Raw genomic sequence first — 72,089 nt, 5'->3', positions numbered from 1 at the left:
GGTGGCAGCCTGGCGTCAGGCCGGGGCCCCACGATCACCTTTAGTACCGGTTCGTGCCATGAACCGGTACTAAAGGGGTCTGACCTGTAGTACCGGTTTGTGACACAAACCGGCACTATAGGGCAATTTTCAAACTCTACCCCCCCCCCCCCCCCGTGTGTCGCCATTTCAGTTCTAAAAAAATCAAAAGAAAACGATAAAAACTTCAAAAAATAAAATCCTTCGAGAGGTAGTTATATTACTACATCTACTAGTTAGGAAAATTTAAAAACTACAATTTGGACATGTTTTGCAAAAAGTGTAGGGAAAATGTAAAACGGCTATAACTTTTGCATACGATGTCGGAAAAAAACGTATAATATATCAAAAAATTCAGCACGAAAATCCGCATCCGATGGAGACCGCCTACGGCCTGTTTGGAATTTTTTAGAATCCTCAAATTCCAAAAGGAAAAAAAGATATGGTCAAATTTCAGTTTGTTTAAAAAATTTGGTTAAATCTGGTCAAACTACTTATTCAAGAAGTATTAATGTTACTACATAATTATTCAAGAATATTAGTGTTACTAAATAATTATTTCAATTTTTTGAATTTTGGTCAAATCTGGTCAAACTATGGTCAAACTGTGGTCAAACTATGGTCAAACTTATTCAAGAAATATTAGCGTTACTAAATAATTACTGTTTTTTAGAATAATAGTTTCAAACTCAAACGGTGAAATGTGTGACTTCATGCTCAAGCTAAACTCCTGAGGGTTGATAGGATTGACATCTTACTATTGTCAGGAAAACAACAAGTGAAGACTCGGAAACGAAGGAGAATAGAACCCGAAAGTTAAGCGTGCTCGGGCTGGAGTAGTGAGAGGGATGGGTGACCGGTCGGGAAGTTAGATGATTTGAAATGAGTGATCCACACTTGAGCAGTTAAGAGAGGTGATTAGAGACTAAATCATCAAATAATTCAAAAAATCAAAAAAAAATCCAAAATTTTTTAAAAAAATTCAAAAAAAACCTTTAGTACCGGTTGGTAACACCAACCGATACTAAAGGTCCCCCATACCAGGGCGCGAGCTCACGCCACGTGGTGGCACTTTAGCGCCGGTTCGTGCCGAGCCGGTACTAAAGGGGGGGGGGGGCTTTAGTGCCAACCCTTTAGTGCTGGTTATGGAACCGGCACTAAAGGCCCTTATGAACCGGCGCTAAACCTCCGTTTTCTACTAGTGTAAACCAGAGACACATATGGCGTACAAGATAGTTTTTCAGAATCTTGATAAGTTCAAGATTTGGCATGGTCGCCTGGGACATCCTGCTATCGGGATGATGAGAAAAATTATTGATGGTTTTGTTGGACACAACATAACGGATAGAAAGTTCCCAAAATCATCGGATTTTGTATGCACATCATGTGCAACTGGGAAGTTGATCACAAGGCCATCTTATATGAAATTAAAGGATGAGCAACTTGATTTCCTTGAACGCATTCAAGGAGATATTTGTGGTCCAATACAACCATTATCTGGACCATTCAGATATTTCATGGTCCTAATTGATGCATCAACGAGATGGTCAAATGTGTGTCTACTGTCAACAAGGAACCATGCTTTTGCAAAGCTAATTGCTTAGATCATTAAATTGAGAGCAAATCATCCTGAGCATAGGATAAAAACCACCCGAATGGATAATGCTGCGGAATTTAGTTCACGAGCATTTAATGATTACTGCCTAGCTTTGGGCATTTCTGTGGAGCACTCAGTACCTTATGTACATACCCAGAATGGTCTTGCGGAATCACTTATCAAGAGAATCAAGTTGATAGCAAGACCGCTCCTGCAAAATAGTAATCTTCCAGCTTCATGTTGGGGTCATACAGTTTTACATGCTGCAGAATTGATACAAATTCGACCAACTGCATATCATACGGTCTCCCCATTGCAGTTAGTACATGGAAACCAGCCAAGTATTTCCCATCTGTGGCAATTCGGTTGCGCGGTATATGTACCGATCTCACCACCGCAGCGTACATCAATGGGCCCTCATAGACGAATGGGGATCTATGTGGGGTACAATTCTCCGTCAATTATTAAGTACCTGGAACCCCTGACAGGGGATTTATTTACAGCTCGGTACGCTGATTGCATTTTTTGATGAGGACAATTTCCCGGCATTAGGGGGAGAAAATAACCACAAAGAATGCCGTGAAATAGATTGGGATGTGAAAGGCATCCAGTCCTTAGATCCACGTACGAATGAATCTGAACTGGAGGTTCAGAAGATTATAAATTTGCAAAATATTGCAAATAATCTGCCAGATGCATTTACTGATTATAAAGGTGTCACAAAATCAAATGTTCCCGCTATGAATGTGCCAGAGAGAGTGGATGTGACCCATAGATCTACTCAGCCACCCAAGAGGGGGAGGAATCTGGACACAAAGGACAAGGCTTTGCAGAAGCGCCCAAGGGGAATGAGGAATCCTCAAATAGTAAATGCAAGGCAACAAAATATTGATATTCAACCTAGGGTTGAAGGACACCTGAAGGATGTTGGACATCCAGAACCCAACACGAGTGTGCACACAAATTTTGGTGTTGGGACATTGGAAGACCTTGATCCAATTGTTGAGGGAAATCACGAGGGATCAAAAGGTATTGATGAAATATCCATTAATTATATTGATTCAGGAGAATCATACAATAGAAAGACTACAGTTGTCGACATTTATTTCGCCTCTAGAATTGCAGAAGGCCTTGATTTGGATCGAGAACCTAAGTCCATGGCAGAGTGCATGAAGCGCTTAGACTGGTCCAAATGGAAAGCAGCAATTGAGGATGAATTGCGCTCGCTCATAAAAAGAGGGGTATTTACTGCAGTAATGCCCACTCCTCAGCATGTGTTCCTTGTGGGAGCAAAATGGGTTTTCGTTCGTAAGAGGAATGAGAACAATGAGGTGGTGAGATATAAGGCGAGGCTTGTAGCACAGGGGTTCACGCAGAGACCCGGCATCGATTATGATGAAACATATTCTCCAGTTATGAGTGGAACAACGTTCCGATATTTAATATCACTGGCAGTGAAAATGATTTTGTCTATACAACTGATGGATGTTGTGACCGCATATTTATATGGGTCACTGGATTCGGATATTTATATGAAAGTTCCCGAGGGAATGAAGCTTCCGAATCCAAAGGCTAATCGCAACATGTATTGCGTAAAGCTTCAGAAGTCATTATATGGCTTGAAGCAGTCGGGAAGAATTGGTATAACCGACTGAGTATATTCCTTCTTCAGAAGGGTTACTCAAACAACAGTGATTGCCCATGTGTGTTTATTAAGAAATCTAAGAATGGATTTTGCATTATTTCTGTATATGTGGATGATCTGAATATCATTGGGACTACACAAGAAATACATGAGGCAAGTAATCATCTTAAGACGGAGTTTGAGATGAAAGATCTGGGTAAGACTAAATTTTGTTTGGGCTTACAACTTGAACATCTTCCTTCAGGAATACTTGTTCATCAGTCTGCTTATATCCAAAAGATTCTTGAGAAATTTAATATGGATAAAGCATATCCATTGAAAACACCAATGGTTGTTAGATCTCTTGATAGAGATAAAGACCCATTTAGACCTAACGGTGATGATGAAGAGGTATTAGGACCTGAGTTTCCTTACCTCAGTGCTATTGGAGCACTAATGTATCTAGCAAACTGCATCAGGCCTGATATATCATTTGCAGTAAATTTATTGGCTAGATTCAGTGCATCACCAACAAAGAGGCATTGGGTTGGTGTGAAGAACATTTTCAGATATCTTTAAGGCACCAAAGATCTTGGTTTGTTCTATCGAAAAAATCAAGATAAGACCATGATGGGATATTGTGATGCTGGATACCTATCGGATCCCCATAATGCCAGATCACAGACTGGTTTTGTCTTCTTGAGTGGAGGTACGGCTTTTTCTTGGAAGTCGACAAAACAAACTCTGGTGGCTACATCCACGAATCATTTTGAAATTATTGCTTTGTTTGAAGCATCATGTGAATGTGCATGGCTTCGCAGAATGATTAACTTTATTGAAAGTTCAAGTGGGATTGGATCATTGGAATCACCCACTATTATCTATGAAGATAACGCTGCATGTATTACACAGATGCAAACAGGTTATATAAAGAGTAATATTACAAAGCATATTTCTCCTAAGTTATTTTATCCCCGTGAGTTACAGGAAACCGGGGAGATAAATATTTTGCAAACGAAGTCATGTGACAATCTTGCCGATTTGTTTACAAAGTCATTACTAAGTTCTTTATTTGAGAAGTACATCAATGGAATTGGTATGAAACGGCTTCGGGATTTGCAAAGTTCAGGGGGAGCGTCTCCCTGAATGATAATCTGTTTGTGATCCTTGGATCTTTAATATTGCACTCTTTTTTCCTTTATAAGTTTTCCTAAATGGTTTCTTATGGGAGGTTTTTAATGAGGCAATAGTAATGCAGGCATTGTGATATGTCAGTTTCTCCTTATTTTCCCACTGGGTTTTGGAAGGAGTTTTTGATGACATATTGTACATATCTCCTCATATTTTTCCTACAGGGTTTTTGGAGGAGACTAATCATGATGATGATGATAATCAAGATGTTGATGATGATGTTTATAAGAATAATTGAAGCGGAGATTAGGGGGTGTTAGGATTAATTAATTAGTTTAATTAATGAAATCTCTGTTTTATGGAACCGACATGCGGTTTTCTTTCTGAACAGTCGCGATCCTAATCTATCGGACGTGTCCCTCTATTCCCGCTCTCTGTAACCATCGCGCCTGTGCGATGCGCCTCTACAGGATGTATAAATATGTACAACAATCATTATAAATGGATTAGCGATCATTACTGTTCATCACACTGTTTCTTCACACCTGGCACGCAGCCCCAGCGCCGTTTGTTCGGCGCCGGTTCTTCTCTCGAGTTTTTCGTGTGCCCTCACGATAGACGGTGCATGAAAGGAGCAAGCAAAATACTTCCTCTGTAAAGAAATATAAGAGCGTTTAGACCACTAAAGTAGTAGTCTAAACGCTTTTATATTTCTTTACGAAGGGAGTACGTATTCAAAGTAAAGTAGTAGTCTAAACGCTTTTATATTTTTTTTGGAAGGGAGTACGTATTCAAAGACGATTGGACGAGACCAGCGCGGCCGGCCAACTCATTGTGAACGGGAACACAAATGAAATCACCGACTGTCCTACATAAACGTGGGAATAGTTTGGTCTCGAATCATAGTTTCAATTAGGTTTTCCAGTTGGGCTGCTTTGGTTCGGTTGAAATGGGTCGAGCCTCTTTCATAATTTGGTTTGGTGTGGACTTTTGTAATTAATAGATTGGATTGGTTTGGTCTGGACACAGACAAATTAGTTTCAGACCGTTTTAGTCCATGGATAAAACTCAGTCTGGCAACCAGTTTAACCACACACAGTCAGCGTCATGTGAAACCAACGCTTGGTTTAGGTGCAGCCGCTGCCGGAGATGAGTGGCATGAGCGCACGTACCGCCCCGCCACCACCGAGATCTCTAGTGACAATAGTCAACTCCATGCAGAACACGAGGAACCCAAAGACGAGGCCTTGAACGACGCTGTTGACAGTGAAGATGGCCGTGAGCTCGACCTTGCCGATGTGGCCGACGAAGGCGACGGTGACGAACCCGATGAGGAACTGCGGTCAGGATCATCGGCCCAACGACCTGCCAAAGGTCTTGCAGCCGACCACGGCCACCGTGCCGGCGCCACCATCTGCTCTTCCGGTCCACGCACGGACCACATGTTGGAGCAGATCGACCTACCACTCGCCGGCGATCACTGGAGACACGACCAGAGAGGAAGAAGATGAACGCAGGATATCTGGTGGCGCACAAACACCTTGTCGTACCGACGGCGTTTTCCGTTTTACACCTCAAGCACGAACCCGATCACCACGCAAAGTGCATAGGAGAGAGAGAGGCTCTTATACCCGCCTGCACTGACATGCACGCTCCGACTCACCCTCTCACCCACTTGCCACGTCCCACACGCTCCGGCTTGCGCGCGCTCATCGCGCACGCACGCGATCTTCGCGACCGCATCCCATGCCCGACGCAGTCACACCCCCGGATCCTTCGCCAACTAACTCACTCACGCACACACACACACAGACACGCACGCACGCACTCGTGCCTGCCACAGGCCAGATCCGACGCGCCCAGCGCGCACACACACGTACGACCCGAGCCTGCCGTGGCTTATTTTCCTAACACTACATTCACTGAAGCTCCTCACACGAAGCACACACCAAGCTTGCCGCCGTTCATACGGCCTCATATATACCTTTTGTAGTTCTGTACGTACAGGTTAAGTTTGACTGACCAATGGTTTGAAACTTTGGGTTCAAACTGTACGTAGAAAAAGGTCTGAATGGATTTGGCTTGATAATACATTTAGTTTCGATTGGTTTGGATTGTAGCATTTGCAATTTGGTTTGGTTTGGTTTGATTGCAGGACTTATACCACTAGTAGAAAACAGGTCTTTGGTCCAGGCCAGGTCAGCCCATTAGTCCCGGTTCAGTCTAGAATCGGGACCAATGTAGGCATTGGTTCCGGTTCGTGAGCCCAGGGGGCCGGCCGGGCCACGTGGGCCATTGGTCCCGGTTCATTTGGACCTTTTGGTCCCGGTTGGTGGGATGAACCGGGACCAATGGGCCTCGCTTCTGGCCCATCACCATTGGTCCCGGTTGGTGGCTTGAACCGGGGCCAAAGGCTCCCCTTTAGTCCCGGCTCATGCCACCAACCGGGACCAATGAGGTGCCTATATATACCCCTCGCTCGCGAGCAGAGCACCCCAGTGCTCTGTTTTTCTCTGGTCGAGGGGAGAGGGCTTGGTGGTGCTCTAGCTCACCTCCTATGCACACAAGGTGTTCGATGGAATGCCCGAGCCACAGTACCTAAGCTTTCTCCTCTCCAAGCTCGACCTCCAAGATCCATTTTCCATAATATTTGTCTAGGTTTAGCGGTCCATCACGCCCCGTCCCCGTCTTCACCGCCGTCGATCACCCGCGCCGAGCTCATTGCCGGCACCACCGTGGTGAGCCTCTTGTTCTTATCTTCTTTCTGAAAGGAAAAATATTCTTACTTGTATGTTTACATAGATACTTGTATTATTTTCTTACTTTTATTATTGCATCTTATATAGTGCGATGGTTTTGGTATCCGCCCCCATCGGCCCTCGTCCTGTCTATGATTCGGATGTGGTATATATATTATCTTTATAACTATTGGTTCATTTATTGTTTATGAAAATTATGCCGACCAACGTGACATAGATTTTATTATGTAGGATGTATGTGAATCGGAAATGCCAACCGACCCTATTGTCGAGAGGTTAAATTTAGTTGAAGAAGAAAACAATTTGTTGAAGGAAAAAATAAAAAAATTGAGGAGGAGAAGATGATATTGGAGTTGCATGTTGCGGATGTCGTCGATGATCACAAGATCAAGATGGATGCAATGCGCTTCAAGATTAGAAAGATTAGAAAATATGCCATTCATACCGAGGCTTGGTATCATTATGCCGTTGGATCAATTGTTACCTTGGTTGCGATTATGATCGCATTTGTTTTCGCATTGACATGTTTTACATAGTTTCAATGTATGGTTTAATTAATTAGATGCTCTGGAGAGCTATATGTTGTTAGATGAGAACTATATATGCACTTTGGTTTTAATGTGATGATGAACTTCTATTAATTTGGACACTTAATTATATATAATGCACGCAGATGAACCGGCAATGGATGTACGGTGACAGACACACCCGCGAGTACATTAAGGGCGTGCATGAGTTTCTCGATGCGGCTGAGGCAAACAAGCAGAATGGTTTTATGTGTTGTCCTTGCACTGAATGTGGGAATACGAGGTCTTACTCTAACCGGAAAATCCTTCACTCCCACCTGCTTTACAAGGGTTTCATGCCACACTATAATGTTTGGACGAGGCACGGAGAAATAGGGGTTATGATGGAAGACGACGAAGAAGAAGAGTACGATGACAACTATGTGCCCCCTGAATACGGTGATGCTACAACGGGGGGAGCTGGTGAAGATCAAGAGGAACCAGACGATGTGCCCAATGATGCTGCAACGGGTGAAGCTGCTGAAGATCAAGAGGAACCAGACGATGTGCCCAATGATGATGATCTCCGCCGGGTCATTGTCAATGCAAGGACGCAATGCGAAAGTCAAAAGGAGAAGCTGAAGTGCGATCGCATGTTAGAGGATCACAAAAAAGGGTTATACCCCAATTGTGAAGATGGCAACACAAAGCTCGGTACCGTACTGGAATTGCTGCAGTGGAAGGCAGAGAATGCTGTGGCTGACAAAGGATTTGAGAAGCTACTGAAAATATTGAAGAAGAAGCTTCCAAAGGATAACGAATTGCCCGACAGTACATACGCAGCAAAGAAGGTCGTATGCCCTCTAGGATTGGAGGTGGAGAAGATACATGCATGCCCTAATGACTGCGTCCTCTACCGCGGTGCATACAAGGATCTGAACGCATGCCCGGTATGCGGTGCATTGCGGTATAAGATCAGACGAGATGACCCTGGTGATGTTAACGGCGAGCCCCCCGGGAAGAGGGTTCCTGCGAAGGTGATGTGGTATGCTCCTATAATACCACGGTTGAAACGTCTGTTCAGAAACGAAGAGCATGCCAAGTTGATGCGATGGCACAGTGAGAACCGAAAGAAAGATGGGAAGTTGAGAGCACCCGCTGACAGGTCGCAGTGGAGAAAAATCGAGAGAAAGTACTGGGATGAGTTTGCAAAGGACCCAAGGAATGTATGGTTTGCTTTAAGCGCAGATGGCATTAATCCTTTCGGGGAGCAGAGCAGCAATCACAGCACCTGGCCCGTGACTCTATGTATGTATAACCTTCCTCCTTGGATGTGCATGAAGCGGAAGTTCATTATGATGCCAGTTCTCATCCAAGGCCCTAAGCAACCCGGCAACGAAATTGATGTGTACCTAAGGCCATTAGTTGAAGAACTTTTACAGCTATGGAATGGAAACGGTGTACGTACGTGGGATGAGGACAGACAGGAGGAATTTAACCTTAAGGCGTTGCTGTTCGTGACCATCAACGATTGGCCCGCTCTCAGTAACTTTTTAGGACAGACAAACAAAGGATACCACGCATGCATGCACTGTTTAGATGACACTGAAAGTATATACCTGGACAAATGCAGGAAGAATGTGTACCTGGGCCATCGTCGATTTCTTCTGACCAACCATCAATGTCGAAAGAAAGGAAAACATTTCAAAGGTGAGGCAGATCACCGGAAGAAGCCCGCCATGCGCACCGGTGATCCCGTGCTTGCTATGGTCAATGATTTACACTACGTAATCTTTGAAAAGGGTCCCGGTGGACTAGTTGTTCCGAATCACGCTGAGGGACACGCACCCATGTGGAAGAAGAAATCTATATTTTGGGACCTACCCTACTGGAAAGACCTAGAGGTCCGCTCCTCAATCGACGTGATGCACGTGACGAAGATCCTTTGCGTGAACCTGCTAGGCTTCTTGGGCATGTATAGGAAGACAAAAGATACACCTGAAGCATGGGAGGACCTGCAACGTTTGTACGAAAAAGACGGCATGCCTCCGAAGCAGTATAAAGGTCCTGCCAGCTATACTCTTACAAAAGAAGAGAAAGAAATCTTCTTTGAATGCCTGCTCAGTATGAAGGTCACGACTGGCTTCTCATCGAATATAAAGAAAATAATAAATATGCTAGAGAAAAAGTTTCGGAACCTAAAGTCTCATGACTGGCACGTCCTAGTTCATCTAGTCGACGAGATTGTCATCCTGGGGCCCGTATTTCTACACAATATGTTCCCCTTTGAGAGGTTCATGGGAGAGAAATATGTCCGTAACCGCGCTAGGCCAGAAGGAAGCATCTCCATGGGCCATCAAACAAAGGATGTTATCGGGTTTTGTGTTGACTTCATTCCTGGCCTTAAGAAGATAGGTCTCCCTAAATCGCGGTATGAGGGGAGACTGACTGGAAAAGGCACTCTTGGAAGAGACTCAATAATATGCAGGGACGGATATTCTTGGTCTCAAGCACACTACACAGTTCTACAGAACTCTACCTTGGTGACCCCGTATGTCGATGAACACAAGAACAGTCTGCGCTCCAAACACCCGGAGTAGTTTGACGACTGGATTACATGTGAACACATCAGGACTTTCAGCAGTTGGTTGGAAACACGTCTCAGAGGTGACAACACTATTTGTGATGAGTTGTACTTGTTGTCCAGGGGACCATCTTTGACTGTATTGACTTACAAAGGATACGAGATAAATGGGAATACATTTTACACGATCGCCCAAAATCAAAAGAGCACCAACCAAAACAGCGGTGTCCGCTTTGATGCAGCAACCGAGAGCGGAAAGGACACATATTGTGGTTACATAATGGACATATGGGAACTTGACTACGGACCTGATTTTAAGGTCCCTTTGTTTAAGTGCAAATGGGTCAATCTGTTAGGCGGCGGGGTACAGGTAGACCCACAGTACGGAATGACAACAATGGATCTGAAAAATTTTGGGTACACTGACGAACCGTTCGTCCTAGCCAATGATGTGGCACAGGTTATCTATGTGAAGGATATGTCTACCAAACCGAGAAAAAGAAAAGATAAGGAAGCGAATACATCATACGATGAGCCAAAGCGCCACATAGTTCTTTCAGGAAAAAGGGACATCCTGGGAGTGGACGGCAAGACAGACATGTCTGAAGATTATGAAAAGTTTCATGAAATTCCTCCCTTCAATGTCAAGGCTGACCCAAGCATCCTGATAAATAATGAAGATTATCCATGGTTACGGCGCAATAAGCAAATGACACAAGTGAAGAAAAAGTGAAGACTTTCTCCCGCAACTATTATGATAATACCATGCCAACTTTGTAACACACGAACATGCTACCATTGTTCGTTTTGTACATGCACATGCTATGTGGGTGAAATTATGATACCATCCCAACTATCAACTTTTTCAGAGTTCATTTAAAATGCTTTCATGTCTTATGGTTCGCCCCTGGCCCATGACCATTAGTCCCGGTTTGTGCCACAAACCGGGACTAAAGGGTTGGTCCTCGTTGCGGGCAGAGTTTAGTCCCACCTCGCCAACCGAAGGGGCTCACACCGGTTTATAAGCCCTTCCCTCTCTGCCTTGTTGAGCTCCTCTCGAAGTGAAAATAGATGCCCTAATAGAGAAAAATTTAACCTAAATTCATAGTGAATTTCTCTGAAATTCATAGAAATTTATTAGGAATTTAGGTTGAATTTTCTCTATAAGCGCATCTATTCTCATTTTTTTAGTAAGTTAATCACAAACTTGTGATTCAAACAATTTTCAAAGAATTCAAATTTTAACTATTCAAATTTGAAAAGTAATGGCACTAACAGAAAGTTTATAATTTTGCTAACCTAAAAGCAAACAGAATTAAAAATTAAAACAAAAAACAAAAGAAAATAAATAATGCAAAAAACAAATCAGAAAAACAGGAAAAAACTATTTTTATAGTAAAGTTAATCACAAAATAAAATAAATAAAGCAACAAAGAAAACAAAAAACTAAAAAAGTGTTTTCAAATTTGAAAACTAATGGCACTAACAGAAAGTTTATAATTTTTCTAAAACTAATGGCACTAACGGAAAGTTTATAATTTTGCTAACCTAAAAGCAAACAGAATTAAAAATGAAAGCAAAAAACAAAAGAAAATAAATAATGCAAAAAACAAATCAAAAAACAGGAAAAAACTATTTTTATAGTAAAGATAATCACAAAATAAAATAAATAAATCAACAAAGAAAACAAAAAACTAAAAAAGTGTTTTCAAATTTGAAAACTAATGGCATTAACAAAAAGTTTATAATTTTTCTAAAATTAAAAGCATAAAGAATTAAAAAATAAAGCAAAAAACAAAAGAAAATAAATAAAGCAACAAAAAAACAAAAAAATACCACCTACTGGGCCATCATGGCCTGAATACGACTAGAAACCCTACCATGGGCCAGGATTCAGGCCCTCAGTAGGCCTAGTAAGCCCACAGGCATTGCAGTGACAGATTAGGCCCGAAAGCCTGCAGTTGAGAGGAGCTCGGGAGGGTGGGCGCAGCAGCGCTTATAAACCACTCCCGAGCCCTCTCAACTAGCGAGGTGGGACTAAACTTTTGGGCGCGGGGCAGCACAAGGCCATTGGTCCCGGTTGGTGCCACCAACCGGGACTAAAGGGGTGCATTGGTCACAGTTCGTGGCTCCAACCGGGACCAATGCCCCCCTATGGTCTCGGTTCGTGCCACCAACCGGGACCATAGGCCTCTGCTTCCCGCCCTTTCGGCTGCTGAAAAGAGACCTATGGTCCCGGTTGGTGGCACGAACCGGGACCATAGGGGGGCATTGGTACCGGTTCGTGCCACGAACCGGGACCATTGCTCTGGGTATATAAGTTAGCACTTGTGAAAATTTCGCCAACCGCTCCCATTCCCCCCCGACGCCGCCAGGCCGTTCGTCGTCGTCGTCGCCGCCCCGAGCCCGTCGTCGCCCGCTCCCCGTCGTCGTCGCCCCGCGCCGCCGCAGGCCTTCTCCCCGTCGCTGCGTGCGCCGTCGCCGACCTCCTCCTCGTCGCTGCGTGCGCCATCTCCGGCCCCCTCCCCGTCGCCCCGCGCCGTCGCCGGCCTCCTTCCCCGTCCCCGGCCTCCTCCCCGTCGCACCCCCAGTGAGCTCCCCCTTCCCATCGATCCATGTCGCTCTGACCATCGCCGCCGCCGCTGCTCTCTATGTGTGATAAATTTTTTCATATGTGTATGTATATGCTCATATGTATTTGGATTTGGCTATGTATGTATGTATATGCTCATATGTATGTATGTATATGCTCTCTGTATATGGATTTGGCTATGTATATGCTCTCTGTATATGCTCATATGTATGTATGTTCATATAGCATTTTTTCTATATATGAATTATTTTTTGGTTCATGGATATATGCTAAAGAAAACGAGGGGGTGATAGATGATGATGAGGGGTCGAGAGGGGGACGAGGGGTCGAGAGGGGTCGAGGGGAGAAAAAAATGTTATCAGGGACGAGGGTCGTCGAGGGGTCGAGAGAGGGACGAGGGGTCGAGAGGGGTACGAACCGGGACCAATACTCTGTGTATATAAGCAGGACTTAGAAAGAAGAAGAGGAGAGGAAGAAGGTGAGAAATAAATAAGAAGAAGAAAAAAGAAGAAAAAGAAGAGGAGAAGAAGAAAGGAATAGTGGAGAAGAAGAGAAAATAGAATATATTCTATTTTTTCTTCTGCTCCACTATTCCTTTCTTCTTCTCCTCTTTTTTCTTCTTTTTTTCTTCGATCTTCTCCTCTAGCTATTCCTTTCTTCTTCTCCTCTTTCTTCTTCTTCTTCTTCTTCTTCTTCTTCTTCTTAATTTTTATCGGGAACGAGGGTGTCTAGGATCGCCAAGGGGTCGAGGGTCGGGAACTAGGGTAGAGAGTCGAGGGTCGTTAAGGGGTCAAGGGTCGAGGGTTTCAGGGTCGAGGGTTTCAGGGTCGAGGGTTAGAGGGTTCTATAGGGTCGAGGGATCGAGGGTCGAGGGTTCCAGGGTCGTCTAGGGGTCGAGGGTTCCAGGGTCGTCGAGGGTTCGAGGGGTCGAGGATCGCCGAGGGGTCGAGAGAGGTTTCCTAGTGTCAAAGTATTGAAGAAATCCATGGCTTCATCATTAGCCGGAAGTAACCAGGGCATGCCGAAGTCCTCCAAAGTTATTCTGGAATGGTGTCCCGGATAAGATAATTTGCCTTTTTGTATGAATTTCAGCAAAGGCCTTCCAAATAACGATATTTGGAAGGTTCTTGCCGAACTTTGTACCAAAAAGCGAATTATCCTATCTAGGACTCCGTTCCAAAATAACTTTGGAGAGCTTCGTACCATCATGCACCTGTTACTTTCGCCTAATGATGAAGACATGGTTTTGTTGAATCCTTTGACACTAGGCAACCTCCAGACCCCTCGGTGATCCTCTGGAACATGAGAGGAAGAAGAGGATAAAAAAGAAGAGGAAGAAGAAAAAAAAAGAGGAGAAGAAAGAATAGAGGAGTTCTTTCTTCTCCTCTTTTTTTTCTTCTTCTTCCTCTTTTTTTTATCGGGAACGAGGGTCGTCGAGGGACATAGATGTAGTGTCGTCGTTGTCGATATATACCCCCTCCCGATAGCTTCAACACGTGGGGGGGTCGATATTACCCCCTCCTTGAAGCGTTCTCGAGGCCACCCCAAACCCTTGAAGCGTTGTCGAGGCCACCCCAAACCCTAGAGAAGCAGCGTCGAGGCCACTAATTAATATATATGATTCCTTACTATGATTAGGTAGCTAGTTCTACGTTTGCCACTAATATATCCATCTGTCATGTTTGAATAATAATTGCCATGTTGTAAATATTTGTAGAAACTATGCACACCGCCCGAGACGAAGCAAAAGAAGCGTTGTTGAGGGACATCATCGCAGAAGGAAGTGATGCCGTCTCGTTGTTTCTCAACGACACCGATGGTCTGGAAGGAGAGGGTGAATAAGCTGGCTACGGTGACCTAATGCCGGTGCAAGAAGAAGAACATGAGGACGGCTCCGGTGACCCAATGCCGGTGCAAGAAGGAGACCGTGATGACGGCTCCGGTGACCGAACCGAGTCCGGCCAGGTATATATTTTAGTTAAGCCTGTGCTGACTAGCTGATTGATGCATTCCTTCTTTTGGTATGTACACATATTAATTAAGTCTTTGTTCTTTTTTCTACCCTCCGGATCGAGCACAACTTCGGTAAAGAGACGCGGCCCAAAGAAAAAGTTGAGCTCGGATGAAAAGTTTGAGATCATAGCAATCGCGCCCGACGGCCAACCGATTGAACCCATCCGAACAAAGAACGCATTTGTTGCTCAGTGCGGGGTTCTGGTTAGGGACAAGATCCCGATAAGCATCCAGCAATGGTTTAAGCCGGCTACAGAAGACCCTGAGGTGTCTTATGTCAATGATATGCAGAAAAATGATCTTTGGACTGAGCTGAAGTCAAATTTCACCCTACCGCCAGAGGATAATCCAGAGAACCCAGTTAAAAAGCAATTAATCAAGTCTTTTGCTCTTAAGAGGATGGCAGAACTATTCAGGAGGTGGAAGAAAGAGCTGAATAAGTTTGTCGAAAATAATGAGACACCAGAATTTAAGGGCAGATATGAGAAGATCAGAGATCACTGGCCCGCATTTGTGGCCCACAAGACATCGGAAAAGAGTAAGAAGATGTCGGCGACAAACAAGCGAAATGCTGCGAAGAAGAAGCTTCACCATCGCACGGGGTCAGGTGGCTACCTCGTAGCCCGGCCTAAGTGGGCCAAGACTGAGAATAATCTGGTTGATAAAGGGATCGAACCAGAGACAATTAACTGGCCAGACCGTTGCCGGACTTGGTTCTTCGGGGCTGGCGGAACCTTGGACCCTGTAACAGGGAAGTGCATTTGGACGAACGATCAAATGGACATACCAGTCAGGAAGCTTAAGCAGTATATCGAAGCAGCGCAGCAAGGGACGTTCTTTCCAGACAGAGAGAACGACGAACTCACAATGGCCCTCGGAAATCCTGAGCACCCTGGACGGACACGAGGCACCCCAGGCTCCATTCCGTGGAAGGTTGGGTTTCCGGACGCAGGCGGTTACAAATCCCATGAGAGGAGTAAAAAAGTGCAGCAGACCCAAATGCAGGCGCTGCAAGCAAGGGTAGACGCGATAGAGGAACGAGAAGCAAATCGCAGCGAACGTACTGCCGAAGCTTCCCCCGAAGCTACCCCGTCATCTCAGCGCAGAAGCAGCGTGGCTTCCACCGAGTTGCTTCAGCCGGAGCATGCCTTGACGGCTCCTGCCAGCTATCCCGTGGATGCTATCACGGAGTCTCAAAATTGTCACCTTATGACGCAATGGATGAATTTGAAGGTCAAGGCGGCTATTGGCTCTGTTTATCCTACTGAACCCGGCGCAACTTTTCACTGCCGGCCGATTCCAGAAGGATATGCTAGGGTGATGGTGGATGAAATAACGGAGGGATTTGAGAACCTCCAGCTTGACCACCCTACCGGTGAAGGGGAGACTCGGCTGGGGTCTGCTCTGAAGACTCCATGCCTATGGCGGAAGGAGCTCATCAACCTTCCGAACTGGACGCCTCCGCCTCCTCCTCCTCCTCCGGCGAGTCAGGGCACTCCGCCTCCTCCACCGCCTCCTCCTCCGGCGAGTGACGATCAGGGCCCTCGGTCGGCTCCTTCTCCGGCGCGTGGCGGCACTCCGCCTCCTTCTCCGCCTGCGCCGGCGCGCCCGAGCAGCCAGCGTCCTCCTTCTCCGCCTCGTCAGCAAGGGCGGAAGAGACCCGCCGCCGCTCCGGCAGCTGCTCCGGCGCGTCGTAGTCCTTCTCCTCCGCCTCGTAAGCAAGTAAAGAAGACAACCGCTCCATCTGCTCGGCCGGCGTCTAGCAGTACAACAAGAGGCGGGAGGACATACAGATTCGGTCCTTCTCTGAAGAGTCCACAGAAGTTACCATACGAGAGGACCCCGGAGGAGAACGCGAAGATCGCGCGAACCGAAGTGGATGACTGGTTTCAAGGGTTGAAAGCAAAGAGACATCCACCTCCGGAGGAGAAGGTAGATCCGGTGAAAGTGAAGCGCACTCTGGCTGCCCTGGCAAAACCACCCAAGTCTCCGCCGAAAGGCAACTATGAGCGCATTATTGCAAAGACATGGGCCAAAACGGAGCGGTCAGGAAGTACAGTCAGTGATCAAAGGCTGAAAGAACGACGAGCAGCTGGGAAACAAATTACCCAGCTCGGCGAACAAGCGAAGCAATCGTGCCCCCGCTCAAGGTGCCTAGCGACATCGTCGATCCGAGGATGGTGCCCGGTTATTGCAATGTTGACGATTACCTGCCCGACGATGTACATTATGATCCCATGGAGGTGCAGATACACAGATATGAGTACGGGAAGCCTCTCATCAAAGATGAAAAATCTTTAACAACGATGATGCGAAGATTACATGATTGGTACTTGAAAATCTGCAGAGAGTCTGGGGGGAGGAGTACTTTGTATGCGAGAGTTAAACCGGAGCATGACCTCGTTGGAATTGAACTGTTGCCTATTCCATTTGAGGAGTTCTATGAGTTTTTCAATCAATTGGCCCTCGATAAAACAACGATCACCTGCTACTGTCTGTAAGTACTACTACTTCTGTCATTAAGTCTCTCTATATAGTTCATCTCTTTCATTGCATGTATTTATAATTATCTTCACTATATTATGCAGATTGAAAATCGCCGAATTAAAGAAAAGACAAATCGGTGATATTGGGTTCGTTAACACATATCTCATAGATGCAACTGAGGTTGAACATCGTCCCGAAGATACCGAGGCCAACTTGCTACGATCATTCAAAAAAATGAAAACAAAGATATAATACTCTTTCCTTACAACTTCAAGTGAGTGTTACTGTCTTGTGCATATTCGGTTTTCCTTATATATTAGTCCAGGTTATAGTAATGTAATTGATGAGTTATGCATGCGTGCGCAGGTACCACTATATTCTCCTAGAGTTTAGGCTTGAGCAGGGAGTAGTAACTGTCTTGGACTCTAAACGAAAAGATCTCCAGGAGTATGCGGACATGACTGAAATTCTCAAGAAGTTAAATCGATCATTATCCACCATATCAGCAACTTTGTTCATTTCCTGATATCAAGTAATTGTTTTCTTTGTCCGGCAGGGTTTGGAGAAAATTCACCAGAAAAGTTCCGGAACTGCCGAAGGAGCTGGAATCTAGACACCCGAAAGTAAGTACTATAGTAGCATGTTCCGCACATCTCCTAGTGATTCAAGCGCTAGTTTCATCAATACTTTAGCATTCTTGCTTATCAGTTTGATTGATCTCTATTTCTTATAAAGTGGTTGTGGCAGGAACAAGGGAATGATTTCTGTGGATACTACGTCTGCGAGTCCATCCGCCACACGACCTGTGAGCGGGGCGGGTACTCTGACGAACAATATGAAGTACGTAAATAACAACATTCACAATTTTATTTTATTACCATCATTTGTGTTGAGTTTCATTCATTCATATATATATGTATTGACCCCCTTCTTCAAATTAGATGTTTCGGAAGCGGGATGAACTCCTAGCACCAGCTCGCATGCGAGCAATTCAAGAGGAATTGGCGGCATTCTTTCTTGACCACGTGATCGCTGAAGACGGAGAATACTATGTGGACCATGAGTCCGTATGATTATATTTGTAAGAGATAATTATTGTATATATGTAGCCGGTAGTGTCGGATAGATATATGAGAACTTGTTATTCGACCAATCTCTCGGAGAAGAAGAGGTGGTCGATATCACTTCTCTCTGTATGCATATATGTTCATGACGATCTTTTGTTTCCTTCGTTTGCTTACTAGTTAGCTAGCGTGTCTAGTCCTCTCTATACGTATGTATAGTACGTAGCGTCGACCAAGCACGGACATAAGAGAGGACACTTCTCTCTATTAATTATAGCTAGCTAACACAATATATGAAACACCTAAATTAACCCCCCAAAACCCCAAGCACCCCCCCCCCCTCAAAACAAAAAACAAAAACTCCAACCACAGAAATGCTGACGCGTGGATGCTTATTGGTCCCGGTTGATGCCACCAACCGGGACCAAAGGGTCTCCTGCCTGGGTTCCGCGCACAGGCCACGTGGAGGCCCATCTGTCCCGGTTCTGGATTGAACCGAGACTAAAGGGACAGGGCATTAGTACCGACCCTTTAGTCCCGGTTCCAGAACCGGGACAAAAGGCCCTTATGAACCGAGACAACAGGCCCTTTTTCTACCAGTGTACATGTATAGCTTGGCCTGGGTTAAGTTATTACAAACTATTCTCAGGTTTAGTCCTACACCCTCCACGGGATTCTCACTGACTGTGCGTGTAGCTGGGGCGGGCAGGTACGCAGCAGAGCAGTCCCTTGACAAAGACGAGCCGTAGTACGTAAGCTCTGACAAAGTCCATAACATTTTGGCAACTCCCGGTTCACGTACATGCTAACAGACGAGTAGTATCCAGCGGTACGTGCACAAATGCGCAGACCCTTTCCTGGAGGCGGTGGCTAGCTCTCTGCTCCGGCCGGTCGATCACCACAGCTCGGCAAGTTGTTGCCATGCAGCCGGTACGCACGCGGGTATGCAGCAAAGTTCCATCATGGTCATCCTTTTTACTGGAGCGTGCTTGTACGTGAACTCACAACCAGCAGGAGCCGATAGCCAGATTGGAACATTCTCTCACGCTCATCGACACATCTTTTCACTAGCTATTCATTTGGGTTGGATCGGGAGTCCTTATCGGTTAGCACGGTGATGTGGAAAGGGATTGCGGCGTGGTACGTGCGGTGCACGTCCATCATCATTTTTTCTCTTCAAAACGGAGGCATAAAATTTGCCTCATCTATTAAATAAGAAAAAATAGAGTTTAGAGTTTTACATAATACCCCACGCTAAATGGCATGACAATTACTCGCAAAAAATTACAGTCCCAAGTTTTTTTACACCGGCAATGACCCATAACTTTGCTTCTTCAAGGATGGAGCCAAGGAGAACAGGCGGTGATGCAAATTTTTTGCGAAAGACTTTGGCATTCCGTTCGTTCCAAACAGTACAAGAGATGAGCATGGTGAGGGAGGTCATGGCATGCCGGTTGGGTGTCGGTTGTCGGTCCGTTTGTCCCACCACGCGTTGACGGAATCATCAAGATACCACTCGGAGGTGTTGACGTGATGTAGCCCAAACTTCTCGATGATGGCTCTCCAAAGCCTAAGCTTGTACCGACACTTGAAGAAGAGGTGTGGCCCTGTTTCTTGTTCTCTCTTGCATAGTTGGCAAAGTCCACAGTTTGCCCAACCGCGTCTCTCCAACCGATCAGCGGTCCAAATGCGGTCTTGTATAGCTAACCAAGCGAAGAATTTAACCTTGAGGGTGCCCAAGCCTTCCAAACCATGTGATCCATGGGTGAGAGAATCAATCCAAGGAATTGAGCCTTGTACGCGGTGGCCGCGGAGTAGATCCCATCATTCGCGTGCTTGCAAATGATATCATCTTTGGCTTGCTCATCAAGGTGGAAGTCATGGACAAGCATCCAAAAAGTGAAGAATTCACGAATGTGGCCAACGGTGACCACGGTGTTGGGGTTGATTTTAAGAATCCAAGCATTTCCTTTGAGAGCCTGCCGCACTTTTCAATTTTTTTGCCTTGAGGCCTCAAAGATTAACGGTGCAATATCCTTGAGCTTCCACCCAAGCAGTCAAGGCGATTCCTAGAATAGCGTCTTTGCGCCGTCACCAACAGTGATAGTTGTAGAAGCATAGAAAAACTCAAGGTCATCGTCAGTGCAAGGGTTACCAAAACCCACCAAAGCTTGTGTCGTCGCTTAATTGATTACTTCGTCGTCGCTGTGCAGCGCGGGCGAGCGCGCGCACTGTGCGATAAGTGCGCTGCGCCCTGTGCGTAGTGGCTGACAGTTATACGGATGCCGACCGTGTCCACGGACGGATCTGTGGGCGGGGGTAACTCAGGGGTGGTATACATCGGTATCTCTTGCAAAGCAGTAAACGGATCGTGATGGGTACTATGTACACAGTGTGCGATGTTTTCAAGGGAAATGAAATGCGCGAGTGTTTGATGGTGGAAGATGGCGTGATCCTGGACAGGGAGTCAAGTTGAGGTTAGGCTTGATAGAGGCGGCGTCGGGCTAGAGTGGCGAGGTAGTGATGGTGCATGCATGGGCCCGTATTTGAATCTCTAACCCGGTGCCAAATCGACGGCCCGTCCTTTTGACTCTGACTTGATCGTCGGCAAAGCTCGATCTCTCGATTTCCATCTTAGACTCTTAGGCTGGTCATAGTGGGAGTAACTTAGCTAGTAATATAACGCATTTTAAGAAATTTTTGCTTATGTGGCAAGTATTTAATGTGAGGTAGTAACATAATATGTTACTGTAACATAACACTTTTCAAGACAACATGAATCTACAAGCTAATAAATGAAGCCATCTATGGCACTACTATTATGTTACTTTGCATTATGAAGATAATAATTTAGACTAATGTCATGCATATGACAGTAGTCTAAGTTACTCCCCACCATGACCAGCCTTTAGTCCAACTTATGTGTGGGGACCGGATACCAGGATACGTGGTGCAGCAACCATGTACGTATGACTGTGTGAAAGCCCATGCCGTCACGTGGTATTTGCGAGACTGCCACTGCTGGGCGCTGGCTGAGTGGCTCCAGCATTCTGATTGGAACCGTGCATGGCCGCGGAGCTCCCGTAATCCGGCCTCGCTGCTTGATTGGTTTTCAGGATGCTGCTAGTGCTCCTCTGTAGGGCTCTAGGCACACAGGTGGATATTACAGTTCAGCCCTAGCCCAGTGGTCACATTGCCTACGTGGCCCGGAGCAGCTGCTGGTCCCGTCCATGCAGACCCGTCGGATCCCATGTCCCCTCAGCACGAGAACCGGGAAATCGGCGACCATGCACGGCGTGCGACGACGACGACGACACGCGACAAGCGCGGACGGACGGCCAGCTCGCGGCGAACTGGAACCCAATTCCACCCTCGTGCAGCCACCTCGATTTCCGTTTGAACTGCTCACCCACCACGCAGTGCCACTGTGCAGCGGTAGGCGGCACTGCGCCCGTACGTACACAGCTGAATACGGTGAGATATTTTTTTTTCTCACGTCATGTCAGGCTTGTAGATCCGCGGTTGCTAGGCTTTGAAATTTTATGTATCAAGCGGTCACGTCATGTCAGGTTTGTATAGTGCAGATGCTATTAGCCCCTCAATAATACGCTGATACGTACGTTTACTTTCCCATACGGTCCAGGTTATCTGGACAGACCGGGAGTCATTTTCGGATGCCGTGGTGAGAGAGAGATGTGGTAGTACGTACTTGGTACAACGGCGTCTCACGCAAGGAGATGTTTAAGGCGGGTTAGCTAAAAGTGGACGATCGAAGATCAATTAGTGGCTTCTTAAGGCAAAATCACGGCTGTCATGCACTGTGCACGGTGGTGCTCCTATGCAGTATAGCTCAAGGCTGGCTAGATTGGGCTGCTGGAAGACAAGCATAGCTGCAAAAATAGACGAGTTCACACTTATCTTTCAGTCGCAGCATTCACGTACGAATAAACACACATGTCCAGTTCCTGTCAATTTCCAGCTGCATGTTCTCTTGATTAGCCCTTTCACGTATCCAGCCAACATGCATTCCATCGTAGGAACGGCCGCCCTGTTCATACTTCACAGTTCACACTGAAAAACACATAGCATTTCGCGTCAATATATCGAAAGTTGAAAACTATATATTGCGGACTAGCTCTGTCTTCGGCAGCCCTCCGCTCCACGGCTCTGCTCCTGGAGCGGCCGGAGCGGAGCGACCTATAGTGCATTTTTCTAAAGTTGGAAAACTGACGCTCCGTCCGCTCCCATATTATACGGAGCTGGAGAGCTGCCGAACAGGGCCTAGACATTTGTGCCTGTGTTCAAGATGATCGATCAGAGCGGTCACATGTCAACCCCTTTCAATTCCGGTAGTTAATCAACTGAAAGAAAACCAGTAGCAACACATTCTGCCATTTCTTAGGGCGTCTGACACTTTTTACTCTCCATAAGTTTCTTGAGAAGTTTTCTCTTTTTTTAGGAAACCTCTCAACTTTATTAAATCACTTACATAAAAGAAAACTAGATTAAATCACTTTAGCTATATGTAAATCGTCTAAAAATTGATTATAGGTACGTCGATTTTTTGGTCATTGATTTGGCTTTGAGATCTGTGCTCGTCTTTTCCTAGGCTGTTTTGCGAGCTGGGTTGGGCATTTTTCTTACTGAGCACATTTTTGGGTCAGTCAATGTGCTACTAGGCTGACGCCCATTAGCTGGGACGAGACTTGCCTGCTCCTTTCCCATGCTCCCATCTGTGCTCCCGCATACGTGGTTTAATTTGATTGGAACAAAATAAGGCCCAGCCCCATCCCCCTTAAAATTTGGAGGGGGGGTGATTAGATTAGAAAGAGAAAAAAGAAAAAAAACAGTCGTAGGATGAAGCGAAAGTACGGATGGGAACATGAGGAGGGAGCAGGCAAGCCGGATCCCATTAGGTGTGCCGCCCAACCCTGCCCTCTCTTCATTTTTTCCCTGTTTTTATGTGTATCTCCTTTTGTTTTTAGCTTTTTTATTAGTTGCTATTTTAGGTATTTATGGGATGTCGGATGAGTATAAATGTATACATAGAAATACGTGTGAAATTACACGATTATATTATGGGTTGTTGCATACTACAAAAAGTGCAATTTTATTGCAAAGTAGCGAGAAAGTTTGTGCAACATTTTTTTATATTTTTTCTTTCTTTTAAAGAGTAAAGGCATCTCCAACGCTAGCCCCTAAAAGGACACTGCAAATGTCCTTTTTTCGGTCCGGGCATGGTCCGTGGACATGATGCGGGAGGGAGTCATCCAATCCTTAATAAAAAATACATATTTGTTCGGTTTGGAGAAGAGAGAGAAGAAGAGGTGGAGCATGCATGTGGTGGATATATGTGTGTGGTGTGAAGTTGGAAGGAGAGAGAGAGATAACAGAGTAGGACCATAGTCAAGTGGATGCCCGGACTCCCACATAGGTACTCCCAAGTTGCCACTGGTCTGCGGGAAAACGGACGTCTAAACCACCCCGCGGACTGATAAGGGTCTTATTGGATTACAAAAGTTGACAAAAATGGGTCGGACACCAGAATCCAAACATATAGCGGAGCTTTGTGGGTGAGATGCCCTAATACCAATGCCACTAATTCATTGCTCCTTATAAAACTTGATTGCTTTGATATTGCCTTAGTATTATTTTATTTTCTTTATTCTCTATATAAGGGTAAGACCAATGTCACAAATTCAATTATTCTTAGGAAACTTTTTTCTTCTGAAATGTCCACTATTATATGCTTACTTTCTCATACTTTTAAAGTGTAATTCTTTTGTATATTGTGCACACATTTTGTCATTGTTTGTTTTTATTTTATTTTATTTTATTTCAAAGGGCAGTACAACTGCCACCAATTCATTCTTCATTAGAAAACCTCATTATTTTGATTATTTTGTTTTTCGTTTTTATTTCATTTTCTTTTTCTTAAAGGGTAATACCAATGACTCTAATATTCATTCTTTCCTAGAAATTATTATTGTTGTTGTTGTTGTTTTACTTTATTTCTTATTGAATGGTAATACGAATTTCACTGGTTCATTCCTTCTTAGGAAACTATCATTTTGCGACAATTCCACTATCGTATGCTTATCCTTCAATATTATAAAAAAATCATAATTTGGGTGGATATTGTGTGAAAATTTTGTCAGTACTTGTTTTATTAATTTCATTTTCTTTCTTCTCAAAGGGTAATACCATTGACACTATGTTATTCCTTCTAAGGAAACTTTTATTTTGTGAAAAATTATATTATTATATGCCTATTCAAGCATATTATAAAAAATTACAATTTATTGGTATGTTATGTGGACATTTTGTCATTATTTATTTTCACCTCTTCCTTTTCTTTTGTCTTAAAGGGTTATACCAATGCTGCTAATACTTTCTTTTCTTTAATATTATATATATATATGTATATATATATATATATATATATATATATTCTTTGTTCTTAAAGTGCAATAGCAATGCCACTAATTCATTCCTTCTTTGAAAACTTTTTTTTGCAAAAATGCTACTATTGCATATTTATTTTTGCACATTATAAAAGCGCAGTTCCTGTGTAAATTGTATACTATTTTTTGTCAATATTTGTTTTAGTTCTTTCCATTTTATTTTGTTTCAAACGGTAATATCAATGCCACTAATTCACTCTACCTTAGAAAACTTCATTGTTATCAATTTATTTTAATTTTAAATTTATTTATTTTTCTAGTTTGAGTGTAAAACCAATTCCACTAATTCGTGTTCTTAGAGATTGCACTTTTTTAATCAAAAAATCCAGAATTATGTATTTGCTCTTGTATATTGTAAACCCCCAATTTTTTTGTCATTATTTGTTTGAGTTTTTTTGTTTCTCTTGAGGGGTAATAGCAATGCCACCCAATATATTCTTCCTTAAAAAGTGTTTTTTATTTTATTTTATTTTAGTTTTATTTTCTTCTTCTTTTAAGGGTGGTATCAATGTCATTATTTCACTTTCATTATTTCGTGGTGGTATTACATGATCTACCAGTTCGCTGACGGGACGAACATGGCAACTAATTTCATTCGTCGGTTGCTAGGTGACAGACGTGACTATTGGCTCTTGTCCTTTCTGTAAAAGACACATCCTGTAACACAACCTTTTTTTTTGAGTAAATTGTAACACAACCTTTGAGAGGGTATAAATACCCACATCAATGAATAAGAAACAAACGGTTCACTATTACTGTTCTCTGTCTTTTTACTGCGCTCGCTGTCGCAACTTGGCAAAGCTAAGGCCTTCTTTGGTTCATAGGATAGGAATTTTATAAGAATAGGAAAATCATAGGAAGTGAGATGAAATGCATGTCAATTCCTATAAAGAAAGAGATGTCATTTGGTGCATAGGATAGGATTTTTTTCATTGAGTCTAGGCTAATGTTTTTTTCTCCAAACGTGAAAGATTGATTCCTGTCCTACATAGGAATAGGAATCCATTACTACAAACCAAAGGATTTCAAAGGAATTTTTTCTTTGCAAATCCTATCCTATAGAATTCTTACAAAAATCCTACAAACCAAACAAATATTCCACGGATGAGCTGACAGCGGCAGCCGAGGACGAAGCCGCCGATGGATAATTCGTTTTCCCGGGGCCGGGTTTATTATCTCGCCATGCACCCGGTGACTGATCGATGTGGCCGGCGAACAGATTCGTTCCGGCCAGTCCTGGGGTCCGGATAAAGGCCGTACGTCTTTGAGACCTCACCTCGTCGGCTCCAGCATCCAGATCTAATGCTATGCTATCTGAGACGGAATAGGTTCGGCGTCGAGTTTTCTCGGAATAAAATCTCGACGTTGGTCGACGCCAACAGTTTGGATCGGCTTGACGAGCTGAATATGTTCTTGTACAAAACGTATCGCGCGTATGGATAAGTAGAGGCGGCCGGCTAGCAGAGTTAAAAGTGATAGCCTGATACGACAGTAGTGCGGATCGACCGATCGGTGGTAGACAACGAGTCATTGTCACCGGCCCGTTGGAAAGGCTGGGTTTATCTGAAGTGGATTTTCATCTCGATCATCGCATTTCTACGTGCTATTCCTCGAGGCTTGAGTAGTGGCTCAGCTGGCACGTACGAAATGAAGCGCCTAGCAACAGCGGGGAGTTGCAAGGAGCAGGTGGGCTGGCCTGGCGGGTGAAGCCATGAAAGCTCAACTCATGTAAGGCGCTAGGCCCGTCTAGGTGTGGTGGTATGGTATAGCCCATGCCGTCGCGGGGTATTCGCGGATCTGCCACTGGGAGAGTGATGCACGCCGCGCTCGCGTAATCAGGCCTACTAAACTGATTTTCAATCTCTTTTTCTGCACGTGTCTATAGGGTTCTATGCACACAACTCAGTTTAATTAATGTGAATGAACAGATGTCGTACGCCCTGCATGTTGGGCGCGTGAAACAACGAGCGAGACGAGTAGGCATGCACCGGTTGTTCTGTCAACTCTTTCTTCTACCCTCACAACCATCGGTGCATGCATGAAACGAGCAAAAAAAGTACTACGTACTATACCAACTCGATTAGACTAGACCAGCGCGGCCGGCCAGCTCGTTGCGAACTGGAACCCAAATGAAATGAAACCACCGACTGTCCTATACACCAACCCAGTGTAGCTGCCGTTTTCAACCGCAACGATGCAGTGCTACTAGTACTACTGTGCAGCTGGAGCGGGCGGGTACGCAGTACTCTCCCTTGACAAAGACGAGTAGGAATCCTTTTGTATAACAGCAATGCTACATGCACGACACTGGCCGGACGACATGCAGACCATATGACCTATCCCACCATCAGAGTCCAAGGCAAAACATCTCCAGCGGTTGGATTAGCTGTCGTCCTCGTGTCGTTCACTGGAATTGCCGTGTGTGTAGTAGTTTCGTTTGTATAACTGTTCTCAAATTACAACTGCATCGGGTGAGCGTCTCCGGCGGCGCCGCCCGATCTCCTTCCTCCAGCATCCCCTGCTGCCGCCGGGACCAGATCCGGAACCACCACGGCGCCCTCTCTCTTCTGTCCCTCGAAGGTCCGCTCCCCGCAACGGCTGCGTCGCTGTCTGCTCAGGCGCCCGTGACGGCCCAATGCTCACGGCGGCCGCGCCGTCTTCGGCGGCCCCTCCGACTACGGCCATCACGCTCGTTGCGGCCTCCCTCGCCGCCCGCAAGGCCGATCCCGCCGTTCAGGGATGCTTCTCCACCTCGCGCAAGCTCCCGTGCATGCCATCGGTGCCGACCAGTCTGCCTCCTCTGCCAACCGTCCCCGTCCTCCTTGTCGGCGCCTCTTCCGGCCGGCCGACGGCGCCCTCCGGCCTCCTCTGCTCGTCACCAAGCTCCCAACCGCCCCGGCCTGATATGGATCGGGGGCCTGTGTCCCCGCCGCCGGAGCCACGTTTGTGTTCTGAGGACGTCATCGTGGAGGGGCCGGAGACCATTGACGGGTCGCCGGCACAGCTGGCCTGCCTGGGCGGCGGCCGACCACCTGTTGCCCTGTTGAGCTCCAGCCCCCTGGTCTCTGGTCCAGATGCAGATGCAGACTTCCTCGTCGGGCCGGATGCGGCATGCGCGGGGCTCGTGGAGGACGCTGCAGGCTGGAAGCTTGTCCAGTCCCGCAGTGCACGACTGGCACCTCGGCCATCTTCGGCTTTCATGCCTCATCAGCGTCCCCGGCCGCCCGCGTGGCTCTGGAATAGATGTTTTCGTTGCTTCGGAAAAGGTCATCGAGCGGCTGAGTGCAGGGATCCAATCCGGTGCAACCAATGCTTTCGCTCGGGACACCGTGCACGGGATGGCTGCAAGCCGGTGCAGCCACAGCCTTCTGCAAGTTCTGTTTGGCCGCTAGCTCATTCTTGGGCTTCGATTGTTGTGCCTTCATCAACACCTGAGAAACATAAGGCCCCGTCCAACATGAAGACTCCTTCTGTCCCGATAGATGTGACCCTCCAGTCTGCTCTAGGGGTGCACTCGAAGTTGCTAGGATCTGATCTTCATTGCATGACTTCCTCACAGATGGAGGAGGCAATTAAGCCGCTTCGCGAGGTCGCCGACTCCTTGCAAGGCTGGATGGTGCGTATTGGGAGCTTTCTGGAGCGCGCGGAGGCTACTCTGCAAAGGCTCCCTCTTGCACAGGCTCCCGTGGTTGAGTCTTCTGTTGGCTTCATGGATGAGGCGGATACGGAGCTCTTTGGTAGCTTCTCGCCCTGTGTTGGGTCTAGCTCGACGCCCCTTGTGTTGCCGGACTCCGTGGGTGAGGCATCCGCCGAGGTTGTGTCTCCGGTGCTGCAGATCATGCCTGAGTTGCAGGTGTTGTGTGGGGAACATGTTTCCCCTGTGTCGATGGAGCAGCTCAAGTTGGGCTCTCTCACACTGATAATGGTACAGATAACAGATCGGAACATTCTCTCACACTAATAGACAGATGGAAGCGACTAACCACCAGTCGGCTGGTCGCTAACCATCAGATCCGCACGATCCCTTCGATGGCTGAAACAACGCTTCACATCTAGGTGCAATCTCGCATGCAGCGTTGCGGTGCAATCTCCCATACACATATCTTTGGTTTGCATGGAGTGCATGTCTTATTAAACCCAATTAACAATGCATGCATGTAGATAAGAAAAGAAGATGATGTCAGCAAAGATTCCATTAGAAATTGAACTTCAAAATGTTTTGTAGCTCAAACCGTAGGTTCGATTGAAAAACTGTTTTCACATAAAAGATTCGTCGCGACGAAACCTTCAAAACTAGATCCCATGTTGGTATGTTTTGATGATTTTTTTCTGGAAAAAGGTTACCAGACCTAGACTAAATAAGTTATCACCTGTGTGGTACGTCAGTTACCATCATGTTTACATGAAAATTACCAGGGCATAAAAATTGCTCCTCCAACATTCTCTCCTCATGCAAAAACAATAGAGCACAGAAAACCTGATGTAATTGTAAATTCTCACTATTTCGAAGATGTTTTATAGCTCAAATTGTCATTTTTGATTGAAAAATCGTTTTCACATAAAAAATCCACCATGATGAGAACTTCAAAACTAGATCTCCCGTTGACATGTTTTGATCACTTTTTTGGTCAAAAGTTACTGTAAAGTTATCAGTTATGTTATATGTATATTAACATGTTATTTATACAGAAGTGCCGGAGATGTGTTTTAAACGACTTCTTCCCCCCGGGTCAAATTTACCGTGGTATTTATATCTAAGTTATCAACTCCCGGATGCATACATTACCGTTCTATTTGCACATAATGAACCGGGGTATGATTAAATAAATTTTTCTTCGGGTATAAAGTTACCGCGTTGTTTATACCTACGTTATCAGCTCTATGATGTGTGAGTTACCATGATATTGACAAAAAATTTAACGAGGTATATTTCATCAACAACCCTCCAACACTCCTCACCACCGTCGCCAAACTTACCAGGACTGGGGCACATAAGTTATCAGGTTTGCGATGTGTGAGTTATCATGTTATTCACACAAAAAATTACCATATATTTCATCAACCACCCTCCACCCACCCAGTCACCGAATTTACCAACGAGTGGGGTACATTAGTTATCAGGTCTACAAGGTGTGAGTTACCGTGCTATTTACATAAAACTTATCGGGGATATATTTCATCACCCCTCCCTCGCAAAAAGTACGGATGCATAAGTTTCAGGTCTCCGATGTGTGAGTTACTATGCTATTCACATGAAAGTTACTGGGGGATACTTGATCACCACCCTCACCCCCCACACACACCAAAGTTATCAGTCTATGATGTGTGAGTTACCATGATATTGACAAAAAAGTTACCGGAGGTATATTTCGTCAACAACCCTCCCCCACCACTCACCACCCTCGTCAAAGTTATTAGGACTGGGGCACATAAGTTATCAGGACTGTGATGTGTGAGTTATCATGTTATTCACACAAAAAGTTACCAAGGGTATATTTCATCAACCACCCTCCCCTCACATGGTCACCAAATTTACCAAAAAGACTGGGGCACATAAGTTATCAGGGCTGAGATGTGTGAGTTATCATGTTATTCACACAAAAAGTTATCAAGGATATATTTCATCACCCCCCCCCCCAAACCAAGTTATCAGGTCTATGATGTGTAAGTTACCATGATATTGATAAAAAGGTTACCGGAGGTATATTTCATCAACAACCCTCCCCCACCCCTCACCATCGTCGTCAAAAGTTACCAGGACTGGGGCACATAAGTTCTCAGGTCTGCAATGTGTGAATTATCATGTTATTCACACAAAAATTTACCAAAATGTATATTTCATCAACCACCGCCCCCCACCGAGTCACAAAATTTACCAAAAGGCTGGGGTGTATTAGTTACCAGGTCTACGAGGTGTGAGTTACCGAGCAACTCACATAAAAGTTATTGAGGGTATATTTCATCACCCCTCCCTCACGAAAAGTACCAGGACCGGGGGGCATAAGTTATCGGGTCTCCGATGTGTGAGTTACCATGCTATTCACACGAAAGTTGTCGAGGGATACTTGATCACCCCTCCCCCCGACAAATTTATCAAAACCAGGGTACATAAATTATCAGGTATGTGATGTGTGAGTTATCGGGGTGTTTGTATGTAAGTTATCAGGTCCGCGGTGTGTTAGTGACCACGTTATTCACACAACATTATTGCAGGATGTTTCAACAAAAAAATGAGGTCAAAAGAATCACGTTAGTGGGGAAATCATTGACCGGACCACTATTTTTTAATGGTTCAAATTCGTATGAACCAGAACAAGTATCATGTAAACTTGTTTCAAAAACAAAAAGTCTGAAGCTGGGCTAGTGGTTTGTGTCTGTAGAAATTACTACTTGAGGAACAGGGTTCGATTCTTATCCAGCACAGGAAGCTATTAATTTTTTTTGGAACGTGTGCAAGGATGCGATCGGTAAATGGTCCTCTTAATTTAGGAACATGGACCGATGGGATGTGATGATGTGAGGAAAAAAAAGTAGTGGGAACGGGCCTGCATCGGGGAAAAAAGGAAGAGGGAACGGGCCAGCGTCGGGAGATACGTGGGTTGTGCGGGCGATCCGGACGGGGTGTTTGGGGTCGTGCGATCCACAACGAGCAACGATCAGGTCGTACAGATCTATCGCTAACTTCCAGTCGAGCTTTAGGAATTGGCGCAAGTACTACACCATGCAACAATTCTTTAAAAAAAAATCATGTCCCTCGTCACAATTCTTGAGTCTGGAGTTTGTCTCTAGCTCCCGGCAAAAAAATTCTGGAATTAGCACAACTTTTATTTTGATACTACAAGGTATAAAAGGTTAAGTTCTTATGTTTTTCAGTTTGAACAACTAAGATGCTGTATCTTAGTTTGAACAACTAAGATACTTTCACTCAGGCGTGTTATACATCGGTATCTCACAATGCTAAGCAGTAAACGGATTGTGATGGTGGACGATGGCGTGATCCTGGACAGGGGATTAAGCTGAGGTTAAGCTTGACAAGTATGCATGGCCTGTCCTGGAAGCTCTGACCCGGCCGTTCTCTCCTCTCCCGTCCTAGTCCAACTCGTCCGTGGAGGACCGGATATGTGGTGCAGGAAGGCCATGGACGACTGTGGGAACGCCCATGCCGTCACGTGGTATTTGCGGAACTGCCACTGCTGGGCGCTGGTTGATTGGCTGGGCAAGTGCCCCATGCATCGACCATGCATGGCCGGCCTAGCTGCTTGATTGGTTTGGCTCTCTTCTGCTCTGGATGCTGCTAGTATTGTCTAGGCTCTGGGCACACAGCTGGACATTCCAGCTCAGCCCGGCCCATGTGGTCGCATTGCCTACGTGGCCCGGAACAGAGAAGGTGACAGCAGCTGCTGGTCACGTCCATGCTGACCTGTCTGATCCCTTGTCCCCTCAGCAAGAGAACTGGGAAAATCGGCGACCATGCACGGCGTGCGACGACGACGACGACACACGACAAGAGCGGACGGACCACCGCTGGCGCTGGCGTCCTCGGCCAGCTCGCGGCGAACTGGAACCCAACTCCTCCTGCAATGCAACCACCTCGATTTCCGCTAGTACTGCTCACCCACCACGCAGTGCTACTGTGCAGGCAGTGCAGCGGTAGGCGGAACGCCTGTATACGTATCTACTCCCTCCGTTCGAAATTACGTGTCGAAGAAATAGATGTATTCGAACGGAGGGAGCGGTCCGAGACTTCTTTTTTCACATCATGTTGTAGATCCAGTTGCCACACTTCAAAAGTTTATATGCACCAAACGGGTGTCAAGTTTGTATAGTGCATATGCTATTAGCTCCTTGATAATACGCTGATACGCACACATTTACTTTCGAATACGGGCCAGGTTATCTGGACAGACAAGAGAGGAGTCGAGGAGTCATTTTCGGATACCGCGGTGAGAGAGAAATGTGGTACTACTACATACACCCCTGCATCGACATGATAATTGCTCTCGTCGCTGTCGCCTTGCAGACAAGGGCGGCATGCATACTGTAGGTGCGTCGCGTCCGGCGTCCTGGCTAGCCACAGTGCCGGACAGTGTTACAGACCCCGACCGGGTCGACGAAATGATGCATCGGCCCGCAGATAGCATTCAAGGTGGTTAGCTAAAACTGGCCGACGCTGGAGGCTGGAAGATCAAGGAGTAGCTTCTTAAGGCAAAATCACGGCTGTCATGCACACCAGCTGAAGGCTGGCAAGATTGGGCTGGTGGAAAGACGCGCATAGCTACGAAAATAGAGGAGCACTAGCAGGTAGTGCGCGGCGGCACGCCGCGCCACATGAATTGATAAACTATTTGCTTTTTTTGTAACATTTGGTAATTCGTTCCAAGACTTAATTCATTGCAAAATAGTTCATAGAAGAAAATGATATATCTAGTTGGTACACAGAATTGCGAAGCTCTTGTTCTCTTTTTATATATGAGATGTTGATCGTCCAACTCAGTTTGTCTATGTGATGTTGTGGTAAAGAGATGAGGCTAGTTCTTGGTGGTTTGTTCCCATGTACACAATGTTGAAGTTGCTGCTGGACGCACGTCCTATCTCTTGACGAATTGACGCCGTCGATGGACAAGGCGGACTGCGTCTCCATCGCGGCGATGTGGGTTGGGCTTGACGACATCTCCCGTGGTGGGTCGGGGACCGAAGGTGAGGATTGGGAGCAAGGGTGGAGGACGGCAAGGGTCCAAGTGCGGGAAAGGTTGAAGGGCGGCGAGAGGAGGACGAAGGGTATAGTGAATTTGATGCAATTTGGGATGGGGTCGGGCTGTCGGGTCCAACGTTGCGCGCATGCCCGGGCGCCTCATATCCGCCCCATATTTGGGCTGGATATGGATGGTGCCGGTCAACCCAGCGTTTGGGACCAGTTTAAGGCGCTCGTCCGGGTCAAAAAATCGTGACCGGACCGTGACCGGGCGGCAGGCTATAGATGCTCTTACCATGCAATTTCTCCTTTTTCCATTGCTCTTCTTTTTCTTGTCCGTTTCTAGCACCTGAAAGGACAAAAGTGCCCCCGATGCTATCTAAGCTTATCTGATGCGAGTGAACTGGTTGGATAGGATTGCTCTCGGGCTAGCTCGTCGCCATGCCTCACTGCCGCCTGCACAACCCAATGGAGCTCTCCGCCCTAGCTTGGCCACGCATGTGCGAGTAACCATAGCTCCCCGCCGGTGCTCGCCCACGCCTTGCTGATGCCTGCGCGACCCACCGCGGCTCGTCGCCGGTCCTCGTCCACATCTGCAGGTGCCGGCGGAGCTCATCCTCGCCCCTCGGATGCCTATGCGGGCCACCGCAGCTCGCGGCAGGTTCTCCCCCATGCCTGCGCGCGACAGCGCAGCTCTCCACCGGTGCTTGCCGTTTCGTGCGTGCATTGGCGCAGATCGCCCTCCCGACTGTAGAAGCGTTCTAGTGGCGAGGCTGGTGCTGAAAAGATGTATGCCTTGTGCAGGTCCTGAGCAAGTGGCTTGATGGCAGCAGCGACCAGAGGAGGAGATGGATGCGCGCGAAGGTCCTGAAGATGTTGAATGCAAGCAACATGTAAGTCATGTTTGTTGTAATCTTTTGCTTGATTATGGATTGCAATTTGGAAATTACATCAAGAATAGCATGGCATGTTTAGTTTCACAGCCAGAAGCAACTAATCGACAATACGACAAATGAATAATACCGCAAATTTCAGTCCATAAGCTACTTGATGCAATCTGTTTTGTTGCACTTGATGTAGCTTATTCAAAGACAACAATGGAATTGTAGTTAGAAGTGGCAAAAGAATGGAATTATACGAACACTTCAACCATGATTCATAGATGAATATGAAATAAGTTCACATCTCCCAAAAAACGTGATGAATTCACCTAATGAGTTCATAGATAAAACTAAAATGAGTTCACAATGCAGAATATATATGAGCTCACGGCTGATATAAGCTCACGACTCAGGGAAATTGAAGAAATTGAGTTCAAGTAGAAGAAAACTACTTGATGAAATAAGCCTGAAACTCGGTAATTGGAACTTGATTTATGTTTAATAATATGGTTGTGTGCATCATTGTTGCAGAGCCCAGGGTAATACCCTTTTCAAAATAAAATATGTGTGACATCAATTTCATAGGGATCAATCATCCAATTTGTAGCTTTCTCTTTGGTCTGGATATTGTTAGGTTGATCTCTCCACCGAGTGGGCCCAACGGCCCATCGGGCCCTGATCTATTCGCACCCTGATCGGGGGCGCCCAACCCTCTTATGGTTGGTGGGCCCCTATGACCTGCGATATATAGAGAGGTGGGGGCCGGGGCACACGGTACGAGGTTAACCGCGCCTCCAGACTCCCCACCGATATCCCTTCCGATCTAGGGCAATCGCAGTGCTCACGGGAAGCACCACTGCCACCTCTCCATCTCGATCTCTCTGCTATCACCGGCCTCTACTTCACCATGGCCGGCTCTGGATCGAGCTCATCCGCACCCAAGGAAGGTAGGTTACCGGAAAGATCTAGCCTACACGATCCAAAGAGATCTATCAATGGTATCAGAGCCATCTTGGTTAGAAGATTTTCGGTAAAAAGATAAAACAGAGAAAGAAAAAGAGATCCCCTCCCCAAGAACCCTAATCAGAGGGCAAAGGAAAGTTCACCGGCAGAGAGCCTCGGGCCTCGCCGGCAAAGTGCGCCGCCACTTCGGCCGCGCCGTTCCTCTCGATCCCCACACGCATCGGCAAGCCGAGGTGCGGGGAAGAAGAACACAGCCTCCCAAGGGGGCAAAAGGGCACCACCACCGCACCGCTTGACGGCGGCGCGCTCTCCATCGGGAGCTCGCGCTCACCAGCAAGGGGGGCAGAAGGGGCACCGCTGCTTCACGCCGTCTTCGTCCTCGGTGACACAGAGAGGAGGCGGTGGTGGATTGGGGAAAGAATGAAGAAAGGGATTGAGAAAGGGAAGGAGGAGGCGCACGCGGCGCGCTGGCTTCCGCCGCCGTCGCCGGCGGCCGGACCGGGCGGCCGGGGCGCAGCCCCGAGCTCTGCGTCGTGAGAGAGGCGACAGAGGAGGCACAGCCGTTGCTCTCCCTCCCTGCCAAAGGAGGAAGGGGAAAAGGGCTCGCGCGGCACGGCGGCGTACGTCGCCGTTGCCGGCGAAGTCCCGTGCGGGACTGAGGCGAGTGGCGCGTGCGAGGCGGAGAGGAGAAACGGAATGAGGCTAGGGTTCGGGCGGTCAAGCCGGCTGGGCGTTTTTGATCCAGCGATATCAACGGCTAGCCGTCGGATTGCGATGGACGGTTGAGATCCAAACCCTAGCGCCACAGTGGGCCACTGGGCCGAAAGAAAAGGAGGCCGTCGGCGGCGGGGGCAGCCACGCGCGCTGGGCCGAGCCCAGCAGCTGCGGGCGCCGCCGCGCGGCTGGGCTGCGCTGAGCCAAGGGCGGTTGGGCTGCGCTAGGCCGAGGCCAGCAGCTTCACGCGCCGGGCCAGCTGCACGTTTTACGTTTTAATAGTTTTTGTCCAGTTTTTTGGCAGATTTTAGATAGTCCTTTCCGTGCATTATTTTTCCAACGAAAAATTATGTTCAGAAAATAGGAAAGAAAAAGTTGCAAAGTTTCTGAAAAAGAAAAAAATAGAGAAGTCTCTGAAAATAAAATTGAAATTTTCAGAAAAGAATTAAAAGTTCATGAATTTATTTTCATGTTTTCCGCTGCGTAAATGTTTAATAGTGTGCTTTTATAAAGAGATAAAGTTTAGAGAGAATTATTTTTTATAGATCACATTAAAGTGATTATTTGAATTAATATGATTATGTTATTTTTATGACCAACGTTGTTAATAACATGATCATGTTTATTATTGAAAATAAAAGTGCTCTTTTAAAAGTGAATAGAACTAAAGTAAAAGATTAAATTGTTGCTTCTGTAATGCATTTTTTAACCAACTGGTTAAAATTTCTTAGAGAGTAAAAGAGTACAGATTGTTTTTTAATAGAAAATTGTAAAGTTTCCACTGCAAAGTATAAGTTTTATCCTCCAATTAAATTGGAATCAACGGGAAAGTTTAATTGGAAGGAATGCCCTAAGCAATGTTTTTCCCCTGTGGGTGAAATAAGATGCAGATAGTTTCCACCATGACAAAAGAAAGATATTTGTTTTAAAGTTAAAATATGGTATTGTTATTTTCTGACCAACGTTGATGATAACAGTGCTATAATTTTATGAGTCTTATGTTCAAAGTTTAAATCTCTGATAAATTTTGTATCAAAGTGGTCAATTTCCAGAGAACGGATAAAGATCAAGAAATGCTCTTGAACTAGAGGAATGTATATTTCTTGTTCCCGCTGCAATAAAGTTGATGGTGATGATTAATTCTTAGCAAAGTTGTTTAATAGAAATACTATCATCACATTGTTTATGAGTTATATGCATTATTGCCATTTCTGCCCAACGGTGATATGGAATTAATGTATAAGGATGATGTTTATTCTAATTCTGCCACAATGGTGATTTAGAACATAAAAGAAAGTTTCAAAAGTTTAATGTGCATTTCTTTTAACCAGACCAACGCAGGGTTATTTTTTATGCCCATTATTGTTGATTATTGGCTAAGTTTTCTCAGACTAAAAGTTTTGCATGCTTTCATTCGTGAAAGCGAATGGCTGGGCACTTGTGACCCAAAAGATGACCAAGAAAGGTCATAACGTGAGGGAGTATGTTCTCTCTAAAGAATGGCATAAAAAGAAAAGAGATAGATCATTGAGAGTCTTGGTTGATGAATGTCTTTCATGTACTCTCTATGAAGAATTTTTTTTTAATCAACATGATTTGAGATGAAACAAGCAACATGCGTGTTTAATTTGACCAACGTCGGATCAAGCATGTGTGTCAAAGAGCATTCGGATTTATTCCTAAATTTGATGATTGAATATGCAGTCAAAAGAGCCAATTCTATCATTTATGTTCCCTTACAGGGAATTACCCGCATGGCGGGAAAAGATGATTATGATAAAACCTGCATGGCGGGAAAAGTTTGGGAAAATACCTGCTTAACGGGGTAAAGCTGACATAATATTATGTCAAAAATCCTATATGGCGGGAGAAATTCTGGCAAGAGAAAGATATGATAACTCACGTGCTTTTAACGTATCCCATTCTGGGAGAAAAGAATAGAGTAGCTAAAAGGCGCAACCGTACACTTATGGATATGGTGTGCAACATGATGAGTTATTCCAACTTGCCATTGGGATTATGGATGGAGGTGCTTAAAACCGCCATTCACATTCTCAATAGAGTTCCAAGCAAGTCGGTGCCCAAAACACCGTACGAGCTATGGACAGGAAGGGTACCCTCCCTACAACACTTCAGGGTGTGGGGGTGCCCTGCTGAGGCCAAAATGTTTAATCCAAACATTGCAAAGTTAGATCCCAAAACAGTAAGTTGCCACTTCATTGGCTATCCAGACAGATCAAAAGGTTTTCGTTTCTACTGCCCAGACAGATATACAAAGTTTGTAGAAACGAGACATGCAGTCTTCTTTGAGGACGAAATGATGAGGGGGAGCTTGGTAGCTCGGAACATTGATCTTGAGGAGAAGAGGGTGCATGCACCTAATCCGATGATTCAGGAGCCATTTTTCTCACTACCAGTTGCAACTCCACCCATGACAACCTTGGGGGTAGACCCGGAACCTGTCCGTCAGGAGCCGACTGAACCCGTTGTTGAGCATGAAAGGGAGGTGCAACAGCAAATTTTAGAAGAAGTGCCAGAAGTTGAGGCACAGAACGTGCCAGAAAATGAGGCCCTAAGAAGGTCTACAAGACCAAGAAAGTCAGCTATTTCTACTGACTTTAAAGTTTATAACACAGAAACGGTTCATATGGAAAAAGATCCCACCTCATATGAAGAAGCCATGAGAAGCCCTCATTCATCGATGTGGATGAAGGCAATGGAAGACGAGATGAAATCGATGAGTTCCAAAGATGTTTGGGACTTAGAGGAAATTCCTAAAGGAGCCAAAACAGTAGGCTGTAAATGGGTCTACAAAATTAAGTATGACTCTAAAGGGAACATAGAAAAGTATAAAGCACGACTCGTGGCAAAAGGATTTACACAAAGAGAAGGGATAGATTACAATGAGACATTTTCTCCAGTCTCATGTAAGGATTCCTTCAGAATCATAATGGCATTAGTTGCTCATTTTGATTTAGAATTACATCAAATGGATGTTAAGACGGCATTTCTGAATGGTGATTTAAAAGAAAATGTCTACATGAAACAGCTTAAGGGTTTTATCATGGAAGGCAAGGAAAATATGGGATGCCGCCTGAAGAAATCCATTTATGGATTAAGACAAGCCTCTCGACAGTGGTATCTAAAGTTTAATGAAACAATTAAAAGTTTTGGATTTAAAGAAAATATTGAGGATAATTGCATTTATGCAAAGTTTAAAAATGGAAAATATATTTTCCTAATCTTGTATGTGGATGATATCCTGCTTGCTAGCAGTGATGTTAGTCTACTACAAGAAACAAAGAAGTTCTTATCCTCAAATTTTGACATAACAGACCTTGGTGAAGCATCATATGTTTTGGGCATAGAAATTCATCGAGATAGAAACAATGGAGTCTTAGGACTATCGCAGAAAGCATATTTAGAAAAGGTTCTTAAAAAGTATAACATGCATGCGAGTAAAGCCACACCTGCTCCTATAGTGAAGGGCGATAGTTTTGGGAAATTCCAATGTCCCAAGAACCAGTATGAGATCGATCAAATGAAAGCAGTACCATATGCTTCGGCAGTTGGCAGCTTACAGTATGCACAAGTGTGCACTCGCCCTGACTTAGCTTTTATCACCGGGGTACTCGGTAGATATCAAGAGAATCCAGGCATGGAGCACTGGAAGATGATAAAGAAAGCATTGCGTTATGCGCAAGGCACGAAGGACTACATGCTAATATACAGGAGAAGTGATTCCCTAGAGATAAAAGGGTATTCAGACGCAGATTTTGCGGGGGACAGAGATGATAGAAAATCCACGTCAGGATACGTCTTCACTCTCGCTGGGGGAGCTATTTCGTGGAAAAGCTCCAAACAGTCAATAGTTGCATCATCCACGATGTATGCAGAATTCATAGCATGCTTCGAAGCCACGGGGCAGGCGATATGGCTAAAGAAATTTGTACCCGACTTGAAAGTGGTAGATTGTATTTACAAACCACTAAAGATGTACTACGACAACCAACCCGCAGTATTTTACGCTCACAACAACAAGTCGAGTAATGCTGCCAAAACAATAGAGATAAGGTATTATGTTGTGAAAGATAAAATCCAGGATCAAACTATAAGTCTTGAGCATATAAGGACAAAGGATATGCTTGCGGATCCGCTAACGAAAGGCTTACCACCCAATGTGTTCAAGGAACTCATAGCCGGCATGGGTTTAAGGGAAAGCCTTATGATTCCTGGATAGGCCCAAAAGGAACAGAATTTGCTTCTGATCATAACGTATGTTGTAGCTGTATGATTCTAACGGCAATTAAGCTGTGACGATGAAACATGCTCTATGTACCAATATGTGATGAAACAAATAAACTAGAAAGTATAAGGTTAAAAGGAAAAGTTGAGATCAAGGAGGAGAATGTTAGGTTGATCTCTCCACCGAGTGGGCCCAACGGCCCATCGGGCCCTGATCTATTCGCGCCCTGATCGGGGGCGCCCAACCCTCTTATGGTTGGTGGGCCCCTGTGAACTGCGATATATAGAGAGGTGGGGGCCGGGGCACACGGTACGAGGTTAACCGCGCCGCCAGACTCCCCACCGATATCCCTTCCGATCTAGGGCAATCGCAGTGCTCACGGGAAGCACCACTGCCACCTCTCCATCTCGATCTCTCTGCTATCACCGGCCTCTACTTCACCATGGCCGGCTCTGGATCGAGCTCATCCGCACCCAAGGAAGGTAGGTTACCGGAAAGATCTAGCCTACACGATCCAAAGAGATCTATCAGATATGTGGTGTTGGAATGAGACTAATATTAGATATCCCAATAAATGGTATGTGATAGCAAGGCTTCCCTATGTCGACGGGACATATTTAACTCGTATTTGTCCAGGGGACAATTCAGTGATTTAGAGACGTACTGAGAGAGAAAAATTCCCCACTCCACAAACAGTTGCTGTTCTTCCAGGTCGCTGCAGTGGCAGAGTCAATTACAACACTGGCATGAGCACAAAGGCGACCGGCCGGCGGTCATATGCCCATGGAAAAAATACTAATTAATTTCTTTTTGTAATTTCAGTGATGACTTCCAGGCAGAGCCAAGGCGGCCGCCTGGCGTTGTCGAGCAGTAGCTCTGCCATACTAATTACTTAATATTTCTTTTTGTAATTTCAGTGATGACTTCCAGGTAGAGCCAGGGCGGCGGCCTGGCTTTGTCGAGCAGTAGCTCTGCCACTGACTCGCTGGATCTGCCTATTACTTGCAAGTAGTGGAGCGACCTAACTCATTCAGATCCGTAAGTATCCTTTGTTTTCTTCTTTTTGGTTGTTTGAATCGTTTCATTCCACTTTGTTTTCATTGCAAAGAAAAATTACCACCAGTTAGATCAACCCGTGATGATAATATATGTTATTAATTTATCTTTGTCATCCTCGTGTTCTTGTACGATCAACATCTACCGCTACATCATCTATTTTTGGAATGAAGAAATTTAACTGTTGTATATATACTTTTCTATCAGGTAGTCTGATTGTTTAGCATCTGTTGCCATGAATGACAGAGTTCTCTGTTTAATTAAATAGGTAACAATTTTTTTCGTATAGACCGCAACAGTATCTCTGCTGAGAATATTTGAGCGAATTATTTCTTATTATCCAATTGTTTGTCACCATGGCTATACAGTAATAAAATGAGTTTATTAGCCATTGTTCTATCTGATGGAGGCAATCTGATGCTACCATATATTCTTTTGACAGTAAGACTCTTGGCACAGAATAGACTAATACTTCTGTTTGGATAAAAAGCAATAAAGAAAATTAGTTTGCTAGATTTGACACTCACAACCCGGCATTTTAGCGTTTAGTGAATTGATAGCATCATCACAAACACCATACAGACCGAGTTTTTCTGTCTAATTTTTTTTTGTCACCATGGCTATACACTGGGTGAAGTATGTGTTCATCATCCCTCTGTCTAATACTCATTGCAAGCACCAAAATAAATTACATTGAGTCTAGTTTTGTATAACTGATGAAGCTAGCATAACTTCCAAATGTCAGTCTTGATAGGAACTCCCATACTACTAACCTGGAAAAAAAAGAAAATGAAAAAAGATTAGTAAAATTCAGAAGCAATAACTACGCAAAAGATATGTTTTCTCCAACCATTTTTTTTCTAATTACCAACCGAGAATTAATTATGTCCTTGTTAAGACCTACTGGTGAAGCGAGCATAACTTCCAAAAGCCAGTGTTGGAAGGAACTCCTAAACTACTAACCTGAAAAAAGCATATCCATATAGAGAGGAGAGCCGAAAAACCCTTAGCCAAAATCATCAGTAGCAAAAAGAAAATCCATATAGAGATGGCAAGTGGAAGTTCTTTATACTGAGAGTCGGGAAAAAAATCCGAGTATTGTGGTGACTAAATTAGCTACAGAATATGACCAAGCTGCCACATTAGTGTATGCCTAATGAATACATCTGAAAACAAAGGATGATGAAGTCAAGTGTGACATACAGATCACATATCAATACCCTAATATCTTATTATCAGAATGCATCCCAATCCATGATGATCCCAGCGACAGCTCTAAAAATGGCAATCATGTGTGGATAGTATATACATACTTTTTTCCGAAACGGAAGTATATAGATACTCACTTCAGAGTGCAATGTACTGTATATTTAATATCATGTCTTCAGTATATAGTACCCTATAAGGCTAACAAACCTACATTAGATCTTTTTAGTATAAGAGAAGATTTTGTGAAGCTTCTTAAAGAAATTGATAATGCCTCAATGGCTGAGCGCCCTACTTTGGGCAACCTTGCTCAAAGGATTAAAAATGATCCATTCTACTTTTAGGAGAGAGAAAACTATCACAAAAGGAACAACAAATATCTGAGAATAATGTAGTACTGCAATAGTCATCAAGCTGTACCATTTCCTATGTATGTCAGCTATTCAGCACATCATGTCCCGTCCCCCGTGCCGCTCCCTTCCTTCGCCGTCCTTCTCCCTCGCCGTCGCCAGGGGACGCCGCCGGGCAAAGCCCGCGCGTGCGTCGGCGGCGGCGGGGCTTCCTCCCTCCTCGCGAGGTTCCTGGGCGGCGCGGGCCGGCCGGCCCTCGCGGCGGCGCTCGGCTCGGCGGCAGGTCGGGTCGCCGGCGGATCTGCGGGACTCCCCTTTGGTGGCGCTGCGGCGATGGCGGCGGCGTGGTCTGCGGGGGGCGGCGAGGCGCGGGCTCCTCCTCCTCCCGATCTGATGGCGTCGCGGTGGCGCCGGCGCTTGGGCGTGCGGTGGGGTCTGCAAGGGTGGTCGGCACGCGACGTCTCCCTCCCCGATCTAATGGCTCCACGGTGGCGCCAGTGCTTGGGCGGAGGTTGGCGTCGGCAAGCGGTGGCGGGCGCTGGGACCTCGGCGGCGCTCCGGCGTGTGCAGGCGGCGGCGGTCCCTGTGCGCGGTCGGCGGCTCCGTCTCTGACCCGGACGGCGCGGGGGATGGCGGCGGCCCTGCGTGGCCGGCGATCTGGATGCGGTGGTGCCGGTGGCTCGCTGATCTGCCGGTACTCTAGGGTCTTCCTGGTGGTGACGGTGGCCCGTGCACGAGATTTGGATTCCTTCGAACTGATCTGGGTGAAAACTTGCCTTCGGCTTCTGCTAAGGCCGGCGATGGCGGCGCTATCTGCGTCGTTCCCTTCTTGAAGGCATCGCCGTGGAGAAGTTCAAGGCCACTCTCTGCTACCTCCGGGGGAAACCCTAGATCGGATGATCGGATGACGGCGGCGCTCTGGTGTCGTTCCTCCCTTGGGGGCGTCATTTTTGGAGGTACACACGTGATCGAGGGACCAGAGGACGGATTCTTTGGTGGAGCGGTGCTTCATCCTACACACTGATGGCGACGGATCTTGACGGCGTGGCGCAGTGCATATTCGGAGTTCGCTGTGGGAGGATGGACTCGCGCAGGAGGACGACGCTGTCGGGCGTCGTGGTGGCGTCGATGGCAGAGAGACCTGGCACGGTACATACAACAGTATAGCTCTGAAGATGGATTTGTGGCAGGTGGCTGCGGCGGCCTCATAGGTTGAGGAGTGCGCCGGACTGGTAGGTGCCCTATACCCGGCAGGCGTTCTGGTTGGGACCTCAGGTCTTAGATGTTTAGGTTTGGCTGCGATGTCTGTTTGGTATTAGGCCCAGACTATCTGCGCCCCTTTATCAATTGGATAGATGTAGCGACAATTGTTGCTTAGACGGTGGCTTTAGTCTTGCTGTTGTATAGCTTTGTAAGGTTTTGTGTTAATAATTAATAAAGTGGCCGTATGCATCGCCCAGATGCAGAGGCCGGGGGTCATCCTCCTTTTCTAAAAAAAAATTCAGCACATCATGTGTTCATTTGTTTAAACATCATGTGAAATTAAACCAGAATTACTTCCATCAAGAAAATGGAACACAACTTAATGGAGAGAAATATACCATGTTATATTAAAGATGCAGGTTCTAAATTCCTTGCACATTCACGCAAGGACCTGGACCCCCAAATTTGTGTCCTCACCACAGACCTGCACGCAACACCTGAACATTCTTCTTAGATTAAGAATTTGTAGCATATGCACCCAACTTTAGATCTGATGAACTTGTAATACTAATAACTCATCTACTTGTTTAAGGAAACCACGCAGACCAGAGAAGAGGAAATGCAGATGCGATGTGTACCTTCGCAAGGAACAACTTGAAACTGAAGTAGCGAGGCAGGAACCGCGGCTGTGGGGCAGGTGGAGGGGACCTGCTGCCAGGGCCAAAGCTGGGGAAGGCCGAGGGGAGTCGATTAGGATGGAGCGCAACAGGGTAGGAAGCTATCCAGCGTCAGCTGCAGGCGTGCCACCTTGGACCATGGGGAGGCCACCACCATGTATCCGCCTGGGAGGCCAGGGACGGAGCCGGAGCCGAGAAAGATCCATGAGGAGAGGATGGCACGCACCTCCCAGCCGGCCAGCCGGAGCGGCGACCTAGCATGCCGCGGGATTTCGGATGGAGGTTGGAGGGCAGCATCAGGAGGAGAGATGGAGACCCAAAAGTACACATGAGAGAAGAACACAACAAGGAGCTACTTATAGGCAAGCAAAGAAGGACCCAGAACACAAACGTGTGCAAACCTGGAATTACAAATATGCAAAGGTGGACACATGCATGCATGCATGAGCCATGCAGCAGCACACGTATACCGGCCAGGCCATGCAGCTAATATTTCTTTTTCACATGAGACAAAATCAGCCCATGCAGTCAAACCATCTTTTCACATGAGACAAGATAAGCCCATGCAGCTCTAGGAGAAACAGGCACAGTCCAAGAGAGAAGAGACCAACCACTTCACGAAAGCCACCATGCACACGTGTCGTTCAATCGGCAGGGGTAAAAAAAATTCCGAAAAAAACAGAAAAATCGAACACTTACGGGCCTAGTCTTCTTAGTATTTACACACGGAAGGGATTATTATCGAGCTTCCAAGTCCACACCTTGCACGTCAAAGGCGCTTACCTACCCACCACGACCAAGGTTTATCTTTCAGTAGCAGCATGCATGCACGCACCGACGTACGAGTGGGAATCCAGTTCCTGTCAATTCCAGCTGCAGGTTCTCTTGATCAACTCTTTCTCTGGGTACGTATCCAGCCAACGTAAATTTCAACCTATGAAACTGTACCCATGTTCATACTTCACACTGAAAATCGCGCAGCATTTCACGTTCGAAATGTGGAAACCATGCATTGCGGACAGGTGTGACCTGTGTTCAAGACGATCGATGAGAGCAGCCACATGTCGACCACTTTCAATTCCGGTAGTCAACTAAAGAAAATAGAAAATCCGGTAGTAACACATTTTACCATTTTTAAGGCGCGTGACCCATTTTATTTGCCGTAGATTTCTTGAGCAGTTTTCTCTTTTGGTGGTTGGGTTAGTGGACTTCTTTCCAAGCAAGATTTCGCTGTAGCATTTCTTGCGTTTTGTTTTTCTCTCTGTGTTTTTTTATTCTTTTGCCCGGTTTTCACTGTTTTGGCCAGGTTTTTTCTGTGTGGTTTATCTTTTGTATGGTTTTCACTGTTTGGGGGCAGTTTTTCAAGTTTTTTCTTGTTTTCTTTTGTATTATCACTGAGATTTTCATTCCTTTACCTTTTTTTTCTATTTCCCTTTTGGTTTCTTCTTATACTTCGGTTTTCTTTGTTTTCACTGGTTTTTATTCTTCGTTATATGTTTTTTTATTTCTCGTTTTCTTTGTCGGTTTCATTGGTTGTTTTTCTTTTTAGTTTTCTTTACTTTTTCACAGGTTTCATCATTTTTTCCTTCTATTTTCTTGTATTTCACTAATTTATTTTTATTTCTTTCATGTTTATTATTGGTGTTTTTTTCTTTCATTTTCTGTTGTTTCATTCTCACGTTGCATTGGATTTTTTTTCTTACTTCCTTTCTTCATTTTTTTTTCATTTTTATTGGTATTCTTCATGTCCCTAGCTACATTTTACGTTGCATTAAGAATATTATTTATATATCGGTTTAACATTTTTTAAATACATCATTAGCATTTGTTTAAAATTTATATTGATTTGTTTCTACTTTTTTCCATGCACATTTTACATTGTTTGTATACATGTTAAACTTTTTCCAAATACGTATTAACACTTTTCAAAATTGACATTAATTTAGTTCTATACTTTTTTCCATACACATTGTACATTTAATGTATACATGTTTAGCATATATCAAAAACATTAGCATTATTAACATTTTCAAAATAATTGTTTAAAATGTTTTTATAAGATATATATTGTGAATATTTGGACGTATAAACAAAAGTAAAACAATAAGAAATCTAAAAACTAAAACAAAATATTTGAACGAATAACAGTGAAACAAGAGGGCTTTGGAGGCCTGTGGCCTCCAGCGCGCTGAGCCGATCCAATCAAGTGCTGGCTTAAGGCGAGGCTACTCTATGTCTCGCTATAAGTGAGAGATATGCGCTCCCGTAATCCCCTATTATTCACTTGTAGCAAAGGATAAAGAGTAATTCGTAGGAGTCGCGTACCCAAATGCTCTATAGGGCCGGCTCATTTAACTTTGCAAGATCGCGTCATAGGAATCTGCTACCAGCCCATTTAATTTTTTCTTCAAGTCGGCTATCTTTTAGTCCATATGGTTTTAAATAGTGGATAGCAGGATGGTAGCGGATTGGGTTCCGCGTAGCGGAATGCGCATATCATGCGATATTGCTTGCGCTATGTACGGGTAGCGAATTTGTAAAAACACTAGCTTATTATGCATATTTGTAGACCATTAAGAAAAAAAGTAATGTCATTTAATTTGAGCAATAGCGGTCGCTATTGCCGACACAATAGCGACCGGTATGTCCGCTATTTAAAACTACGAGAGTCCACCCACCATCACTCGGTAGGGACTCAATTCTCATTCAGTACGAGCCGTGATTGTTTCTTCTAATTTTCAATAGTTTACTTCCTTTCTTCTTTTCCTTTTTTGTTTTCCTTTTTATTTTATTTTACATTTTTTCCTAAAATATGCGAATTTCTTATAACTTCACAATTGTTTTCAAATCTATCTTTTGAAATTTATGAAGTTTTCTAAACTTATCATGAATTATTCTAAACTTATCATGAATAATTTCCGAAGTATGAAAATTTTCTTATATTCACATAAAAATCCAATAAAATTGTGAACACTTCTTAAAAATTTGTAAGTGATGATTATGAGATTCCCTCACCCCCTTTCTTGTGTTTCAACATGGGTGGGCTACCAATGGCGCCCGTTAGCACCTTGTTGTTTTACCTTTTGTAAATCCAAAAAAATATTTTCACATAGTATGAAAGCATAGTAAAACATTTATTAAACAATAAAATTATTATATATTATGGAAAATATGTTCATGTATCTCAACGTAAATATTTTAATCATGTCAAAAGTTACACATATTTTATGAAAATTCTTATTATTGAATAAAGAATGTTCACTTTAAAAAAATAATATTCACAATAATGAAAGAAAATATGTATACAATTCAAAATAAATTTCTTGTATTTAAAAGAATTTTTCATTTTTTAGAAACTATTGTTCTTGAAAATGAAAGTTTTAAATAGAATATTTATATAATATTAGAAAATAGAAAGAGAAAAAAAGAAACATAGATACATATCCAAAACTAGAAGAAATAAAGGTAATAGAAAAATGAAATGAAAAATTGTACCAAATCTTGTTGGGTCAGCTTACTACGCAAAAAGTGTGTCTGTCGGCCAAAAAGTGACATCTGAACACAGGGATTGGAGCACGTTTATTTGCAATTCAAAAAAATGGATTTGTATGTCTTTAAAAAATCTAAATTTTTGGGTACATGCATGTATAGTGGTGCAGCATAATTATGACGACCAAAATTTCACCAATATACCTGCTTGCATGTGAGAGATAAAAAAACAAAATGCAAACGTGGGGCTTGTTTTTTTTGTTGATTTTAAACAGATGTCCTTTTTGTGCAGCGTACAATACAACATATTATTGAGCGAAATTTCACAGGTACTTTGCCATATGTATGAGTATTCAAGTAAAAAGCAAAATTTTCAAAATTATTAAGCACTTGTTTTGGGGTGGTAAAAAAAAGTGCTCCAATGCCCCCATGTTCCTAAAGACCACTTTAGTGTGTGAGACTGCCCTGTTTGCCAGAACATGCGACAAGTTTATATATCCCAGGGATTTCATATTTGCCGCGTTTGGGAGCACGGTGGATCAGCCTAAGCGAAATGATAATGGGACAGCTGCTGGCGCAACCCTTATTTAAAAGAAAATCTCCAAAATACTCTTATATTATGGGATGGTGGGAGTATATGGCAAAATTATAAATGACCAAATACATGCATATTCCATTTCATGCTTAAAAAACTTTCTACAAAAAAATATCAATGTATTTTAAAAAATGTTTATTTGGAGATTTTTTTGAGAAATATATTTGAATAAATTTTGCTCATGTGTGTCAGAATATTTGTTATGGTATTTTGTTTATAAAAATGTCAATAGAAATAGGAAAAACAAGCAAAAGATAAAATTATAAGTGAAAAAGGGATGAAAAACACATGAAAAAAGATCACCGGTTATAAAGTAACTCCTGGGATTGCGACTGACGCCTCTATTGGCAACACATGGAGACATGAAGGTACACATCCACATGGTCGACACGTGTTGAGGTCGATCTGTGTTTTTTTGTCCCAATCGGATTTTCCCTTTGGGCCAGGGTTGGGGCGGGGGGGGGGGGGGGGGGGGGGGGTTGTTGCACTTGCTTTTCTTTCAAAAAATATATTGAAATACATTGTGAATTGAGCTTACAAATTATGAACCATTTTCACTATTGTATTCCCCGTTACGATATATTCAATATATTCAGCACTACCAATGAGTTTATACTTTCCAAGTGTGTAATTTTTAAAAAAAATTCAACATCACGATGACACGATGAACATGATTCAACCTATGTCACCCCATCTAAAGTGTTGTGCAAATTGACACATATAAGACCCATGAGCCAGCGTAGTCGATATTACACATCTAAGAATATAGTTTTAGCACATAAATAAATTGAAAACAAAAATAAAAACACAGACCCGCATAGGCTGGTGAGTTCCTCCCAAAGAGATTGAATTGAGGGGCAATAAAGAAGTGGGTGATCGGTAGTCTCAGGATCAGGGCAGAAGGGGCGCTAATCTTTGCAATGCCTCTCCTGAAATGAAAGTCGTTGATGAAGAGATGATTCTTGTGGGCGAGCCATAAGAAGGGTCTTCATTTGTTGGGTGCAAAATTTCTCTAGATGGCTGTGGCGAAGAGGTCCACCAATTTGGACTCCCACAATGCTTTGTGAGCCGATCGTGTTGTGAGAAACTTGCCATCGATCCTGCCAATATGTTGTTTGATACCTGTAGATTCTGTTTTATCGAGTCCAAAATAGCATGGAAAAGCCAAGTTTATTTTTTGCGGTATCAGAGAGGTGAGGCGGAAGATCAAGGATCAATGAAGGGTCGCACAAAACCCTGGAAACAGAGGCATCCAACATCAAGTGATGAGAAAAAAGAGTAGGTGGTTGCGAATGCAGTAGAGGTTTGTCATGGATCTCTACCTTAGTAATACCACAAAAAATCTCAATGCGATGAGCCAAATCCCGCCAGACGATGGAGTTGTGATGAGCGTTTACCCTAGATCTTGTTTTTCCCTTATGCTGTAGTTATGACGAAGCGAGACGTGGATGCCCAAGCATAAGAAGAAGACACGGGGAAGAAAAACCAATGCCCTCCATGTATAAACGAAACATAGAATAGGAACATCTATGATAACAGTGAGTACGGCTAACACATGAGAAAAAAAAGAGAGGGATGAATATATCATACCCTCCTTTCGGAGAGGCGAAAGTCGTGTCGGCGGAAGAGGCTCAAACAACCTTCTTGTTCACGGTGTTGTGCTGTCAGTGGGAAGGCCGATGTAGTAGCCAAAGTCATGGATGTAGTCGAACAGTTGCGGGCAGTCGTGCCGAGATGCCTCCCAAAATCCTTATCACTCATTTCCTGGTGTAGGATCACAAAGGACAAGGTTCTAGACAGTGGTAGAGCATGAAACAAAGTGAAGGCGGGCCTTTACCTTACTCAGTGGGCAATATGCTGTTCTTGGGCCGGATTTGTAGCAAATTCTAAGAGCAACTCCAAAACAAAGGACGGGTTGTGGACCGGTTTGCTCCCCACAACGCTCACCCTTGGTTTCAGAGGCCTGCTCTGCTGAGCATCCATGCAGTGGTCTTCTGATGGAGTTGGCCAGAAGTAACAACAACGAGAGGAACGAAGATTGTTTTGTGCGCAAGAAGGTAGAGTAGTTGCAATCTATTTTGCGTGACGACTAGGGTTGCTAATGGATTTGCCTCCAATATATTGGTGGTCGGGCATGGAGACGCGGTGTTAGGCCCACGACCGAGTCGGTAACAACCCACAATCCGAACCAACTAGATCAGATGTTGCTATTCGTAAAGCATTTGCTAAAATCATAATTAATTACCAATTAGTTATCCATTTCCATCTAGCAAAAATGACAAGCACACATGACATATGTTTGAGCTTAGGTTGTTCACGAAACACAAGACACACACACGTGGCATGGTGAGGCGGGCGAGTGAGGAGGATAGCATGTGTGCCAGTACTCTTCTCATGCTCCAGTAGGACGTGGAAGAGAATCTCTTATATGTAGGTCCCAACTCTCCTCAACTTTTGGGGGCATACTAAAACTTCTCACCATGTCATGAACCCCACATGTGCCTTTGAGATTTTACATGAATAATTGTTTTGGGGAAACCTCAGATATGAAATCTTCCCAGATCGAATGATGACAAAGCTCTATATCGAACATCGTTCTTGGAGCCAGGCTGGCTGGAGGAACCGATGGTTAGTGATCTGGACTGATGGCTGCCTCGATTTCATCCAAGGTCATGTGGGTCGCTGCTTGTTGCGAGGATGCTCGGGTGGCGACCCTGGTTCGGAGTTGTGTGGCTTCTTGTCCAGCAACGATGCCAATTTCAAGTGGAGTTGGTTTGATGATAGGTGCAAGCCCGTTGAACGAGTTCATGCACGAGGGTGGCCCACTCTTCACTTCGTAGGATCGAATCAAAGGGATAACTAGTTGCAAGCAGCCGCGTAACTAGTTTTACACCTGCCAAGGTTGGATGTAACCCGTACGTTGGGGATGGCTGACCGGATCTACAAGAACTCCAACCCACTACCTGAACAATCACAGAAACCACAAACCGGAACTAACCCACACAAAACACATGAAATTGTAGAGCACGATTTAGGGGAAACCAGAGGCTCCTTCTCGCGAATCCGTATGAACTCACAAGAGCAAAGGTAGTAAGGATCTCTCAGATCTCTAGCAGTCTTGCTGCATAAGCTTGTAGCTGAATAGTTTGACAAAAGGTCTCAAAGGATGGAGGAGATGGGTTTTATAGTAGAGACAACTCCCCTTAGCTAGGTGTGAAAAGGCTTAAATAATAACTAGCTTTGCGTGGCTTACTTGGGGGAATAAGCAGTCAACTTCGGGAGTTGTTGGAGAGCTCCTCGAAAATTCGCGAAGCCTTGACAGCATGGACACCTTCCACGAGAATGACTAGAACGTTTGACTGACAACTCCAAATGATGCGAGGTTTCTTTGCATTGGAGAGTAAATTTGATGTAGCTTCTGGTGATGTACCTGTATGGCCCGTCTCTCGGGTGTGACACAATAAAACATTAGAGCTAAAAACTGATAGTAGAGCTAAAATCTGACAATATCAGCTTCACTTGGAACTTGTTTTCTTCAAACCGGTTTCTTCAAGAGCTCATAGGTTGTTCGATTTCTTTTATATGATACCCAAGTTCAACCAACAACACTGGGGATGAAAGCATAGTTGTGTCATCAAGGTTACAAGGTAAACTTCAATTAGTGTCTTAGCGATCATCTGGTCACTTATTAGTTTGGCGCGACTTCTTGTGATAGGACCCATAATTGTTGGGGACTTGTCGATGGTTGTGGTGTCCTCACCAGTTGAGGTGGGGGTTTGGTAGTCGGTATCATCCGATGTGTTCGAGGAGTTCTCGTGCCTCATCGCGTCTTTGTGGATCGGAGTTGTGGAGGAGGTGCGTTAGCGGTGACGATGGCACGAGATCGATGTTCGCTTGCAGGGCCTAGTTGGTGCTGGCTCAACGCTTTTCTCATGCAAGGTTCATCATCTAAGTCTCAGGTGTCTCATCGCCAGCGCAGGTGGTAGACTGTCTGATGAGGGTTGCGTTGGTGGTCGTCAATGCTGAAATCGAAATTGATGGCTCGCAGAGGAGTGATGACAATACTGGTTGGTTATAACCTCGACGATGCTTTCTTTTCAATAGTGTGTGTCTTCGCGTGGGTAGCTAGGTTGGCCGATGTTACGATGTCGCGCGCGCCACACTGCCTCTTCCCTCCCCTAAGCGGCAGTGCGACGGCAAGTGGCGGAGCAGAATCCGCGCGCGGTCGGAATAGGGAAGAGCCGACGCCGCGGCGCCACAGGTACCGTCACTCACGCCTTCGCCATCGAAAGCACTCGGCCGCCCATCCCAGTCGATGCCGGAACGCGGCCACTGAAATTTCGGGAGGCAACGTGAAGGTGAAACGCACCACGAGTTTTTACGTGGTTGATCACAAAAGAGTACGAGAGTCGCTCCGAAATGATTTTTGCAGTACCTTTTCTTCCTACTCCGAGAATCTTTATTGACATTGCTCTCAAGCTACAAATTAAACCGCTACGAGCAGTGAGGGAAAAGACGAAAAAGGCACAAGAGCATCACAGGTTTTGGTTTTTCTATTAGTAAGTACTATTTCTTGCTTCGCTAACTTGAAATGAAAGAACAAACGAATATTGCATGTTTTGCAGTGACATCGGACACGTTCACGCGAAGGAGGCTTGCTTGTTGCATGGCTGCGGATGCGCCGAGAGCCTGGACAGCAGGAAGACGCCGGCGGAGGAGGCGAGCACGGCCCCGGCGAAGCAGGCCATGTCGAGGCCGGTGACGAGCGGCACGCTCTTGAACTTCTCGAGGACGCCGGCCTGGAGCAGCAGGATCACGGCGTGGCCGAACCTCGACTTGGCCTGCGTGACGGACCGGATCCTCGCCCCTTTCTTCAGCCTCTCGTAGATGGGCTCCTGGACGCGCTGCGAGCCGTAGAACATGCCGTACATCCCCATGGCAAACGTGAGCAGAGCAGTGCCGATCAGAAACATGTCTGGAAGAAGAGGAATTAGTTTGTCCCCAAGTTAGTAACATGGAGTACTATGGTTTGCGCAAAGCTCATGTTGAAGCGAACGCCAGATGAAGAACATGTACCTAATGCTTCGATGAGCAGTTTGATGATCTCGGCTGGATCTACTGTCTGGGACATGGCTCGGAACTGCAAGAAGAACGACTCAACAACAATACCACAGCCCTATACAGTCACATAAAAAAGTTTGATCAGTCTTGGACGTCCTGACTTCGAACAGTATTTGCATCACATAAATGGTTACACTTGATTGAGAAGTGAGTGACATAAAGGGTCATTTGTCGGAAATTACCTCGAGAAAACATGGGACTGAACCGAGGAGCGATCCTGCGACGCCGATGAGCGTGAACGATTGGCATCTGACGATGCCCTGGTGGACGACGGCCTCGGCGACCTTGGCCCAGCGACGCCGCGTGAGGGCCAGCCACGTCTCCCCGAACTGCCTGAGCACCAGCCTCCTGGTGACCTCGTACGCCAGAGGCAGCAGGAGATCTACGCTGCTCGCTTCCCCCGGCAGGAGTTGTTTCTCCTCCGTGGTGCTGGCGCTGGCTGCTCCCAGGGTGATCAGCGCCGCCCTCTGCTCGGCGGCGCGGCTGATCTTCCCTTGCCTCGCCTTGGTGTCCCACAGGAACGGGAACTTGAGAGACGGGATGCGGCACGCCGGCCGGCTGGCCGCCGGGGACGACGATGGCAGACGGCTGTCCTTGGCGGTGGTTGCTCTGAGCAGCCGGCCGGTACCTGCAGCCCTCGCCGCCATTGCTGGACTCGGTCAGCTCCTTGTTCAACCAACGTTGCCCGTGCTGCGTTGCGTTGAAGTTGAAGTATTGACTGTTGCAGAGGACCTGTCGAACCACGAGGCCGTATAAATACTCAGAGGAATGACATGGAACATGTGCAGCAACTAGAAGGCGGGGAAGGTTCCAAGAATAGACGGGGCGAATGAACCGTGGCGGTGAAGGAGCTGGGCGTGTGGAAGATCAAGAGCGGACGATTCCAATGGCGGGCGTCTCGTTCCTGTGGCTGGAGAAGCTTTGTCGCGGCGCCGAACCGCACCAACGGTGCCCAGGGCTCCGTTGACGTGTTAGTGCCCGCGCGCGCGTACTTTTTCCGTGCCGCGGCGGCATCGTGCTGGTATCTCGTAGTACAAACTCTGAAACGATGCCTGGTTAAGCAGCGTAGTGGTCATATGGCGCGAGAAACGACAGGAACGAAGAGTCGCTGTATGTACCTACCGCTCGTCGGAGTAGCTAGAGAGAGCGATGGGAGGAAGGAGGAAAGGTTGTCTGAACCTGCAACTTCGTGCGCAAACTTCCTTCCGGCCTCCGGGGCAGAAAGATCTTTCGCCGGGCGGGAACGCTGGCTCGCCCGTCTAAACCTGGCCGTCTGTTAGGAAGGGTCGGCCGGACGCGCGCGTGGGCTCGTGTGTCACGGCAGGTACGAGAACGAGATGGCAGCGGAAGGCGATACGAGGTGGACGGGCGAGCCGCCGGGCGGACGGACGCGTGTGCGGCGGCGGCGCGTTCCTTCCTTGGCGCTCCGGCCTCGTCCGCGGGCACGTGAAGCAAAGCGCTCGCCGTCTTCGTTTTCTCTCCTGCTGGTACGAGGACGGAGCGCCGAAAGGTACGGGTGCAGACTCTCAAGTTTCAAGCTTGAAGTTTTTCGGGCAAGTGTGTGCTCGTTCGTACATTTGTCATTCTCGCGGCGTGGGGGCTGCATTTGGCGTCGCTCCATCGGGCGCTTTTGTCCGTCCAAATGCTGGTTCTCTAGAACCTATCTAGTACCAGCTGGAGCGTGTGGGAAGGGGCTCCTGCTCGGGAGAGTCCGAGGTCCCAACTAGTCACGAGAGCTTGTGTGATGCCCGCGTACATCTGGATGGTGCGGTCCGAACGCTGTTATGTCATCTAATTCGAAATTGTATCGATCCATCAAGCTGTCCGAACGTATTTTTTTCCGCAAACGCGAGACAAACTAGAGGCTTTGCTCGAGTCCGGAGAGCAGACAGGTAGGACTCCGACACCCCCGGCCCACTCAAAACCCCACCAAAATCCCTCCCGGACCCCGCACCTTCATCCTCTCATTTTCTCTCCTTCCCCTTTTCTCTATTGCAATCGCCACCGCTCCACCATCCAAGCCGCCCTGGCATAACTAACGGTGTCCTGTACTAGGAGGTACTCACCACGTCGTCTTCCGACCAGCTGGATCGAGCCGAGGACCCATGGCGGTTCACTTATGGGCCACTTCGGATAGCCCATGCCGCATACAAGGAGGATTACATAAGACTTGACCCCCAAGACAAGGACTCCTCTAAAACCTAGGCCTCTGGTGCACTATATAAACCGAGGCCAGACTAGTCAATAGATCAACTAATATTCATTAGACCAATCTCGTGGTAGATACATGTACCCTGTACAACACCCATATGAATACAATCAAAAGCAGGACGTAGGGTTTTACCTCCATTAAGAGGGGCCGAACCTGGGTAAAATCCGTGTCCATGTTACCATCGTTCCAAGACGCCTAGCTTAGGACCCCTACTACGAGATATGCCGGATTTATAACCGACAATAACCCTTGCCGGTACTCGACGAGTCCGTCACCTCCGGCGGTACACAAGGGATCGAAGCCGCTTCTTCTCCACCGCCGTTCCACACCTCTCCCCCAAACCGCCGAGCAGGTACCATTAGCTCCTACGGTACTCACCATGCCCGGCAACTGTTCTGTGAAATGCCGATGCTAATTCTTTTTGCCCTTCTTCTTTGAAGCAATGTATTCGGATATAGGGTACATATACGAGCACTATATTGAGTCGTCAGAGACTCGTCCGACGAGGATGACTACATGGATGAGAGGCGATGATGTAGGCGGTCCTTGTAGACGTGGAGAATGCGGAAGAGCATGCTCTCAATTTCAGGGGACCGATCAAGGGTCATCGAGCGCTCAACCGCCACGGGTGAGGGAGAGCTGGACTAAGGGGTCCTCGGACGTCCGGCCTGTTGGACATGGGCCAGACTGATGGGCTGTGAAGATACAAGACCGAAGACTCTTACCCGTGTCCGGATGGGACTCTCCTTGGCGTGGAAGGCAAGCTTGGCGTCTGAATATGAAGATTCCTTTCCCTGTAACCGACTTTGTACAACCCTAGTCCCCTCTGGTGTCTATATAAATCGGAGGGTTTAGTCCATAGGGACAATCATAATCATACAGGCTAGGCTTCTAGGGTTTTAGCCATTACGATCTCATGGTAGATGAACTCTTGTATCAAGATCAATCAAGCAGGAAGTAGGGTATTACCTCCATAGAGAGGGCCTGAACCTGGGTAAACATCGGGTCCCTTGTCTCCTGTTACCATCGACCTTAGACGCATAGTTCGGGACCCCCTACCCGAGATCCGTCGGTTTTGACACCAACATTGGTGCTTTCATTGAGAGTTCCGCTGCGTCGTCTCTAAGAGGTTCGATGGCCCTGTCAATCATCTACAACAATGCCGTCCAGGGGGAAGTTTTTCTCCCCGGCCAGATCTTCGTATTCGACAGCTTCGCACTGCGGGCCAACTCGCTTGGCTATCTAGAGCAGATCGACAGCTACGCCCCTGGCCATCAAGTCAGGTTTGGAAGCTCGAACTACGTTGCTGATACCCGCGAAGACTTGATTTTTGACGGATTTGAGCCCACGGCAGCCGCTCCCTGCCACCATGATGAGCATGACCTAAATCTGTCATCGGACCATACCCAGGAGATAGCACCTGTAAGTGCTCCGGCCCTAGATCCGGAGCAAATTACGCCATCCGAGGACAAGAAGCTCAATCCCGCCACGGGAGCCGCAGACTCAGCGGCGCTGGAGCCGCACACAGACCCAACCTCGAGCATGATCTATGTCACCGGAACCTCGCATTCGTCTCCAGCCACAGGTTCTGAACCACGCGCGTCCGCGCCCGATCAGGCCCCGGTCGTCGAATTCAGCGCCGCGGTCATCTTCCGGCACTCACCTTTAGGCGATGTGCTGAACTCATTAAAAACCCTTTCCTCAGCAGGGGACTCACAACCGAATTATATCCGGTTTGAACTGGGGGTTGATGACGGGGAATTTCGCTTCCCACCCACCTCCTACTTCATAGCCACTATTGAGGACTTAAACCGATATGCTCGATTACGGCTCCGAAGACATCGATGTTGGGGAACGTAGCAGAATTTTAAAATTTTCTACGCATCACCAAGATCAATCTACGGAGTCATTTAGCAACGAGGGAGAGAGGAGTTCATCTACATACCCTTGTAGATCACGAGCGGAAGCATTCAAGAGAACGGGGTTGATGGAGTCGTACTCGACGTGATCCAAATCACCGAAGATCCTAGTGCCGAACGGACGGCACCTCCGCATTCAACACACGTACGGAGCGAGGACGTCTCCCGCGCCTTGATCCAGCAAGGAGGAGGGAGAGGTTGAGGAAGAGGGCTCCAATAGAAGCACGACGGCGTGGTGGTGATGAAGGTGCAGTACTCCGGCAGGGCTTCGCCAAGCTCTTATGGAGGAGGAGAGGTGTTGGGGAGGGGAGGGGAGGGGCTGCGCCTTGGATGTCGTATGCAGCCCTCCCCTCACCCCTCTATTTATAGGGGAAGGGGGCCGGCCCCCTCTAGATGAGATCTAGAGGGGGGGCGGCGGCCAAGGGGAGGGGTGCTTGCCCCCCAAGCAAGGGGGCGCCCCCCCTTAGGGTTTCCCCCAACCCTAGGCGCATGGGCCCTAGGGGGGTGTGGCGCCCCAGCCCACTTGGGCTGGTTCCCTTCTCCATACAGCCCATAAGGCCCTCCGGAAGAGGTGGCCCCTCCCGGTGGACCCCCGGACCCCCTCCGATGGCCCCGGTACAATACCGATATGCCCCCGAACCTTCCCGGCGACCGTATGACAACTTCCCATATATAAATCTTTACCTCCGGACCATTCTGGAACTCCTCGTGACGTCCGGGATCTCATCCGGGACTCCGAACAACATTCAGTAATCACATACAAGTCTTCCTAACAACCCTAGCGTCACCGAACCTTAAGTGTGTAGATCCTACGGGTTCGGGAGACATGCAAACATGACCGAGACGACTCTTCGGTCAATAACCAACAGCGGGATCTGGATACCCATGTTGGCTCCCACATGCTCCACGATGATCTCATCGGATGAACCACGATGTCGAGGATTCAATCAATCCGTATACAATTCCCTTTGTCAATCGGTACGTTACTTGCCCGAGACTCGATCGTCGGTATCCCAATACCTTGTTCAGTCTCGTTACCGGCAAGTCACTTTACTCGTACCGTAATGCATGATCCCGTGATCAACCACTTGATCACATTGAGCTCATTATGATGATGCATTACTGAGTGGGCCCAGAGATACCTCTCCATCATACGGAGTGACAAATCCCAGTCTCGATTCGTGCCAACCCAACAGACACTTTCGGAGATACCTGTAATGTACCTTTATAGTCACCCAGTTACGTTGTGACGTTTGGCACACCCAAGGCACTCCTACGGTATCCGGGAGTTGCACAATCTCATGGTCTAAGGAAATGATACTTGACATTCAGGAAAGCTACAGCAAACGAACTACATGATCTTTGAGCTAAGCTTAGGATTGGGTCTTGTCCATCACATCATTCTCCTAATGATGTGATCCCGTTATCAATGACATCCAATGTCCATAGTCAGGAAACCATGACTATCTTTTGATCAACGAGCTAGTCAACTAGAGGCTCACTAGGGACATGTTGTGGTCTATGTATTCACACATGTATTACGATTTTTGGATAACACAATTATAGCATGAACAATAGACAATTATCATGAACAAAGAAATATAATAATAACCATTTTATTATTGCCTCTAGGGCATATTTCCAACAGTCTCCCACTTGCACTAGAGTCAATATTCTAGTTACATTGTGATGAATCGAACACCCATGCAGTTCTGGTGTTGATCATGTTTTGCTCTAGGGAGAGGTTTAGTCAACTATTCTGCTACATTCAGGTCCGTATGTACTTTACAAATCTCTATGTCTCCATTTTGAACACTTTCACGAATGGAGTTGAAGCGACGCTTGATATGCCTGGTCTTCCTGTGAAACCTGGGCTCCTTGGCAAGGGCAATAGCTCCAGTGTTGTCACAGAAGAGAGTCATCGGGCCCGACGCATTGGGTATGACTCCTAGGTTGGTAATGAACTCCTTCACCCAGACTGCTTCTTGTGCTGCGTCCGAGGCTGCCATGTACTCCGCTTTACATGTAGATCCCGCCACAACGCTTTGCTTGTAACTGCACCAGCTTACTGCCCCACCATTCAAAATATACACGTATACAGTTTGTGACTTAGAGTCATCCAGATCTGTGTCGAAGCTAGCATCGACGTAACCCTTTACGACGAGCTCTTCGTCACCTCCATAAACGAGAAACATTTCCTTGGTCCTTTTCAGGTACTTCAGGATATTCTTGACCGCTGTCCAGTGTTCCATGCCGGGATTACTTTGGTACCTTCCTACCAAACTTACGGCAAGGTTTACATCAGGTCTGGTACACAGCATAGCATACATGATAGACCCTATGGCCGAGGCATAGGGGACGACACTCATCTTTTCTCTATCTTCTGCCGTGGTCGGGCATTGAGCCGTGCTCAATCTCGTACCTTGCAATACAGGCAAGAACCCCTTCTTTGACTGATCCATTTTGAACTTCTTCAATATCTTGTCAAGGCATGTACTCTGTGAAAGACCAATGAGGCGTCTCGATCTATCTCTATAGATCTTGATGCCTAATATATAAGCAACTTCTCCAAGGTCCTTCATTGAAAAACACTTGTTCAAGTAGGCCGTTATGCTTTTCAAGAATTCTATATCATTTCCCATCAATAGTATGTCATCCACATACAATATGAGAAATGCTACAGAGCTCCCACTCACTTTCTTGTAAATGCAGGCTTCTCCATAAGTCTGCATAAACCCAAATGCTTTGATCATCTCATCAAAACGAATGTTCCAACTCCGAGATGCTTGCACCAGCCCATAAATCGAGCGTTGGAGCTTGCACACCTTGTCAGCATTCTTAGGATCGACAAAACCTTCCGGCTGCATCATATACAATTCTTCCTTAAGGAAACCATTAAGGAATGCCATTTTGACGTCCATTTGCCATATCTCATAATCATAGAATGCGGCAATTGCTAACATGATTCAGACGGACTTCAGCTTCGCTACGGGTGAGAAAGTCTCATCGTAGTCAACCCCTTGAACTTGTCGATAACCCTTAGCGACAAGCCGAGCTTTATAGATGGTCACATTACCATCCGTGTCTGTCTTCTTCTTAAAGATCCATTTATTTTCTATGGCTCGCCGATCAACGGGCAAGTCAGTCAAAGTCCATACTTCGTTTTCATACATGGATCCTATCTCGGATTTCATGGCTTCCAGCCATTTGTCAGAATCCGGGCCCGCCATCGCTTCTTCATAGTTCGAAGGTTCACCGTTGTCTAAGAACATGATTTCCAAGATAGGGTTGCTGTACCACTCTGGTGCAGAACGTGTCCTTGTGGACCTACGAAGTTCAGTAGCAACTTGATCTGAAGTTTCATGATCATCATCATCAACTTCCTCTCTAGTCGGTGCAGGCACCTCAGGAACATTTTCTTGAGCTGCGCCACTTACCGGTTCAAGAGGTAATACTTCATCAAGTTCTACCTTCCTCCCACTTATTTCTTTCGAGAGAAACTCTTTCTCTAGAAAGGACCCATTCTTGGCAACGAAGATCTTGCCTTCGGATCTGAGGTAGAAGGTATACCCAACAGTTTCTTTAGGGTATCCTATGAAGACGCATTTTTCCGATTTGGGTTCGAGCTTTTCAGGTTGAAGTTTCTTGACATAAGCATCACATCCCCAAACTTTTAGAAACGACAGCTTAGGTTTCTTCCCAAACCATAATTCATACGGTGTCGTCTCAACGGATTTCGACGGAGCCCTATTTAAAGTGAATGCGGCAGTCTCTAAAGCATAGCCCCAAAATGATAGCGGTAAATCGGTAAGAGACATCATAGATCACACCATATCTAATAGAGTGCAATTACGACGTTCGGACACACCATTACACTGAGGTGTTCCAGGCGGTGTGAGTTGTGAAACTATTGCACATTTTCTTAAGTGTGTGCCAAATTCGTGACTCAAGTATTCTCCCCCACGATCTGATCGCAAGAACTTGATTTTCCTGTCACGTTGATTCTCAACCTCACTCTGAAATTCCTTGAACTTTTCAAAGGTCTCAGACTTGTGTTTCATTAAGTAGACATACCCATATCTACTCAAGTCATCAGTGAGGGTGAGAACATAACGATAGCCACCGCGAGCCTCAACACTCATTGGACCGCACACATCAGTATGTATGATTTCCAATAAGTTGGTTGCTCGCTCCATTGTTCCTGAGAATGGAGTCTTGGTCATTTTACCCATGAGGCATGGTTCGCACGTGTCTAATGATTCGTAATCAAGAGACTCTAAAAGTCCATCTGCATGGAGCTTCTTCATGCGTTTGACACCTATGTGACCAAGGCGGCAGTGCCACAATTATGTGGGACTATCATTATCAACCTTACATCTTTTGGTTTTCACACTATGAATATGTGTAGCATTACGCTCGAGATTCATTAAGAATAAACCATTCACCATCGGAGCATGACCATAAAACATATCTCTCATATAAATAGAACAACCATTATTCTCGGATTTAAATGAGTAGCCATCTCGTATTAAACGAGATCCTGATACAATGTTCATGCTCAAAGCTGGCACTAAATAACAATTATTGAGGTTTAAAACTAACCCCTTAGGTAAATGTAGAGGTAGCGTGCCGATGGCGATCACATCGACCTTGGAACCATTCCCGACGCGCATTGTCACCTCGTCCTTCGCCAGTCTCCGTTTATTCCTCAGCTCCTGCTTTGAGTTACAAATGTGAGCAACCGCACCGGTATCAAATACCCAGGAGCTACTACGAGTACTGGTAAGGTACACATCAATTACATGTATATCACATATACCTTTCGTGATGCCGGCCTTCTTGTCCGCTAAGTATTTGGGGCAGTTCCGCTTCCAGTGACCACTTCCCTTGCAATAAAAACACTCAGTCTCGGGCTTGGGTCCATTCTTTGGCTTCTTCCCGACAGCTTGCTTACCGGGCGCGGCAACTCCCTTGCCGTCCTTCTTGAAGTTCTTCTTACCCTTGCCTTTCTTGAACTTAGTGGTTTTATTCACCATCAACACTTGATGTTCCTTTTTGACTTCTACCTCTGCAGATTTCAGCATTGAATATACCTCAGGAATGGTCTTTTCCATCCCCTGCATATTGAAGTTCATCACAAAGCTCTTGTAGCTCGGTGGAAGTGACTGAAGGATTCTATCAATGACCGCGTCATCCGGGAGATCAACTCCCAGCTGAGTCAAGCGGTTATGCAACCAAGACATTTTGTGTATGTGCTCACTGACAGAACTATTTTCCTCCATCTTACAGCTGAAGAACTTGTCGGAGACTTCATATCTCTCGACCCGGGCATGAGCTTGAAAAACCATTTTCAGCTCTTCGAACATCTCATATGCTCCGTGTCTCTCAAAATGCTTTTGGAGCCCCGGTTCTAAGCTGTAAAGCATGCCGCACTAAACGAGGGAGTAATCATCAGCACGTGTCTGCCAAGTGTTCATAACGTCTTGGTTCTCTGGGACGGGTGCGTCACCTAGCGGTGCTTCTAGGACATAATCTTTCTTGGCAGCTATGAGGATGATCCTCAGGTTCTGGACCCAGTCCGTATAGTTGCTGCCATCGTCTTTCAGCTTGGTTTTCTCTAGGAACGCGTTGAAGTTGAGGACAACATGGGCCATTTGATCTACAAGACATATTGTAAAGATTTTAGACTAAGTTCATGATAATTAAGTTCATCTAATCAAATTATTCAATGAACTCCCACTCAGATAGACATCCCTCCAGTCATCTAAGTATAACATGATCCGAGTTAACTAGGCCGTGTCCGATCATCACGTGAGACGGACTAGTCAACATCGGTGAACATCTTCATGTTGATCGTATATTCTATACGACTCATGCTCGACCTTTCGGTCTTCTGTGTTCCGAGGCCATGTCTGTACATGCTAGGCTCGTCAAGTCAACCTAAGTGTATTGCGTGTGTAAATCTGGCTTACACCTGTTGTATTCGAACATTAGAATCTATCACACCCGATCATCACGTGGTGCTTCGAAACAATGGACCTTTGCAACGGTGCACAGTTAGGGGAACACTTTCTTGAAATTTTTACGAGGGATCATCTTATTTAAGCTTCCGTTGTTCTAAGCAAATAAGATGTAAAACATGATAAACATCACATGCAATCAAATAGTGACATGATATGGACAATATCATTTGCTCCTTTGATCTCCATCTTCGGGGCTCCATGATCATCGTTGTCACCGGCATGACACCATGATCTCCATCATCATGATGTCCATCATCGTGTCTTCTTGAAGTTGTCTCGTCATCTATTACTTCTACTACTATGGCTAACGCTTTAGCAATAAAGTAAAGTAATTACATGACGTTTATGTTGACACACGGGTCATAAATAAATAAAGACAACTCCTATGGCTCCTGCCGGTTGTCATACTCATCGACATGCAAGTCGTGATTCCTATTACAAGAACATGATCATCTCATACATCACATATATCATTCATCACATCCTTTGGCCATATCACATCACAAAACACTTGCTGCAAAAACAAGTTAGACGTCCTCTAATTGTTGTTACAAGTTTTTACGTGGCTGCTATAGGTTTCTAGCAAGAACGTTTCTTACCTACGCCAAAACTACAACGTGAATTGCCAATTTCTATTTACCCTTCATAAGGACCCTGTTCATCGAATCCGATCCGACTAAAGTGGGAGAGACAGACACCCGCCAGCCACCTTATGCAACTAGTGCATGTCAGTCGGTGGAACCGGTCTCACGTAAGAGTACGTGTAAGGTTGGTCCGGGCCGCTTCATCCCACGATGCCGCCGAATCAAGATAAGACTAGTAACGGCAAGCAAATTGACAATATCAACGCCCACAACTACTTTGTGTTCTACTCATGCATAGTAACTACGCATAGACCTAGCTCTGATACCACTTTGGGGAACGTAGCAGAATTTAAAAATTTTCTACGCATCACCAAGATCAATCTATGGAGTCATCTAGCAACGAGGGAGAGAGGAGTGCATCTACATACCCTTGTATATCACGAGCGGAAGCGTTCAAGAGAACGGGGTTGATGGAGTCATACTCGACATGATCCAAATCACCGAAGATCCTAGCGCCAAACGGACGGCACCTCCGCGTTCAACACACGTACGGAGCGAGGACGTCTCCCGCGCCTTGATCCGGCAAGGAGGAGGGAGAGGTTCAGGAAGAGGGCTCCGACAGCAGCACGACGGCGTGGTGGTGAAGAAGCTGCAGTACTCCGGCAGGGCTTCGCCAAGCTCTTATGGAGGAGGAGAGGTGTTGGGGAGGGGAGGGGCTGCGCCTTGGATCTCGTATGCAGCCCTCCCCTCACCCCTCTATTTATAGGGGAAGGTGGAAGGGGGCCGACCCCCTCTAGATGAGATCTAGAGGGGGGCGGCGGCCAAGGGGAGGGGGGCTTGCCCCCCAAGCAAGGGGGCGCCCCCTTAGGGTTTCCCCCAACCCTAGGCGCATGGGCCCTAGGGGGGTGTGGTGCCCCAGCCCACTTGGGCTGGTTCCCTTCTCCATACAGCCCATAAGGCCCTCCGGAAGAGGTGGCCCCTCCCGGTGGACCCCCGGACCCCCTCCGGTGGCCCCGGTACAATACCGATATGCCCCCGAACCTTTCCGGCGACCGTATGACAACTTCCCATATATAAATCTTTACCTCCAGACCATTCCGGAACTCCTCGTGACGTCTGTGATCTCATCCGGGACTCCGAACAACATTCGGTAATCACATAAGTCTTCCTAACAACCCTAGCGTCACCGAACCTTAAGTGTGTAGACCCTACGGGTTCGGGAGACATGCAGACATGACCGAGACGACTCTCTGGTCAATAACCAACAGCGGGATCTGGATACCCATGTTGGCTCCCGCATGCTCCATGATGATCTCATCAGATGAACCACGATGTCGAGGATTCAATCAATCCGTATACAATTCCCTTTGTCAATCGGTACGTTACTTGCCCGAGACTCGATCGTCGGTATCCCAATACCTTGTTCAGTCTCGTTGCCGGCAAGTCACTTTACTCGTACCGTAATGCATGATCCCGTGATCAAACACTTGATCACATTGAGCTCATTATGATGATGCATTACTGAGTGGGCCCAGAGATACCTCTCCGTCATACGGAGTGACAAATCCCAGTCTCGATTCGTGCCAACCCAACAGACACTTTCGGAGATACCTGTAATGTACCTTTATAGTCACCCAGTTATGTTGTGACGTTTGGCACACCCAAGGCACTCCTACGGTATCCGGGAGTTGCACAATCTCATGGTCTAAGGAAATGATACTTGACATTCAGGAAAGCTACAGCAAACGAACTACACGATCTTTGAGCTAAGCTTAGGATTGGGTCTTGTCCATCACATCATTCTCCTAATGATGTGATCCCATTATCAATGACATCCAATGTCCATAGTCAGGAAACCATGACTATCTTTTGATCAACGATCTAGTCAACTAGAGGCTCACTAGGGACGTGTTGTGGTCTATGTATTCACACATGTATTACGATTTTTGGATAACACAATTATAGCATGAACAATAGACAATTATCATGAACAAAGAAATATAATAATAACCATTTTATTATTGCCTCTAGGGCATATTTCCAATAATCGACGGTATGGACGACGATGCAGGAGACGAGTAGGCACAAAACCCGATGTTTACCGGCCACTGGTCGGCACCTCTTCGTATGATGTGTATATGGTGGATATACCCAAAGAAAATAACGGCGATGACAAAGAAGACCCAGTCGAGGATAAACCTCCTGAGATATAGCCAAAGCACCGGCGTCAGCAGCGCCGTTCTAAATCATGCTGTAGAAAAAACAACAATACCGGCACAGGAGAAAACAATACTCCGGACGATGCCGAAGACAATGAAGACCCCGTCGAGCCAAATTTTGAATAGGACAAACGGGAATACAGGCAAGTTAGCCCTGATGAACAAGCCATAAACAAAGACTCGAAGGACAGTAATTATCTTCCGCTTTCCGAGGATGAGGTGAGCCTCGGCAACGAGGATTTTATCGTGCCCAAGGAACCTCTCGAGCAGGAGCGCTTCAAGCGCCGGCTAATAGCCACTGCAAGGAGCCTGAAAAAGAAGCAGTAGTAGCTTCAAGCTGACAAAGATCTGCTCAACGATAGATGAACTAATGTCCTGGCAGCCGAGGAATACGGCCACGAGCGCCCAGCCAAAAGTTATCCGAAGCACAAATTGCTACCTCAGTTCGATGATGAGGTGCTAGAGCCCGTACCATCATCGCGCAATGCGGCTGACCGACCACCACGTGGCCGGGACAAAGCCGCAATTCAAGCCGAACACCAGCCCGTACCACCTCACCGTAAAGGCAAAGATAAAACAGCTCAGAGACATACATATGACCTGCAGCAGGATTTGGACAGTAGAGCAGGTCAGAACAGATCGATCTATGGATCGCGGGGGCGTGCCCCGACACGCGACAACGGCTACATAGACGGACGCAACAATCATAATCACGCCCGGGCCGAGAACCGCAGACGGACTCCATCCGAGCTACGTCGCGATGTGGCCTGACATAGAGGCACCGCACACACCCTTTGCTTCACTGACGAGGTAATGGAGCACGAATTCCCAGAAGGGTTAAACCCGTAAACATCGAATCATATGATGGGACAACAGACCCCGCGGTATGGATCAAGGATTTTCTTCTCCATATTCATGTGGCCCGCGGTGATGATCTCCATGCCATCAAATACCTCCCACTAAAACTCAAAGGACCAGCTCGGCACTGGTTGAACAGTTTGCCCGAAAACTCGATTGGCAGCTGGGAGGACCTGGAAGAAGCCTTCCTTGACAACTTCCAGCTTGGACCGCATACTCGACCGTCCATGTCAGATCCACGGCACCCTTGATAAACCAACCAATCACACCAATAGAGGCAGTTGGGTTTTCAAACAGGCCGGCAAGTTAAATGCCGAAAACAAGGAGAAGGGGTCGCAAAGCAAGGACGATGACGAGGAGCCCTGTCCACCGAACACAAGGGGACAGAAGAAGTTCCCCCCTCAGGCCAAAACGGTGAACATGATATAAGCTAATCATATCCCCAAGAGCGAGCGCAAGCGCGCACTCAGGGACGTCTATGCGATAGAGCCAGTCGCCCCAAAATTTAACCCATGGTCGTCATACCCGATCACCTTCGATCGCAGGGATCATCCGACCAGTATCCGCCATGGCGGTTCAGCCGCACTGGTCCTTGATCCAATAATTGATGGATTCCACCTGACGCGAGTCCTCATGGACGGTGGCGGCAGCCTCAACCTGCTCTATCAGGATACAGTGCACAAAATGAGCATCGATCCATCAAGGATCAAGCCCACCAAAACTACCTTTAAAGGAGTTATACCAGGTGTAGAGGCCCATTGTACGGGCTCAATCACAGTGGAAGTTGTCTTCGGGTCCCTGGACAACTTCAGAAGCAAATAGTTGATCTCCGATATCGTCCCCTTCCGCAGTGGCTATCACGCACTGCTCGGACGAACCACATTCGCTCGATTTAATGCGGTGCCACACTACGCTTATCTCAAGCTCAAGATGCCCGGACCACGCTGGGTCATAATAGTCAGTGGAAACACGGAGCGTTCCCTCCGTACTGAAGAACACACCGCGGCCCTGGTAGCGGAAGTATAGAGCGGCCTTTTAAGGCAGAATTTTAATTCAGCGGCCAAGCTCCCAGACACTGTCAAACGAGTCCGGACTACTCCGCAGCTTGACAGTCCGGCTCGTCAGAAGTCAGACTAGCAATTCGGCCTCCATCTCAGTCTTGACCAAATGGCGGCATACGTACCGCACACACATAACTACGCACTGAAAATACCATGGGCAGAGACGGAGGCGTAACCAGACTGTGGTCCACAATACGGCTTCGACCTTCCCGGGCACACATACTTTCACTTTTTCTTTTTATCCTTTTCAGGTTTCTCTTCCACAGGCCCCTCGCGGCGGCCTGCTCAGCTGTCCTCTCGAAGGACGGATACACCAAGGCGGCAAGTAGCACAGACGTGTGGGGGAATCTCTAGACGTTCTCTTCGACAGTCGTCCTACCTATTTTCAGGACCCGCATGCAGCTCTCCCTTGGTCTCGTCATGTTAAATAGCCAGGTTGCTTATCGCACTACTTGTACAAATACGCTTTGACATATTAATCAAACTATAATGGAAACATTTTGCGGCCCAACTTTTACGGCACTAGCTTACTACTTCATTTTTTTCTTGATAATCTTATCAATTGCACCTGTACACTTTGGTACGCCTTAATTTGCCAGGGGCTTCACTGCGCCCCATACTACGGCAACAAAGTCCGAACACCTTTTACAGTATAGTTTGGCACCCCGAATTTAGCATTATATGCATTGGCTCCGAATCATGTCTTTGGTCAATAGTTGGGTTGCCCGGCTCCTGTGGTTACTACCTTACGTTCCGCTATATCGGCTAGGATAGTAAAGGGAGAACTACTGCGATTGTGTCCTGATTTATTCGGATGAGCACCTCAGTAGAGAAAGCCAAAAACTAACTGTCATGATGCGGCGTGAGCCGGTCAGCTGTTCGGAGGTTACAAATCTTTTGCGATTTTTTCCGCATTATGCGACGAATCGGTCTTTACCCGATCAGGTGTTTACATCACCCTAGTTCGGACTCACGAATACTAGGGGCTGCGCCTATATTTTTTATTTGTCAAACTCCTATGGCTAAGTGAGGGTGATAAAGCCACATAGTCCGATTGCCTGGTTCGTTGCGCTAAACACCTCCTACAAGGACCAAGTTTTTGGATCAAGAGTGTTTAGATTCCATCCCGAACACCCCCGTACTACCTACATGGGGGTTGAAGCCGACGACTGGACAACTCTCAAGATTTAATAAAAATGGCCGCACAGGAGGTAAAATTTTAATAATAACAAGCATTATATTACATAATAGCTTTGTTTCATCATACAGGACAGGATAACATGAATGTATTCATTCAAAAATAATGTCCTTCGCACATTGCTCCGCTATAGTGCGCGATCCCTCCAGGACATCATCAAAATACCGCTCGGGCGTGCGGTGCTCCTTGCCAGCGGGCGGTCCCTCAGTCGCGAGCTTGACGGCGTTCATCTTTGCCCACTTCACCTTGACGCGGGCGAAGGCCATCTGCGCACCCTCGATGCAGACCGACTGTCGGTGTCAAAACCGGCAGATCTCGGGTAGGGGCCCCCGAACTATGTGTCTAAGGTCGATGGTAACAGGAGACGGGGGACACAATGTTTACCCAGGTTCGGGCCCTCTCTATGGAGGTAATACCCTACTTCCCGCTTGATTGATCTGGATGAATATGAGTATTACAAGAGTTGATCTACCACGAGGTCGTGATGGCCAAACCCTAAAAGTCTAGCCTATCTTACTATGATTATGAGGATATATGTCTACGGACCTAGCCCTCCGGTTTATATAGACACCAGAGGGATCTAGGGTTACATAAGGTCGATTACAGAGAAAGAAATCTTCATATTTGGTCGCCAAGCCTGCCTTCCACGCCAAGGAGAGTCCCATCCGGACATGGGTAGAGTCTTCGGCCTTTGTATCTTCACAGCCCATCAGTCCGGCCCATCTCTAATAGGTCAGACGCCCGAGGACCCCTTAGTCCAGGACTCCCTCAGTAGCCCCTGAACCAGGCTTCAATGACGAGGTGTCCGGCGCACAGATTGTCTTCGGCATTGCAAGGCGGGTTCTTTCGTGGGTTTGTCATGGCAGATGTCCTTGTGAAAGGACTTAGTCGTGGAGCCATCACAACGGTTTAGCTTAAAGGGGTTAAACCGAACAAGAGGACATGGGGAGTTTTATACTAGTTCAGCCCCTTCGAGGAAGGTAAAAGCCTACGTCTAGTTGTGATTGGTATTGCTAGGGTTTCGAAGGCCAGGCTCTCGAGTTGTTGTCTGTCCCTTGAACCGCTGCCGGGTCGTCCCCTTATATACATGGGTGGCGCCCGTTAGTTTACAGAGTCCTGAAGCCGGATCATAAACGTTTCCGGTTCGGTCTCTACACTTCCTATCTTACAAAGCAAGTTACATGATTAAGTCAGTTTACATCTACAGGCCTTAAGTCACTTCTGGGCCTTGGGCCTTCGTAAAGCGTCATCATCTTCACATCTTCATAAAGTTAATCCGGCTATTCCTGGCCGGTTTACGTCCAATAGTAATATCCCCAACATTAGGCCCCAGATTGATTTGAACAGGGTTCATGTCAATCCTTAGTAAAAACTTCGTCTTCCACATCTTCTCATACTTTGGTAAACCGCCGTCACGTCATCTTCTCGGACCGTGGTAAACTGTCGTGACGTCATCTGTAAAACTGCGTATGACACATCTTCATTAAATGGTCCTCCGACAATCAAGGCGACAGCTCCGCCTCTCTTCTATGTTTTGGCTCCTCAATTTTTGCGCCTGACACCTATCCCTTGCCTTTATAAATAAGACCGAGGGGTCATTTTCACTTTTCCCCCCTCATGCCTCTTCGTGTCGTCTTCCTTGCGCTGCTCAACCTCCAGAGCTCCGCCGCCACCATCGACTGTCGCCTCTGCTTCGACCCCGGCCGCTGCATCACCCTGAACGCACCAGAATACTGCGGCATCTCTCCGCCGTTCCTGTGATACCGGTAACCCTTTTTCCTTCCACCCTAAATCTTGTTTTTAGTGTTTCACTGCTCGTCGGAGTTCATCGAAAAACTCAATGCTGTTCTTCTCTGTAGCATCCCAGGCTAGGTTGGATCTGTTATCCTTGCGCGACCGTAGCCATAATCATATTCTCCTTATTAGACTCTCTCTTTATATGAAGAACAACTTATCTGAATCTGCTAAACTGTCTAAATATC

General features: G+C 46.3%; 1 protein-coding gene, 1 long non-coding RNA gene and 1 pseudogene across 6 annotated transcripts; 2 read left to right on the top strand and 1 right to left on the bottom strand.

The window, feature by feature from the left end:
- The first annotated feature begins 33,932 nt into the window (after window positions 1-33,932).
- On the top strand, window positions 33,933-53,700 carry LOC147972845 (uncharacterized). 4 transcript variants are annotated; one of them, XR_015602687.1, is made up of 4 exons: window positions 33,933-34,249; window positions 34,337-34,425; window positions 41,254-41,374; window positions 53,538-53,700. It is a non-coding gene; the product is annotated as an uncharacterized LOC147972845 (long non-coding RNA). The 4 variants fall into 4 exon arrangements; XR_015602686.1 differs by lacking the exon at window positions 53,538-53,700 and adding an exon at window positions 43,038-44,668; XR_015602688.1 differs by lacking the exon at window positions 53,538-53,700 and adding an exon at window positions 41,600-42,794.
- On the top strand, window positions 44,705-49,359 carry LOC147972846 (uncharacterized; annotated as a pseudogene).
- Window positions 53,422-55,571, bottom strand: LOC125510539 (uncharacterized). 2 transcript variants are annotated; one of them, XM_048675756.2, is made up of 4 exons: window positions 54,869-55,571; window positions 54,216-54,765; window positions 53,989-54,088; window positions 53,422-53,887 (listed from the first exon to the last, which is right to left on the bottom strand). In XM_048675756.2, the coding sequence occupies exons 2-4, from the start codon at window positions 54,678-54,680 to the stop codon at window positions 53,553-53,555; spliced, it is 900 nt and encodes a 299-aa protein (XP_048531713.1). In that variant the 5' UTR covers window positions 54,681-54,765; window positions 54,869-55,571; the 3' UTR covers window positions 53,422-53,552. The 2 variants fall into 2 exon arrangements, with proteins under 2 accessions (XP_048531713.1, XP_048531712.1); XM_048675755.2 differs by having other exon boundaries at window positions 54,216-55,571.
- Between the last annotated feature and the right edge of the window lie 16,518 nt (window positions 55,572-72,089).

Source organism: Triticum urartu, chromosome 5A, assembly GCF_056163025.1.
Source record: "Triticum urartu cultivar PI428250 chromosome 5A, HENAU_Tu73, whole genome shotgun sequence".
NCBI classification, from domain to species: domain Eukaryota; kingdom Viridiplantae; phylum Streptophyta; class Magnoliopsida; order Poales; family Poaceae; genus Triticum; species Triticum urartu.
This window is presented reverse-complemented; position numbering and strand designations above follow the sequence as displayed.

What these genes read in the sequence shown, in the direction of transcription:
- LOC125510539 (XM_048675755.2), bottom strand. Translation starts at nt 54,680, where the DNA reads ATGGCGGCGAGGGCTGCAGGTACCGGCCGGCTGCTCAGAGCAACCACC. An exon ending in CAGTCCCATGTTTTCTCGAG is followed by an intron (nt 54,089 to 54,215) that starts GTAATTTCCGAC and finishes GTGACTGTATAG; the next exon opens with GGCTGTGGTATTGTTGTTGA. An exon ending in ACTGCTCATCGAAGCATTAG is followed by an intron (nt 53,888 to 53,988) that starts GTACATGTTCTT and finishes CTCTTCTTCCAG; the next exon opens with ACATGTTTCTGATCGGCACT.